The sequence below is a fragment of the Myotis nattereri genome (genome assembly GCF_964212035.1).
Source record: "Myotis nattereri genome assembly, chromosome: 10".
NCBI classification, from domain to species: Eukaryota; Metazoa; Chordata; class Mammalia; order Chiroptera; family Vespertilionidae; genus Myotis; species Myotis nattereri.
In genome coordinates this window covers 29,621,331-29,677,779 of record NC_138085.1, presented here as the reverse complement: position 1 = coordinate 29,677,779, position 56,449 = coordinate 29,621,331, and the positions used below count along the sequence as shown (strand labels likewise).

Here is a 56,449-nt window from a genome sequence, read left to right as displayed (position 1 = left end):
GTGTTTTCTCCTAGAATGTCAGTTTAAGACATCTGATTGAGGGACAAGGGGGTGGGGGTTTCAGTAAGCTGCTCATGCATTCATGTGCATTGTGTCATTAGCTCCTTGACACATTAAAGCAAATGAGGGGAAGGACAGATTGGGCAGATTAGCCTTTTGATCTTGCTTTGCAACTCTAAGAATCTGGCTACCTGGAAGTTTCTGCTGACTCAGCCCCTTTCCCCTTGGTTCTTAGGCACTTACAAATGCCTCTCAGCCAAATACTAAGTGGTGCACTGTGTGTTGGGTCCCAAAATAATATACAACTTTCCTGTGATACCAATCAAGAAAGTCTGGGATATGTACTACAGGATGTCCCCAAAAAATGTATACAGTTTGAACAATTATAAAGTCAGTGTTTATTAACATATGGTTCATTTTCAAAATTATCAGCTATTAAACATGCATACATTTTAGAGGGGCACCCTAAATTTCTAGTGCCTTTTAATCACTAGAACGATCTACCTCTAAATATATTTGGCATTTTGGCTTTTACATCACTCGGGTTTGACCAGCAGGAATGAGTTTACTGCCAAGAACCCTTGCATTTCGGAGAGTGCACAGGACTTCCTACCTCTGCTGTTGCTGCTTCCCAAAGAAATTTCTATACACACAGGCTAGAAATGATACTTTTTGAAAAGAGATAAGCTACCAGTTTTCATCTGTTTTATTCAGTTTGCTCCAGGGGCAAAATCAATAATAATAGGGATCACAAACATCATTTTGATTGGCTCACAGCCTGATCAGTAAAACCTGAAAAACAGAAAATGTTGCACAAGTTGCAAAGAAAGTACTCCTGGAGTTCACTGACATGATAGCAAGTGGAAATAATATAAATGCCACAGGTGTTAACATTTAGAACAGCATTTGTAACTGCCCCTTTCTAGACAATTCTGGGACCCTGCTGCTAACCCTTCATGTATTACTGTTGACTTCCTCTGACAAAACTTCTAGGCCTTACTCCTGCTGCACTCGAGTGGTTCCTATTCCTACAGCGCTGGCGTATGCTGTCAGGATGTCCACTATCTGTTTAGTTTCTAGAGTCATCCGGGCTTCCTTCAGCCAGTCCTGCGCCACTCGTCTGGACTCCCCTTTCAGTTGATTGACAAACTTCGCCGCCAGCTCCAGGTCACCATGCTCAATGCAATAGGAGGCGTATGACAGTAACTTAAATGTGTTTATATCCTCAGGGGACAGCTCCACAGGTGGCTTCAGCTGCTGAGGCGGGAATAGGAGCAGGGACTGCAAGTAGGAGAGGAAGTATTGGTATAAGCTATTTCTGGTTTCGTCAATCATTGCTACCCTCCGGGCCAGCTTTTGGACAGCATAGAAACGGGCTCTAAGGGTCTCTTCACTGTACACCCCACGGGTCAGGGACTCGGGAGGGATCGCTGCGGTTAAAGCTTGGGCAAATTCACTATCAGAACAGGTGGCTTTGATGGCCTCGACAGCACTACCCAGCGGGACCGTGGGCAGTTCTGCAGACGCCGTCTTCATGCTGTACTTGAGCGCCTCCACCGAGAGCCAGAGTTGGTGGGCTTTTCTGGCCTCCTCTTCGGCAGCTGCATGACCTAGAAATAAAACAAAGAGAAACATTTTTCTTTCCACTCGACTAATATCCTCTTCATACATCCAGAGAAATGATGTGCCTTCAATAAGCTAAATCCACACATGGGAAGATGGGGCACAAAGCCTCCTCCAACCCACCCACCACTGATTTCTGAGTGTTCTTTCCTGGCTGGCCTCTTCAGGGGAGGCAACAAGCCACGACAATTTGGTGAGGACTTGGCCCTGGAGAAAACTGATACATGTGCACAAGCACAACCTGGTCCTCCTTTCTGTGACATCCAGGACAGTGCTGACATCTAATTCAGATGTTTATCTGTAAAAATGTGTGAGAAGGAAACATTTAGATTAGGCTAAGACTAATGCTAAGGCCACCAAAAACCTCTCAAAAAGGGATGGAAGACTTCAAATATACTTAATGGACTATTCTTCTGACAAAAAACTTCCATAACACCCCAAAGAAACCCGTTTTACCAACATCTTCATTGTGAAGATTTCCTTTTCAATGTGGTATGTGGAGGCCTCAGCATAACCACTGTCCATTTTGGGGGTGGAAGCAGCGCATCACCACGACCAGAGACACTAACGGCTGGAGGCAGTCAGCACAGCCTAGAGGCGAGCACGTGACCACACTGACCTTTTTCTCCATCAGGACACGTGACATAACCAAAGCCTGTTGGGTAAACTGCCTCGTAAGTGGTGAGCTCATGTCTGTCAACTTACTTAGGTTTAATTTTTAGATTCTTTTAAATTTCCTCTCAGTTTACTCTACGTTCCAAATTTACCAAATCGGGCTTATTTTCTAACAAATGAATAAAGTTTATTACAGTGAATTCATCTGTATGCCCTCATGTTGATACACACATTCCACTATCCTCATAACGATCTAAGAGGCCCAAGGACTCACTCTGAACGGCCTGTTCGATTCCTCTCAGTCTGGCATAGGCAGTGTTTATATCCAGAGTAAAGTTGTCAACTTGCTCCTGACTGAGCCGACGGAACTCTAATTCTTGTTCGGCAAGTTTTTCCGACAGGTCCTAAGTAAAACAAACAGCGTACAGAAGCATTGGGTTAGGTTAGGGTCAGTGCACGCCACTCACTGGGACACTAAAGTCTTCCAGCAACTGCGTATCTCCAAAAGCAAAGAGAGCCTTTCAAGTATCAACATAGTTGTCATGAAAACGCCTACATTATGTATTTGAACTTTATACAAATTTACTAGTGGAAGCTAACATTAGAGGAGGCAGACTAGCAGAAGAAAGAGGCTATGAAAATGAGAAAATAGAAAGTAATTGTACTGCCACACAAATATAATAAATTGTATTCAATATCCTCTATATTATAAAGGACTTGTGGAGTAGAAACTAATTATGATTAAAGGTATCCTAGTGATTTCCAAATTTAACCTTTCTGGGAGGTTTCCTAAGAACTGCCACACAATCACAGGGGTTTATGGGGATGAAACAGTGTCAATTCCCCTAGGGTCCTAATTTCTTTCTAAAAATAAGTATCACAACCAGATGTCCCTTTTGTCTGACGACTGGTTCTGCCTGATGGTCTGCCTTGAGCACCACTGCATCCTAGCATATAGCAGGCACTGCCTGAATGGATTCATTGTCAAGTACTAGTATCTGCATTCATAAAGCCTCATGTACTAACCCTCCTTAAAGCTTTGAAAGTTCCAAATGACAGGACAGATATAAAACACATGTGATTAATAACATAAAGGTACACCTTTATGTAAAAAGGAGCAGTTGTGCAATATACAAAAGCCCCACTCCAAGGATAGGTACCATTAGCAATCCTCCCCATCTTCCATATCCCCAGAGGGAATGCCATTCAAAGCACGTTAAAAAGAAAGGAGAGCCCCAGCCGGGTGGCTCAGTTGGTTGTCGTGTTGTGCCATACACCAAAAGGCTGTGGGTTAAATCCTATCAGGAGGCAACCGACTGATGTTTCTCTCTCGACCACTCCTTCCTCTCTCAAATCAATAAACATATCCTCAGGTCAGGATTAAAAATATATAAATGGCCCAGCCGGTGTGGGTCAGTAGTTGAGTGTTAGCCTATGAACCAGGAGGTCACAGTTCGATTCCCTGTCAGGGCACATGCCTGGGTTGCGAGCTCGATCCCCGGTAGGGGGCATGTAGGAGGCAGCCAATCAATGTTCTCGCTCATCATTGATGTTTCTCTCTCTCCCCCTTCTCCCTTCCTTTCTGAAATCAATAAAATTATATTTAAAATATATACATACATAAGTAAATAAAGGAGAGATCGCTATGAACGGCAAGGGGAAGGGGAGTCAATGTTTTACAAGAGGTCCTCACCTGTTCAAATTCTTGTTTCAGTTCCTGTTCCTGCACCTTGAGCACATCTTGTAAGTGATCAGTGTGGGCAGCAGTCTGTCGGCGGAGCTGGGTTCTCATTTCATTCTCCATGGCATCTCTGACTTCCTCTACCTGCGAAACCAAACTAATGATTAGTCCCCAGTTCTCCACTTATGCTCTTAGGAGAAGAGAAGACTAGTCCCCATGGTGACAGAGCCTCCATGTCCTGGTCCCCTGTGATGTGCCACACAAGCCTACACATCTTTACTTCTACTTCTTCTCTGAGCCAGAAAGCTGAACGTTGAAAGGCACCCCAAACAAGGTCACACAGTTGTGGCAGAAATCTAATTTCAAACAGTAGTTTCTCTGGCTCCAAGTCTGTGTTTCTTCCATATCACCAGGCTGCCTCCTATACAAAGCAAACTGTCATTTCCCGAATCACACCCCCACCCTGAGAATGAACAAACCCCAGGTCATAGGGAAAAAGTCACTATGGAGACTTGGGATCAAACACAGCCTCACCACAACCATGTGTGTGACCCTAGCGAACTGATGTGTCTTCTCAAGTCTTCACTTTCTCATCTGTGAATAATAATGCCCACTGTGAAAAACTGGTAAGGAAATATCTGGCAGTTGCTGAACATGCTTTTAAACAAAACTGCTCTGAAAGTGCTTATTTCCTATTACTTTAGATTCAATGTGGGCCAAATCAAACCAAACTATGAAAAGCCCTGCCTAACAATTAGCCCTGTGTCATATTACAAGTTATTTAATGCTGATTACCTACAATTCATTAACTGGCTTATTCTCAGAAACAATATAATTAATAAGTGAATCCATTTAGTTAGTGCATAAATATTTATGGAGAGGGAGCCCTATGCAGGCAGTGCCTATGATATGCTTAGATGCAGTGGTATTCAGGCAATTACACAATAAAATAAATTAATATCTTAAACTGTGATACTTGTTTTTAAGAAAATAGGGCAGTATGAAAGAGAGAAATATAGAGGCTCTACTTTAGATTGAAGGGTTAGGTATGGCCTTGCTGAGGTGACACCCAAACTTGGAAGAAAGATTTAAAGAAAGGAACTTGAACAAGATACCAGGCAGAGCAAAGACCCCAGGGAAAAACATGTAGTCAAAGTACCCCTCACCAAAAAGAAAACGGGCCCCTGGGAAGTAAGGGAAGTAGGGAAGCGTGGCTCACAGCAAACAGGAGTAAGTTCAAGAGGCCTGTTGATACAGGTTAAGAGTCTGGATTTCACACTAAATCACAGGCAGTCAGTGCAGGGTTTTCAGCAGCCTGGTGTCCGATCAGAATGTTTTCTAAGGACTACTAGCCTGTGTAAACAGACATAGAAAGTGGTAGGAATTAAGAACGAGAAAGTGAACAGATCTGGGATTTACTTGGATGGAGATCTGGTAGGATCTGTCGATGGACTGGATGTGCAATTGATGGAGGAACGACTAAGCATGATTTCTTGCTTGAGCAACTGGGCAGGTGTAGGTTCATTTAGAGAGACGCAAGCTGAGGGAGGAGCGGGGAGACCAACTGGAGAAAATCAAGAAACTTGTGAATATGCTGAGGTTGAAATGACAGAATCCAGCGGGAGACAACGAGGGCTGCTATCAGGCAACCAGAACACAAGGCAAATATCGGAGCTAGCAACATACATGTCTCAGGTGACAGGTAATGCTTACACTTCAAAGCCACAGGACTAGTTAAAGCCACAGGTCTAGTCAAGTTAACCTGGAGACAGGTTAGATGGGCAGGTTTCAGAACCAATGCCAATGCATGCCAATATCTGAGAGGCTAGCAAAGGAGGCCAAGCAGTGGCCAACAAGGTGGGAGCAAGGCCAGAAGAATGTGGTTCTGGTGGAGGAGGGAAGGAAGTTTCGAGCAGGAGGGAGTAGTCAGCTGTGCAGCTGAAAGGACACAAAGGCAGGATGAGTAGTCAAGTTCCCAAATCAACCTCTAGACACCTATTAACACATGATGTGCCCAGACAGAAAACTAAAGAGCAAGTCCACCCACTCTTAACCACCAACTACTTAAAAATACTGGCAGAGGAAGATATACTCAGAACCTAACAGAGATTCTCCCAGCACTGCTTTCAGGGGCAGAGGCTGCCTGGGAAAGGGGAAGCTAGATAACCCCAGTGCCAGCAGCTCGTTAATACACTTCTGCTCCTGCTCCACACAAAGGCACTCTGGCAGCTACTGTTTCCCTGGAAGTCCCGACTACAACAAGGACCAAAGCTCCATTCGAGAGGTGGGTTGGCATGACTTACATCTAGCATTTTAGTCAGTGACTGCTGCTATTATCTCGAGAGAGATAATCGAGTTAGATTCACTTTAAATGCTAGGCAATCACATACTAGATCAGCCTTGGGCAAACTACGGCCCGCGGGCCGGATTCGGCCCGTTTGAAATGAATAAAACTAAAAAAAAAAAGACCGTACCCTTTTATGTAATGATGTTTACTTTGAATTTATATTAGTTCACACAAACACTCCATCCATGCTTTTTTTCCGGCCCTCCGGTCCAGTTGAAGAACCCATTGTGGCCCTCGAGTCAAAAAGTTTGCCCACCCCTGCCCTAGATGGTTTGGCTCAGTGGATAGAGCACCAGTCTGGGGTGCCGGGTTCGATTCCGGTCAAGGGCACGTGCCCCAGTTGTGGGGTAAATCTCCCATGGGGGGCGTGCAGGAGGCAGCTAATCAATGATTCTCATCACTGATGTTTCTCTCTCTCCCTCTCCCTTCCTCTCTGAAATCAATAAAAATATATTTTTAAAAAAAATTAGGCAATCGAAGTGTTTCTTCTACCTTCCTGTCCTGTTCGGCCTGTATCTCGCTCCTGTGGTGTTCCAATGCTTTTGCCACTGCAGAGTCAAAGGCCCGCTTTTCTTCCCGCTTCTGTTTCTCCAAGGCTAACGCAATGTGCTGCTTCTCCGTGGCTTTCTGTTCTGCGAGCTCTCTGTTTAGCTGGTCGATGCGACGATGTGCATGAGCAACCAGGGAGTTCAGATCATCGGTGGACAGCTTGTCAGCTAAACAGAAAACCACAATAAAATGTTAATTATTTCACCAAAACTACATATCTGCAAGGTAACTTGTTTCAACTGGTTATAAAATTTAACTTTAACAACTGTAAAGAAAAGCAAAGAGTAGCTAACATTTGAAAACAGATTTAGTTTCTTCGGTGCAGTCAGAAATTCATAGCTCATGACCAACAACTAAGGTGTTTTCAATCTCAAGCAAAGTAATTTTGGTCATCTTTCAAGTATATATTAAGTTCTTTTCCAGGAACCCAAATTAACACTTCTAACCTGAACTAATTATAAATTGGCTTAATAGCTCAGCATAATTTTCCTCTAACGACAAAGCTTACATATGGAATCACTTCTGTATTTTCTTTTATACATGACTATGATTAGTCACAACAGGCATCTAATAAGTGTGCGGATACTTTCACTCTTTAACAGGTGACATTTTCTAGGACAGTGATCTGCACCCAGATCTGTCTACCAGAACCACTTGTAGAGCTTTAAAAGCACTCACGCCCAAAGATTCTGATTTAGGCTTAAACACTGCTTTTCCCCTAATTTCATAATCCAAAAGTGTTCTACTATATTACCATAGATTAAGAATTATGGCTCTAACAGCAAAATACAGAATGTGATATATACTACGTGATATATGATTCAACTTTATAATAGACTAAAAAGCAAAAAACAAAGTGGGGGTAAGAGATTTATTGACCAAATTCAACATGTGTAAAACCTTTGTAGATTGATTCAAATAGAACAATTAAAACAACTCATTTTATAAAAAATACTGGGAATATTTGAACACTGAAGACATTTGATGACATTAAGGAATTATTACTGTGGTAATAATTAGGTGTGGTAATGGTATAATGATTATGTTATTTTTTTAAAATATACTGAAAGTATTTGTAATAGGATATAATAGTTGGAATCTGCTTCAAAATAAGCTGTGGAAATAGACAAAACTAGCCATGTGTTGATCACTGGTGAAATTGGGTGATGGGTCCAAAGGAGTTCATTATAGTTTTCTTCTGACTTTTTACTATTTAAAATTTTACAAAAATAAAAGCTTAAAACACACACATACACACACACCCCATACAGGTTTCCAATCACTTGGTGAAACATTTTTGTTAATGAGAGAACATGGATGACAAAAACATCCAAATCAGATTTCTCACATGCAACATAATTCTACTTTATATTATTTAGATGGTTTAGTATAAGAATCATAGGCAAAACAAAAAGACTTCAGTCTTTTAAGACTCAAAAGCCTTGAAACATAAAAGACACATAATTACTCACCTAGGTCAGAAACAGCTAAAAAGAAAAGAAAAACAATTTTTTAAAAAAGATATACATATTTCAGCTATTAATCATTAATAATTAAATAGAAATATCCCAAAGGAAACAAGAAAGAATGAGGAACAAACAGAAAAAAAACATTAATATTGGGAAGCAAAATAATAGTTTATTTCCTAAAAATGTAAAGGATTGTAAAACTATAAATCAAGGTAAATTCTAACAACTTAGAAAGTAAGAGGAGATAAAGGAGTTTTCATTTCTAGGCACTCATCTCTATTTTTGCTAAAGCAATCAATTTAGTGTTTACATAGAAGCTGTAACTCTCACCCTCCACTGGCATTGGTTCATAAAGTATTTCACGACGACACAGTCCTAACTCTGTTCTCAGTACTAGGCTTCTCCTAACATTTCAAATAATTAAGAAATTGATCTTTCTTCTTTGGAAATCTGAAAACCGTGAGCTCACATGGAAGTTGCATTTGATCTGTACAAACCACACTGAGAACCACGCCCGCCTGGTTCAATGGGAAGGAAACACTCCCCACCATGGCACAAGCTGCTGTGTGAACTCACAGTTCACAGCCTGCACCGTCCTCCGTCCCGGCAACAGCGGCTTCCTGATGGCTCCCCCGCCCTTCCCCCACAGGGGCGTTTATCACTCATTTTGTTATACTTTACGTATGTATGCACCCTTAAACAATGTATGGTTTTGTTCCACATGTTCTTAAGCTTCATATAAGTGGTACTGTACTCTATGTATTTTTCTGCAACTCTTTGTTTTTCTTAACATCTACGTTTGAGAGACAGAGTTCTGGTTCATTCATTTGTACTGCTGTATGTGAGACACACTGAGCTGTTTCCAGTTTTTCTGCTCTTAAAAACAGTGCTGCTAAGAACATTTTCATGACTCTCCTGGCACCCATGTGAGTCTTCTAGATCACATATCTAACTAGAAGTTGAACTGCTGGATCAGGAAGTATTCACATAATCAACTTCACAAGATACTGTAACTTGTGGTTCAACAAATCAATCGCTAGATGACTGCGATGATGTTTTATTCCTGTTCATTTGCAATGCCCCTGGCAGGCATACTAGGAGGCCCATAACACTCACCCTCAGATTACTCCAGCAGCTTTTAACTAGCTTCCTTGTCCTTCGGCATCCCTCCCTATACCCGCAACCTCATAAAAACGAATTTCACTCCTTATTACAATCACATCACTTCTCAAACACCTGAAAGGCAGAGAGAACAGTGAGGCTAGTGGGTAAGAATGAAATCCTGGCTCTATCTCCAACCTTGGGCAAATTACTTAACCTCTCTGTGTGTCGATTTTCTCATCTAATTTATAAAATGGGCCTAACAAAAACACTTACCTTATAGGACTATAATGAAATCTAAGTAAGTTGATACCAGTGAAGCAATTAGAACACAGTGCTAGACATATACTAATGCTCAAGAATGTTAGCTATTATTTTGTATTTGACACTATGCTCAGCTATGGAGAACACAGAAAAGGTATTAGACATGAATATCACCAGAACATTTATAACTTAGGGAAATAAGACTAATAAGAGTGAAATAACTGATAACACCAACCAGTACTAACAAGTTTGGGATAGGTCTTAAATGAGCTCAGATTCCAGAGGTGAGGATATCTATTAAGGCAGTGGTTCTCAACCTTGGCTGCACATTAGAATCACCTGGGAATCTTCTTAAAATCCTGATTTCTGGGCCTCATCCTCTGGAAATTCTGTTTCTTTGTTACGAATGTTGTGGCCTCACCCCATAAGAAAGAAACAGAATTTCCGGAGGATGAGGCCCAGAAATCAGAATTTTAAAAAGATTCCCAGCTGATTCTAATGTGCAGCCAAGGTTGAGAACCACTGTATTAAGGGCTGAGATAATCACAGAATACTTCACTATCTCCAGATTACACAAGAACTGGAGGAAAACTGTGGCTGTGGGCAAGAAAAAGGAAACTTCACCATAGGCCATTTGTCCCTTTTAAATTTTGTATTATGGGAATATGTAATCTTTTTAAAATTGACCAGCCAGAGTTGCTCAGTGGTTACTAATTGACCTATGAACCAGGAGGTCGTGGTTCGATTCCTGGTCAGGGCATATGCTTGGGTTTCGGGCTCGATCCCCAGTGTGGGACGTGCAGAAGGCAGCTGATGGATGATTCCCTCTCATCATTGATGTTTTTATCTTTCTCCCCCTCCCTGAAATCAATAAAAATATATTTTAAAGTAATTAAATTAAGAAAACATTAAATGGAGGTTGTGTAAAAAAAGAAAAATTCAGAGATGGCATTGTAGAGGACTTTCCTTTTGTACATGATACATTTCTTTAATGCCGGGTATTTCAACCTCGTTACTACTAACACTCTGGCCAGCTAATTCTTTGTTGTGAGGGGCTAGGCCAGCCTTGGGCAAACTACAGCCCTCGGGCCAGATCCGGCCTGTTTGAAATGAATAAAACTAAAAAAAAAAAAAAGACCGTACCCTTTTATGTAATGATGTTTACTTTGAATTTATATTAGTTCACACAAACACTCCATCCATGCTTTTGTTCCGGCCCTCAGGTCCAGTTTAAGAATCCATTGAGTCAAAAAGTTTGCCCACCCCTGGGCTAGGCGGTACTGTAGGATATGTAGTAGCATCTCTGGCCTATACCCACTAGATGCCAGTAGCAAGCCCCAATGTGGCAAATAAAAATGTCTTCAGACATTGCCAATGTCCTTTGGGGAAGGTGGGGTAACAAAAATGACTGGGTTGGGAACAACTGCTTTAATGTTTCATGTTTTACAATGGGCATTTTCAAAATCAGCAAAAGAATTTTTAAAAAGTTAAAAACTTCACTCATACAACTTAACAAAAGGAAAATAAACAATCCAATCAAAAAATGGGAAGGACCTAAGTAGACACTTTTTGAAAGAGGACATACTGAACCGTGAGACATATGAAAACATGCTCAAAGTCACTAATCCTAGAGATGCAAATAAAAACGAGATACCACCTCACACCTGTCAGAATGGCTACCATCAACAAATCAACAAATGACAAGTGCTGGCGAGGATATAGAGCAGGGGTCCTCAAACTACGGCCCGCGGGCCACATGCGGCCCGCCGAAAACATTTATCCAGCCCGCCGGGTGTTGTTGCCGCCGCTGCTTGTCCTGCTTAGCAGCCGACTCGCCCGGGCCCGCTGTGCGCATGTGTGGAATGTCTAAGGGACAGTGAACTGGCCCCCTGTTTAAAAAGTTTGAGGACCTCTGATGTAGAGAAAAGGGAGCCCTTGTGCACTGCTGGTGGGAATGCAGACTGGTGCAGCCACTATGTAAAACAGTATGGAGTTTCCTCAGAAAGTTAAAAATGGAACCCCCATTTGACCCAGTAACACCACCTCTAAGACTATATCCCAAGAAACCAGAAACACCAATCAGAAAGGATATATGCACCCCTATGTTCATGGCAGCACAATTCACCATACCTAAGATTTGGAAACAGCCTAAGTGCCCATCAGCAGGTGATTGGATTAAAAAACTGTGGTACATCTACACAATGGAATACTACGATGCTATAAATAGGAAGGAACTTTTACCATTTGCAGCAGCATGGATGGAACTGGAGAGCATTATGCTAAGTGAAATAAGCCAGTCGGAGAAAGATAAATATCACATGATCTCACTCATATGTGGGATATAATGATCAACATAAACTGATGAACAAAAATAGATCCAGAAACAAGATGGCACTGAGCAGAATGTCCAACCTCGGGGAGAAGGCGGGGGAGGGGCTTCAAGAGATCAACCAAAGGACTTGTATACATGCATATTAGCATGACCAATGGACACGGATAGTAGGGGGTGAGGGCATGTGCTGGGGGATGGGAGTGGAAGGGGGAGGGGTTAATCAGGGGAAAAAAGGAGACATGTAATACTTTAAACAAAAAAAAAAATCTAAGGCAGACATGCAAAAATTAGCAGAACTGCCGAACCGGTTTGGCTCAGTGGATAGAGCGTCGGCCTGCGGACTGAAGGGTCCCAGGTTCGATTCCGGTCAAGGGCATGTACCTTGGTTGCGGGCACATCCCCACTGGAGGGTGTGCAGGAGGCAGCTGATCGATCTCTCTCATCGATGTTTCTAACTCTCTATCCCTCTCCCTTCTTGTCTGTAAAAAAACAATAAAATATATTTTTTAAAAAAATTAGCAGAATTTAGCCTAGTAAGACCACCAAAGGCAGTATTTTATTTTATTTATTTATTTTTTAATATATTTTATTGATTTTTTACAGAGAGGAAGGGAGAGAGATAGAGAGTTAGAAACATCGATGATAGAGAAACATCGATCAGCTGCCTCCTGCACATCCCCTACTGGGGATATGCCCGCAACCCAGGTTCATGCCCTTGACCGGAATCGAACCTGGGACCCTTCAGTCCACAAGCCGACGCTCTATCCACTGAGCCAAACCGTTTTCGGCCAAAGGCAGTATTTTAAATAAGAGAATGCAAATTCCTAGGGATAGCACTCATAACTAACTCTCCACAGACACAACCTGTCCCTATCCTGCCCTTTCAACCTACTGCATTTACTTCAGCCAGCCAAGACTCCACACTATCTTCCAATGTCACAGATGCACAAAAACCAGTAAGAAAGAATTTCAAAAGGATAAGATAATGTAATGTGGTAGAGTGACTTCTGGAGTAAGATGAAGAGGGAAGGTCTCTGGGGTGATAACAAGTTACCTCAGTGAAGCTCAGCCCGGGAGAAATTCCGAGGAGGGAAATGTGCAGAAGTGGCTTCCCTACCTGCTCAGGGTAGTCTGTCCACACTCCCTCTTTGGAAACAAGAACCACTGTTCCCAGACTGAACTGCGTGTCTTTCTCCTGCTTTTATTTTTGTCTTTAACATGAGTCTGATATCTACTTCTTAAGTCAATAAACTGAATTAAAAATACTAAATGTCTGAGTTAATTTTTGACAGCCTTGTCATTAAATCTGCCTGGCTGGCCACAATGCAGACAAAATTCCTGCACTGATCTTTTTTACCTTAGCTACTTGGACCAGCCATGGTTCCATGATGCAACCTTGACACCTTAACACCAGTTCTTCAGGTCCTACCTGATGTTCAGTTTCCAACAGACACTGACATTTAAGTAGTATTTTGATTTTGTTGAGACTGGTAACCTCCAATTCTTGCTACCTGCAGAGCACTTCAGGAAATGAAATATATTCCCTGCAGGTACACTATGTAATTGCTTAGCCATCAAAGTTCCCTGCAATCTGAGCCATTTGCAAGGCAAGAGCCTCAGAGCCAATTTCCTTCTCACTGCAGTGTCCCTGGGGGAGTTCTCAACCACAGTGTTGTCACAGAGCAGTAAGGGGCACCTTAAGTAATTCATTATGAAGATTTTTAAAGTACCAAAGGTATTGAATAATTTTACATATATATTATATTCTAACAGAATCAAGGTTATAATATCACTCTCATTCACTTGGCTATCAATAAAAAAACAAAACAACTTTTTTTTTGACTAGCAGAGACCAGATTGGGTTATGGAATCAAACACTGGCTAGACCTTATGTTCACTATGGCTAAAACCATGGGAGTACTGTCACAGTGTGTTACGGGTCACACCAGTGACTGAAATAAAATGTTGGAAACACTGTACTGTATGCCAAATGAGATATGCATGTCAGAGGGGTTTGGACTAGATGAATGGAGTTGAAGTCAGTTTAGTCTATCTGTTGTTTAAAAATGAAAAAAGAAAAGTGCCAACACTTCAGTTATACTTACTCATTCCTTTCCACCCTGGCAAGACTTCTGGAGTAATACTGTCCAATTCTCGCCTAAAGTCATCCCGGGCTTGGACCACAAGCTCATGGTACTGAGACACAACCTTAGCCTCAGACTGAGCTGCTTCAACCTAAACAAGCACAAGGGTTACGTGGTTAAAGTGACAAATACATGCTCTAAAAAACAGAAGCTATATTCATCTATTTCTTTACATGTGGTTGGGAAAACATAAAAATATATAGAGAGAAATCTAAAGCTCAGGAAAAGAAACATAAGCCGTGTCTCTGTTTCCTTCTAATTCTATTCCAATACCTCGGGCAAGCCCTCTCCCAGCCCCGGTGCCCGTGTATCTCTTTCTCGGGCTCACAGGAAACTACCCACACAGATCACAGGTGCAGACCGAAGTTCTGCTACAATGGAAGTTTTCTTAAGTGGTAACAACCATAACCAAAAATGTTACCTATTATAAAAAATAACAATACTGAACAATCCACTTTGTGTCCAACTCAAGTTTGTAAAATTTCTAACAACTTATATTCTTTGCAGGGGAAAAAGGACAGATATGGTAGGAATTTATTATTTTCCTGAATTTTTAAAATCTTTTGTCTAAAGGATATTATTTAAAAGTAAAAAATACTTATAAACGACCTAAAACCCCACCTTTTGGACCACATTATCCAGATCAACTATCAGGTTGTGAAGTTTTCCCTCTGCAGCAGTTATATGAGGTTTGGCCCCAGCAACCTCTTTTTTCTTTGCATTTTCAATTACACTTTTCATCTTCTCCAACTGTTCTCTGAAAACCAATAAAACAAAACAAAGATTTAGTATTATTCCTTGTCAACTTTTTTAAAGAGTTTAAATACAACATTCAATTGTTTTAAAGTTTTTTGGGGGAAAAAATTACTCAACGCCTTCTCAGTCAGTAGGCAGAGAAGCTGTCCTTGCCAACAACTGAAAACACCTCGGTCAGAAGCTAGACTTCCCAGAGGGACCCAGAGAAGTGGCCTGGTGCACAGGAAAGACGGAGGCCGCCAAACAGGAGGCCTGGATTCTGCTCCAAGTCAGCCTCTCCTCTGCTGCGCACGCTTGCATGAGCAGGGATCAGAGGCAATTCCTAAGTACCTGGCACAGTGCCTGCCGCGTGAAGACCACTCCAAATGGCGGCCTTTGCAAGGATTAGGCTGACTCCTCTGCCAACAAGGCAAAAGCAAGGGAGGAGGCCAAAGAGCTCAAGAGCAGATAGCCAGTGCCTCGGAGCCTTCACTATTCAGAATGTTTCATAGGCCAGAAGGACTATGGCCTGCCCACCACAAAATATACACCCAGAGCCCTGATTCATGGTCTAGAGCAGGGGTGGGGAACCTTTTTCTGCCAAGGGCCTTTTAGTTACTTTATAACATCATTTGCGGGCCATACAAAATGATCAACTTTAAAATTAGCCTGCTATATTTGGTCAAACATTTCATTAACTCACCCCTAATGCCTGGGCGGGGGCAGACCAAATTCTCGTAGGCTGGACGTTCCCCACCCCTGGTCTGGAGTAATGTAAGCAAATGTCTTAAATCTCCTAACAGGCACTAAGGGAGACAGCAAAATTTTGAATAACATAATACGATTCCATTATGTTGATGAGAACCTTTATTCAAATGTAAGTAGGTTTCTATCATCAGAGGTTGATCTTGTATTTGGTTTGCATGCTGGATCCTAGTTTTAGCCAACCTCCAGAAATCGAGGTCAAGGTGGCATAAAACCCATTATATTTATATATAACTACTTAGGTAATTAAGGCAAAGAGATTGTGAGATACTCTCTAAATTCTAATAAAACTGCTCAAAATATCCAAGAAAAATCTTGAAATTATGGCAGAAGCTCAGTAATTCTTTGGAGAAGCAATAACCCAAAGAAAAACTGCTTCTCACAAGATCTCTTTTATAGGTTTCTATCAAATTTATTTTGGCCTAATTATATTTCATTCCATCCCTCCTTTTTAAACTTGTGTTCCTAATACCAATACAAATCAAGAACAGGTGGAGAGGGAGGAAAGGGTTTCTCTGCTTCCTCTTTCTGGACAGACAATACAAAGAAAACCCAGCCCAAAGAAAGCCACCAGGCGGCCCTAATTACTTGTTAAAGTCCATGAGTAATTACTTGGCTTTGAGAAGGGCATCGGCAGCCTCATCTACTGCCTTTCTGCGTTCCTTCAGTGCACCTTCCACTGTGCGCCACTGAGCTGACTTCTTCTCACCTGCAATCTGAACAAAAAGTTTTCATTACTAGTTTTGGGGCAATTGCTTTGTAAGGTTCATAATAATCAGTATGCTGGGCACCTGAAACGAATATTGTACGTCAAATGTACTTGGAAAATAAATTAATTTTTTAAAAATATAGGGTGGCTCCAAAACATGTATATACACACTTTGAATAACTATAAAGGCAGTCTTTATTAAATGCATTTCATTTTCACCCTATCGGTGTGGCTCAGTGGCTGAGTGTCGACCTATGAACCGGGAGGTCACAGTTCAATTCCTAGTCAGGGCATATGCCCAGGTTCAGGCTCGATCCTCAGTTGTGGGGCATGCAGGAGGCAGTCGATCAGTGATTCTCTTCATAATTGATGCTTCTCTCTCTCTCCCCCTCCCTCTCTCTCTCTCTCCCCCTCCCTCCCTCTTTGAAATCAATAAAAAAAATTTTTAAAAATGCATTTCATTTTCAAAATTGACCTATCAGCTGTTAAAGTGTGTATACATTTTTGGGGACATTCTATAGAAGGAGCCAAATACCATCAGTGCCAAAAAAAGGTCTGAATTATGTAAACATGAGTAACTGCTATTATTGTCGTAGGACAGGCCAACAGGATCAAATACAGAAACAAGTGACATTAAATTCAAAGGTAAAAAGTCACATACAATAATTATCATTATCCAGAGTAGGTACTCTTTTTTAGTTGTTTGGATTTTTTGGTTAATCCTTACCCAGGGATATTTTTTCCATTGATTTTTAGAAAGAGTGGAAGGGAGGGAGGTTGGGAGAAAGGAGGGAGGCCAGGGATCAAACCAGCAACCCAGGTACATGCCCTTGACCGGGAATTGAACCCGAGACCCTTCAGTGTGCAGGCCAAGGCTCTAACCAGTGAGCAACACCAGCCCGGGCCAGAGTAGGCACTCTTAATCTAAGGTTCATGGTGAGGCTCAAAGAAATCCATGAACCGTCTCCCATCACCCCGCCCCCAACAAAATTGTAAGACTGTTTCTGTGCATAAGAGCATTTTTATTAGATCCTCAAAAGAAGACACAAGGCAGAAAAAATTAATAAGAAAAATAACTTTTCATGAATTACGTTTGTTGATTAAATCATTATTCAATGAAGCACTGTATATCTACCAAAATCATAATTTAAGGATAAGTAAAAAGTTTATGCATCTGTAGGGTCCTTACTACTCCAAAACACTATTCTAAAGCATTGTCCTCTATAATCTGCAAGGTTAAAATCAACTAATGTTAACCCTCCCATGCTGAATTTTATAGAATGTGAATTATACACATAGATAAATAATATATATATATATAAATAAGTTTCCCTTGAAAATTCCTTAGGCAGGTCTAACATGGTTTTGTTGCAGCATTAGAACTGATTGCCACTTTCTCAACTGAGCAGAGTTGCTCCTATTTAGGAAACACATTGTACCAAACCCCACTCCCAACCTGTAACTGTAATCATACTCAGTGCAGCAAGATGCTCACACCGTGAGATGCAAGAACCCAGATCACTGAAAGCATGAGTCCAGTCCTCCCCACATTCTGCATCATATATACAGTAAGTGGAATGTTATTTGGAACTGTCTGAACTATTTTAAATGTTTTTTTTCTCTCTTTCCTTTTGACAAGTGCATATAGTTTAAAGTGAATGTGTTCTGTGCAGATATGAAGCAAAACTACCTTATGACTTATCTCTGTTTTTTCTTTTTTCTTTTTTTATGGCTTATCTTGAAAGTACACTATGCTAGGACCCTGGAGATGAACAGGAACAAACTGAATTATCAGAGAACAAAATACTTTTATCTAGAAAAAAAATAACTGAATTGGTCCAATAATTACATTTCAAATCGCCCAAAGAGGGCAACTACAGGGGCCGCCGCCCACCCAGAACATGACTGTCATTTCAGTAAGGTGACTGGGGCCATGGATGCCCAACTTATACCCTAGGAAGAAATACAAGTAGTTCTGCCTCTGCAGCCCAAGGCCTGCTGCTTTGGGAGGAGGGCTCAGCAAAAGTAACACTTCTCATTTGGGTCGTTCAAAACCTATTCTCCACGTTACGTTCCCACGGACATCTAATCTAGCGCGGTCTCCATTTTAAAGGTACCTCTGTTGTCCACGGTAAGTTGAGAGAGCCAAGTCCCTTAACCTTGCCACTGGACCGCTGTGGGCATCTGAGAAAGTTTCTCAGAATACCATTTTCACGTGCTTAAAATGAAACTGTAAGATTACAAAGGAACCAAAGTACACTGAAATATTGTCATAAGAAATGTTTTTTTTAATTTTGTGAAGCAGCCGAGACCGGTTTGGCTCAGTGGATGGAGCGTCGGCCTGCGGACTGAGGGGTCCCAGGTTCGATTCCGGTCAAGGGCATGTGCCTGTGTTGCGGGCACATCCCCGGTGGGAGATGTGCAGGAGGCAGCTGATCGATGTTTCTCTCTCATCGATGTTTCTAACTCTCTATCTCTCTCCCCTCCTCTCTGTAAAAAATCAATAAAATATATTAAAAAAAAAATTTTGTGAAGCAGAAACCAAGATCCAGTGGTAAGACTAATAAATACCCTACCTTAGAAGTGGTGGTGAGCACAGATGATACTGCAAGGGATCTGCAAGTCCTGTAATGTGATGTGAGAATGCCCGGGCTTTCTGCTGGGGACAAAGGTAGGAGCAGTGCTAACCTACTCTGGTTTGTTGCTGATATTCATAATTGAAGGAAAAGGTTTTGAGACTATGGAAAATAAAGATGTTTTTCATCCAAGTTCCTCAAGCCCCTGAACTCTACCCACAGACCCAACTTCAGGTTTAAGAATCCCAGCTTTTAGAGTCCTGGGAAACGAGATGCGGCTGGAAAGGGGGCCGCCCCCTCCCCTTCAAGCCACGTTCATGGGAAACCTGGTGCTAAACCATTCGTAGACGCCCGGCTTCTGGGTCGGGGTTTCATACATCGCAGAGCAGTTCCCTCGCTGTGATCTACTGAAAGTCGGCCCTCTACACGAGGTTTGTAAAAAGAAAGGAAAGTAAAAAATTTTTAAGAAAAAAATACAAAAAAACAAAAAAAAGAAGAATCATCATCCCAGCTTTCAGAGAAAATATTCGGTACTTCTATCTCTGTATCTCACTTTTTTGTTTTTATGTTCTACGTAAATTGATGCAAAATGACAAAGCAAATTAATATTATGGTAGGAATAATAAAGTTGATGTTTCAGTGAATTGCCATCTTGCCAAACAAAATATTAAGAAAGGATGGTGGTGTATGCATGGCCCATGGACACAGACAATGGGATGGTGAGGGCCTGGAGGGGGTCAATGGGGGGAAAAAGGGGACATATGTAATACTTTCAGCAATAAAGAATTATTTTAAAAAATAAAGTAAAAATAAAAAGAAAGACCCTAACCCAGGGGTGGGCAAACTTTTTGACTCGAGGGCCACAATGGGCTCTTAAACTGGACCGGAGGGCCGGAACAAAAGCATGGATGGAGTGTTTGTGTGAACTAATACATGTTAACACTGCTGCTGGTGAAGGAGCAGAGGGGACAGCAAGAGAACCCTCCGCTCTTTCGGCTCCGCGGGCCAGATAGAACAGTCGAACGGGCCGGATCCGGCCCACGGGCCGTAGTTTGCCCACAGCTGCCCTAACCAGTTTGGCTCAGTGGATAGAGTGTCGGCCTGCGGACTGAAGGGTCCCAGGTTCGATTCCGGTCAAGGAATCCGTTGCGGGCACATCTCCAGGAGGGGGTGTGCAGGAGGCAGCTGATCGATGTTTCTCTCTCATCAATGTTTCTAACGCTCTATCCCTCTCCCTTCCTCTCTGTTAAAAAAATCAATAAAAAATATTTTTAAAGGTAAATAAATAAATAAATAGAAAAAGAAAGGATGCTGGGTTGAACGATAGCAGTATCTTGTCATGTATATCAAATTTTCCAAGACTCTATAGTATGCTGTTAGAACCACCTGGTATTGTATTAACAGAATCCTTTATAATGAACTCAAAAAGGCTTATAAATCATGTAAGTGTTAATGATATCCTGGAGGCCAAAATGTGTTTCCCTTTGCTGAAGGTATTTCTATTTCTAGATGACCAAAGATAAGCTGCCCTGTGAAACAGACACCAGACTCCCCTGCCATCAAGCCAACTCTGTTTCCAAACACTGCTCTGGCGAAGTAATACACTGTATTATGGAGCCCACACGCACCTGTAGCTTCTTACTAGAAGAAACAGAAGTTGGAATCCATAACATTTCAAAACTTTTGTTCATATCCTTTTCTGATTATTTTGCAATGCCAGCTAATACTCCCTAATCCAGTTAACTGCTACTACAAGGTGTCCTTCAGTTGTAAAGTCTGGACTGCAATGGATTTCATACTCTCTGATCCTCATGCCCTGCACATTATTCGATCACTAGGAAGAGGAAATACCCTCTCATGTAGCCTTCCGCCCAAGTAGTGCCATGGCTATTTACAGTTCCTAACCAGTGTTCTTCTGAAAGATATTGGCCCACCTGAGTTTGAAACCAACTTCCTGATATGTAACTTCTAGCTTTCCCATACCTACTTCTATAACGAGCATATTAAATATTCTGTGTGGTTTCCACTTTCCTGACTGAACTCTGACTGAAATTTTTTTTCTTGAACTTTGAATAAAATAAAATTTTCTTTAAGTTTTCAAAGGTTATAGTTTCTATTTATGTCAAAGGTCTAATTTAACTCTTTTGTGATGTATGTACATATGACTAAAACAATGTAAAGTGTATTTAAATTTTTTAAAAACTATAGTTATGGTGAAAAAGTAACTTTACTGATTATGCATGATCCTCCTGATCCATGAGATTTATAGTTAAAGTATTTTATTATTTAAATAACTTGGCATCAAGATATATTTTTATGTACTAAATAACTGAATGTAATGCTAAAGGAAACTTATTGAGTTCCGGTATTACATTTTAAATCAATGTACTTTATCCTTTAACATGTTAAATACAAGTTAAATAATCAGCATAAGCATGTAAATAGCTGGTGTTTTAGGGTACATGGGGCTCTCCCTATATTACTTCTTACAACTGCATGTCAATCTAAAAGTATCTCAAAACAAAAAGGTTATTTTTTAAAATTGGCTATTTTAAAGCAAAAAATAGAAAGCAAACAACAAATACAATGAAGCACTATTAAGATATGAAAGGAAATCTGAACTAACTTGTGTACCATATCATTGTTGTGAGATAAAACACCACATAAAAATTCATTAGAGAACATTTAAAGGTCTTTCTTGTTCCTTTGTGTTGTTTCTTTAAAAGACAACTCCTTTAGATTACTTTTGCTTAGAGAGAGACAGCCTCTGCTAGGAGGAAGGCACCTCAGGTCTTTGGCTCACCTCAGAATTGTCCATGGCTGCTTTCAGGATGTTGGAGTGGGCATGGACGGCCTGGACTGCAGCGTTCTGAGCGACAACGGCCTGCTGAGTGATGTGCGCAGTTTGGCTCAGAGCATCTTCCAAGCTCTTGGCTAGAGCTAAAGTAAAAAAAAACAGTTAAAAAAAATAGATTCCCCCCACATATGACTTTATTTTAAACTTTCACTCTTCTACTGAGTTCCATTGTAGTTCTCCCAAAATGTAAAAAAAACACAAAAAACGTAATTAGTCATTATTGACTTTGGATGATAGATTTGTGGGGATTCATTATACTATTTTTATTGTTATGTACACCTAAAATTTTTTCAAAATAAAAAGTGTTTGGGGGTTATTTTAAGAAAAAAAAATGCTTAAAGAAGGCTAGCATTTATTTCAAATGGGAGGGACAAGATTTAGGGCACTCTAGTCACTTTCACCTATCAGAAGCTGCAAGTTCAGCATAACCACTGGCATATTTTTTTAAAATATATTTTTTATTGATTTCAGATAGGAAGGAAGAGGGAGAGAGAGATAGAAACATCCACGATGAGAGAGAATCATGGATCGGCTGCCTACTGCAAGTCCCCCACTGGAGATTGAGCCCACAACCCGGGCATGTGCCCTTGATCGGAATCCAACCTGGGACCTTTCGGTCCCCAGGCCGATGCTCTATCCACTGAGCCAAACCGGCTAGGGCGGCACTTTTCATTTTAAATAATCATATAGAAACACGGGGGAAAAAAGTAATAAAATAAAAAAAAGAGGTAACCATTTTCATCTCCTCAGCAGGAAGGGACACTCACAGTAAATTATTTCTACCACCAAGATATATAACAGCCCTAACTAGTTTGGCTCAGTGGATACAGCATCGGCCTGCGGACTGAAGGGTCCCAGGTTCGATTCTGGTCAAGGGCATGTACCTTGGCTGCGGGCACATCCCCAGTAGGGGGTATGCAGGAGGCAGCTGATTGATGTTTCTCGCTCATCAGTGTTTCTAACTCTCTATCCCTCTCCCTTCCTCTCTGTAAAAAATCAATAAAATATTTTTTAAAAAAAGATATATGATAACAGACAGACAAGAGGAAAAAAAAGACAAGCAAGAAAACATGCAAACAAAAAAAAAAAAAAAGAAAAGGTAACCTGAAAACGGACAGTGTTTTCCACAAAGAACTCAGAAAATAGCAGATAGCAGTATTCAAGATAACATTGCTATCTGCTGCTTCAGGAATCAAAAGAAACCTAATTTTTTTGTTTTAAAATAAAGCAAGGAATGATTTTAGATACAATACTAAAGTGAAAAAATGGTCATTTGAAGAAAGAAGGCCAGTGAGCATATGGATTTATCAGATATCAGATGACCAAAAAAAGAAAAATATATTTGGTACCTGAGACAAAAACAAAAGGGGAGTTGGAGCAAAAGGAGCATAAGCTAGAGGACAATGGAACCTGGTGAACCACACACAATACCTCTGCGACACAGACTAAAAGCTAGCCCTGGCCGGTGTGTCTCAGTGGTCAGGGTGAGCCTATGCACCAAATGGTCATGGGCTGGATTCCCAGCCAAGGGCATGTGCCTGGGTACTTGGGTTGCCAGTTAGCTCCCTGCCCCTCCGTTCCTTGCCCACCCCCGTGTCTCCCCTTGGAGGCCAACCAGTCAATGTGTCTCTCTCATATCTCTCTCTCTCTCTCTCTCTCTCTCTCTCTCTCTCACGCGCTTTACTCCCTCCTTTCCTTCTTTCCCCCCTCCCTTTTTTCTACTTTTTCTGAAAAACAATGGAAAAAATATACTCAGGTTAGGATTAACAAAACAAATCAAAAAAAAAAAAAAAGGACAAAGCTAATACTAAGAAAATCCCAAATGTGCAACTAAAGTTCAACTGAAAATAAAGGGGATATAGAGAGCTAAAGAGGCTACAAAGAAACATGCCTGAATTAATGGTGGGACATTATTTCAAGCACAAAATAACAGTAAACCACTTTACAGAGGCTAGCAGACCCTGGAGATCAGGCTGCTGGCTTGAGGCCCTTTGCTTTTCTTTTTATATTGAATTGCATGAGTTTCATATATATTTTAGATTTTAAACCCCATATCAGGTATATGGTTTGCAAATATTTTCTCTCATTCTACAGGTTGCCTTTTCATTTCATTGACTGTTTCTTTTGCTGCATAGAAGTTTTTTTTAGTTTGATGTAGTCCAACTTGTTGAGTTTTTGTACTTTGATTCTTGGTAAGATATTTACACACACATTTTTAAATTAAAGTTTGAGGGAAAACTATGAGGTGACAGAAAAAAAACTTGAAAATTCTCACTTTGCCCAAAATGAAAGATAAAAATAACTAGACAAAGAAAAAAGGAAGGTAATGAAGCAGCAGGCAATGCCATCTTAAATTTATGGCTTACTTCAAGTTGTCCATATGATAAAAGAAGAGTGAAAAATAAATTAAAAACATAAAAGGGAAAAGTGATTTTGATTTGTAGTAAATAATTCAGAAAAAATTAAAAAGTGGAAAAAACAGAAATAGTTCACTTATTTAGACGTCAAAATATTCCTCAAAAAATAAAACATTCTCAAAAAAACAAAACACACCAATAAACAATAAAACATACAAATGTACACCTATGCTCCTCTGTCCCTTTTACACTTTATGCAATTCTAACAAACTTGCCTCCTCAGAGTAGGGCAGATCCAACGCATTAGGAGGGGAACAGGAACCACTCAAGGCAGAAGACAAATAGAAAAGGGGTAGGGAGACACACACACACACAAAAACTCTAAAAAATGTAAAACAAACATTTCCCCAATTCATCAAAAATCTACATGCCCACTACCAGGAGACATCAATGTATTGCAGCACAGTACAATAAATTATGTTCCATGTACCTTATTTAAGACAGGAAAATACATTTTTACACATCTATTATCTTTTTTTAGACCATCAGAAAACTTAAAATTGAAATGTAAAAAGAAATATGCTTTAGTTAGCTGGAAATCGGAAATGTGTGGAACATCTGTCCCCCACCAATGGAAGATAAGAGGGCTACCACAGTGAGAGCCCAGAGGCTGGGTAATAAAGCAGAGGGTGCGCCACTCTGAACTCCACAAATAAATTTATGAATTTAACAATTAAAGGACTGTTAGGTCATGCAACCTAACACCAAAAAACCAAAACAATCCAATTAAAAAATGGGCAGAGGACTTGAATAGATATTTCTCCCAGGAGAACATATGAAACGATGTTCAACATCTCTAATCATCAGAGAAATGCAAATTAAAACCATAATGAGATATCACATCACACCTGTCAGAATGGCTATCATCAATAAATCAACAAACAACAAGTGTTGGCAAGGATGTGGAGAAAGGGAACCCCCATGCACTGTTGGTAGGAATTCTAATGCAGCTGCTATGGAAAACAGTATGGAGGTTCCTCAAAAATTAAAAATGGGCCAAAGCCGGTTTGGCTCAGCGGATAGAGCGTCGGCCTGCGGACTGAAGGGTCCTGGGTTCGATTCCGGTCAGGGGCATGTACCTGGGTTGCAGGCACTTCCCCAGTGGGGGATGTGCGGAAGGCAGCTAATCGATGTTTCTCTCTCTTCGATGTTTCTAACTCTCTATCTCTCTCCCTTCCTCTCTGTAAAAAAATCAATAAAATATATTTTAAAAAAAATTAAAAATGGAACAGCAATTCCACTTCTAGGTATTACCCAAAGAAATCCAAAACACTAATTCAGAAAGATATATGCATCCCTATGTTCACTGCAGCATTATTTACAATAGCCAAGATATGGAAGCAACCTAAGTGTCCATCAATAGATGATTGGATAAAGATGTGGCACATACATACAATGGAATATTACTCAGCCATAAAAAATAATGAAATCTTACCAACTATGACAGCATGAATGAACCTAGAGTATTATGCTAAGTGAAATAAGTCAGAGAAAGACAAATATGATACGCTTTCACTTATATGTGGAGCCTAAAAAAATAAACAAACAGAAACAGACTCATAGATACAGAGAACAAAATGACAGTTGCTAAAAGGGAAGTGGGTTGGAGAACTGAATGAAAAAAGTAAAGGGATTAAGAAGTATAAATTGGTAGTTACAGAACAGGCATGGGGATGTAAAGTACAGCATAGGGAATATAGTCTACAATATTGTAGTAAGTATGTATGGTGCTTCTTGGGTACTAGATTTATTGAGGGGGATCACTTAGTAAATTATATTAAGTATCTAACCATTATGATATATACCTGAAACTAATGTAATATTGAATGTCAACTGTAATTGAAAAAAGTAAAAAAAAAAAAAAAGACTCAGGCAAATTGCAAACAATTTCTGTTCACCAGAGTACAAAGAGCCTTTAGCACTAACCATAATAAAAACAAATGGAGAAAGTACAAGTATTATTTGGAGTTTTCACCAACGGGACACTAATAGCCCTTGTTACCTGGGTAAAAGAAGTTTAGATGGAAAGAACACAAATGATGAAATAAAGGTGGTGAATAGAGCAAGGCCACTAAAGAAAGAAAAGGAACCAGAACTAGCTGAGAGATGAGAAACTTATGCTGATGGTTGAAGAAGAGAGCAACTAACAGGGATGACCCGAAGTACTTCAGAAGTCGTCTGGTTTACATACACTCAAGCTTAACTTGTTCTTGCTTTTCTTGTTGTGCAAGGCGAGCTGCAACTTCTTCAGGTGGTCGCTCCCTTACAGAAGTTGAGGATGCTTCCTCTTGCAGCAGAAGTAGAGAGGAAATCAAATTTCAGCACAGAATTTCGAAAGCTCACAGGGATATAAAAATACCATCGTTTTACTTGCCAGCTTTATCAACTGAGAGCATCACTCAATGACTCCAACATGAAGAAATAAGAAATCAGTTCTTAGACTCCTTGTTTTCAAAGTTTTATTCAGACTTTGAAATTGTAAAAATTACCTAAGCAAGTCTGCAGACTTAAAATCAATATAAATGTGTACTTACATAGTGTCTAGGGGTTGTCTCGGCATTAAATAGTTCTGATGAGCATATCATTTATAAAACCACAATATACATAATTAAACTACCTGAAGTTGCAGCCTTGGCTTTTCCTTCATCAATGTGAGGGTGATCAGTTTTTATAGAATCCTGATGCTGAACCGCAGGGGCTGGGACCGACAGTGTATCACCTGCTGCAGAAATAATTTTGGCTGCCTCTGTAGATGCTGTAAATATGTTACTCATGGTATTTATAGTTTCCCGGAATAACAGAGAAACACACAGGTATCCACTACTATTACCACCCACTTCATGTCTGACTCCTTAAAAACACAAATGGATGTGCTGCCACTATTCAAACACACAAACAGACAGGGGCACTGTCCATCACATACCCAAACCCAGAAGATACAACAGCTGGGAAACACTAGAGAAAAGAGTCTTGTCAGCATCCACCTGCAGTTTAACCATCATTATTCTCAAGCAAGGCTTCTAGTAACAGTACTAAGTGCACTAAATATCAACACATGAGAGGCATACATAAAAGATTTACATAACATGGGAAAATAGTAACAAAGGAAAAAAGAGCCTAGAATGAAGAAGGCAGACAAAAGAAAGTAATTAACCAAAAAAACCATTTTAATTGAAGAGTGGTAGAGATGAAACAAGAGGTGTGAGCAAGAACAAGATGAACATTTTAAACACAAGAAGATCACAGTAAAGATAGTGAATTAGTGAAGAACAGAACTCTGTTAAAATTATTTCAGACATATTTTTGAAGAAAGGAAAGTTGAAAAAACTCAAGAGCTCATAAATTATAAATAAAAGTGTTGAAGAGAAAAAAGAGTATTTATAGAGGTGGAATAAAAGGGAAAGGAGCAACAAAATGGAGAAAATTTTTTTAAATTTAAAGAACTGAAGGTCCCATTTAAGAGATAAAGCTGGATTATCACAAAATCCATTAGCTTCCTGCTCTCCATTGGACCCTTGTGTATTCTCCACAATAGTGATCTTATTAAAATAAAAGTCAGATATCAGTCCCCTGGCTCAGAACCCTCCCAAGGACTTCCCATCCCACTCAGATATAAAGCAAAATTCTCTTTTTTAAGCAAATTCTTATGATGGCCTCCAGGACTGCCACAGTAGGCTTTCTGCTCCCTCGCTGGCCTCATTTGCTAGTAGTGTTCTCTTGCTCCACACCCCAGCTTCATCTGCTCCTGGCTGGAAAATGCCAAGCCCTTGCACTAGCTAATCCCTCTGCCTGGGATGCCTTTCCCCACCAGCCTTCCATGACTCACTTCCTCATCTCTTAGCCTTAGCTCAAATGAAACCTTCCAGGCGACCTTTCCCTACTGACCCCATTAGAACTGCAATATTCCCTCCCACACTTACTTACCACTAACATCCTATACATTTTACTTATGTATTTAATATATGATCTCCCTCCCCTCATCCCACTAAGGAATAATCCCAGTGTTTGTGTTTGTTAGTTTTTACTATTCATTCATTGCTATATCCCCAGTACCTAGAAGACTGCTTGGCACATAGGAGTGAATATTTGCCAAATGGAAAAAAGTCAACTGATTTAATTGAGGACAGAGGAGACAGAGGAGTGCAAACATAACTAGCCTAACTCTAACCTGCTCAGTAACACATTTGAAGTGTATCGCTGAACAGGTTAGAGCAGTGATGGCGAACCTTTTGAGCTCGGCGTGGCAGCATTTTGAAAAACCCTAACTTAACTCTGGTGCCATGTCACGTATAGAAATTTTTTGATATTTGCAACCATAGTAAAACAAAGACTTATATTTTTGATATTTATTTTATATATTTAAATGCCATTTAACAAAGAAAAATCAACCAAAAAAATGAGTTCGTGTGTCACCTCTGACACGCGTGTCACAGGTTCGCCATCACTGGGTTAGAGTTAGGTTCAGTGCTGTTCACTAAGGTGGGATTATTAATAAATCGTGATGGCAAAAAATATCTACAGATCTAAACTAGATCAGACACTTTAATCACTAAAAATAGAGGAGAAAAAAACTAGTAAACAGGAAAAAAAATAGGTGCAAAAAGAGAATATGTAAATCTGAAGGGGAAAGCTAGGAGTCAGAGGGGAAAAAAAGAAAAGAAAAAATAAAGTCTGTTGCAGGTAAGACAATTCTTGCCATTACCCTCACTGAGCAGCTATTCATCATAAAGCCCAATTCCATATCCCTCTCAACCTCTCAACCCCTAAAATGAGAGTCCTTCCTGCAGAAGGGCCACCCTTTTAACCACGGGTACAAATATATTAAAACAATTCATTTGCCCATAATTTTAGAAGAATGATTATAAATATAGGTACCTGTTGAAGCTGGAGTGTCGCCCTTGTGTTTCTGGAGTTTAGAATCTTTCATTACCTCTGATACACTGGAGATTTTTAGTGGACCAGACTCAATCTTGGAAATGAAAAACATTTAACATTTCAGATATAAAACTGTTTATTCAGAAAGGTAGCATACAGTAACATGTATTATTTCAACAATCAAGTCTTTCAGGCTTTTAACACAGAGTTAGCACTTTACAACATAATGTTTTATTAACCATATTAAGAGAAGCCTTCATATTAAAAAAAAGCAGTTCAAAAATTTCATTCCAAAGGATTAATAGTAACAAAGACTTCTCTTTAGGCAACTAATACATGATGTATGAGTATCCCTTTAAATACCACTCTTTTTACATGTACAAGATTGAGAAGAATATTTCCATTTGCTTCCTAAATCATGTGTTATCTTCTGTATACATTGTTAGAAACAAGTGATTTTTATAGGCTCTGAGTAAAAATGAAATTAGCTTTTTATATCTTTAATCTCCAGGATTCATGCAACTACATACCAAAAATATATAATCTAATTGTCACGCCTCTCTCTCAATTACCACCTGCCTTTAGTTTAAGGCCCTGTTCATTAATTCATTAATAGGACAGCCAGATGATGTGCTAGAGAAAATTACTGAGTAATAGCAATATTTTCATTTACCACCTATGTTGTCCCATTTTTTGCCAGAACTTGGTAGGCAGTGGGACTCAGATATCCCAAAGATGACTACTCAAACAAAACTCTGTCACTACCAGAAATTAAACATATATGTATTTTATTTTTGTTAAAATTTTATTTTTTAAATCATGAAATACAGCTCACTATAACAAGCAAAATATAAAGATAAAGCAATAGTTTTCATTTGCCTCTCTATTGCTCCTTTCCTTTCCAGCACTCTCATGTTGCTACTGCTAATAGCTGAACTCAACCCTCCCCCCACCCGTACCCTGAGCAGAAGCTCAGGAATATACACACATACAAATTTTCATTTCTTTAAACTAAAATAGGGTTATATTATATAAATGACCATGTAACTTGCTTTTTTCTCATTTAACAATACATCATGGACATTCTCTTCCAGCTCAAGAAATTCTTTCTTGTTGTATAATATCCTAATTTAACTGCATACCTAATATAGTTGCAAAACCCATAATTTGGCCAATTACTCCCCTATTTTTGGTCATTCAAGTTGTTTTCTGTTTTGTTAAACATCCTTATCCATATAACTGAAAAGCACTATAGAGTGGTATCTGTAGGACAGTTTGCCAAAAGAGGAATTGCAGGGTCAAAGGGATTGAATATTTTCAACATATATTAAGAGATCACTTTCATACATGATTCTAGAAACCCATACTCTCACAATAAATGTGCTTGTGTATGAATATGATCTATTTCTAGACTGACTTACTCTTTTGTTAAAAATACTTTTATTTATTTCAGAGAGGAAGGGAGAGGGAGAGAGAGAAATATCAATGACAAGAGAGAATCATTGATTAGCTGCCTTATGCACACCTCTACTGGGGACGGAGCCCGCAAACCCAGGCATGTGCCCTTGACCAGAATCGAACCCAATACCCATCAGTCCATAGGCAGACACTCTATCCACTGAGCCAAACCAGCCAGGGCATAGCCTTATTTGTTCTATCTCTAATTTCTAATCCTGTGTCAAAACCTTACTGTTTTATTAAAGAAGGATTATAACAAAGTCATTATCTGGAAAAGCAAGTATCATCTAACACTTTTCAAAATGTTTATAGCTACACTATTTATCCTTCTAGATGAACTAGAATCATCTTGTCTGATTCTTCAACCTCTAGAAAAATCTATTAGAATTCTATTAGCTATGTGTGTGTGCATGTATATGTACATGTATATGTCATTCCCCAGCTATATATAAATTTAGGAGAAATTTGAGAGAAATGACATTTTTAACATATGAGTCTCATTAAAGAATATAACATTTGTCTCCATTTAGGCAAGTCTTATTCCATGTCCATCAAAAAAGATTTTAAGTTGCCCTAACTGGTTTGGCTCAGTGGATCCAGCGTCAGCCTGCAGATTGAAGGGTCCCAGGTTCTATTCCGGTCAAGGGCATGTACCTTGGTTGTGGGCATATCCCCAGTAGGAGGTGTACAAGAGGCAGCTGATCTATGTTTCTCTCTCATGGATGTTTCTAACTCTCTATCCCTCTCCCTTCCTCTCTGTTAAAAAAATCAATAAAATATATTTTTTTAAAAAAGATTTTAAGTTTATCTTCTCTCAATATTTACTATCTATGCATAAATAACCATGTTGGCACTAAAAGGATTCCCATAAAATAAAATGTATATTTTTTAAAAGCATTAAGTTGAGCCTTGGCCAGCATACACAGTGGTTAGAGCATCGGCCCACAGCACCGAAGGGTTGAGGGTTTGATTCCTGGTCAAGGGCACGTACCTGCATTGTGGGTTTATTCTACATGGTTGGGACACATGCAGGAGGCAACCGGTTGATGTGTCTCACCTCTCTCTCTCTCTCTCTCTCTCTCTCTCTCTCTCTCTCTTTTTCTCTCTCTCTCTCTCTCTCTCTCCCTTTCTCTGTTGTTTCCACTCTCTCTGAAAAGCAATGGAAAAAATATCCTCAGGTGAGGATTAACAAAATATAAAAATAAATAAATAAAAGCAGTAAGTTAATAACAATGCGTAACAATTCAGAATGCTAATAAATAAATGGTAAAAATTTAAAAATAGCCGAGACCGGTTTGGCTCAGTGGATAGAGCGTCGGCCTGCGGACTGAGGGGTCCCGGGTTCGATTCCGGTCAGGGGCATGTGCCTGGGTTGCGGGCATATCCCCAGTGGGGGATGTGCAGGAGGCGGCTGGTCGATGTTTCTCTTTCATTGATGTTTCTAACTCTCTATCTCTCTCCCTTCCTCTCTGTAAAAAATCAATAAAATATATTTTTTAAAAATAAAAAAAAAAAAAAAAATTTAAAAATAAAAACACTAACTGCTATTTTATTTAGAGGTGAGAAAACTCACTTTGGTCTGTGTAGTGAAGGATGCAGACTTGAAGAGAACATTAGTAGACAAAAGAAAGGAAGTAATTCAGGGTAGAAGACCACAATGGCAAAAGTTGTGCAAACAGAAGGGATCTTTGTGTAGTTCTCTGCTTTAACCCAAGGCCCTTGGAATGAACTTTGAAATGTTTATGCTGCCTGAGGGAGATAGCCTGGGTACATAATAAGCATTCGGCATACATTTGCTGAGTAAGAATGGAAAGCACAGGCATATTTATAAGGTAAACTGGCATAAAGCCAAGGATGATTCAGAGATAAGGCCCAAAAGGTAAATGAAAGCCAGACTGGCAAACGTATCAAATGTCAACCTAGGAACTAGTAAAAACCACCAACTACAGAATAAAGCAACTGATGGCCAGCTCTTAGGCTACCAGTTAACCACTCTTGGATCCACTTTCCTTATTCAGAACATGAGACAATTTCTAAAGTCTCTAGTTTTTACATTCTGTGATCTTGTCTTTTAAACAATCCGATATAATAAAAGGGTAATATACAAATTGACCCTAACAGCAGAACGACTGGGAATGACTGGTCACTATGACACACACTGACCACCAGGGGGCAGACGCTCAATGCAGGAGCTCTCCCTGGTGGTCAGTGCGCTACCACAGGGGGAACTCTGCTCAGCCACAAGCCAGGCTGACGGCTGCCAGCACAGCGGTGATGGCTGGAGCCTCTCCCACCTCCTCAGCAGCTCTAAGGATGTCCGACTGCAGCTTAGACCTGGTCCCTGCTGGCAAGTAGACATCCCCCTGAGGGCTCCCGGGCTGCGAGAGGGCACAGGCCGGGCTGAGGGACCCCCATAAGTGCACAAATTTTTATGCACTCTAGTAGAAAATGTACAAAAGTTCTTCATAAGTGAGCTCATAAAAACATGATAGCACTTATCAGGTTCTCTGATATTGATATGAGGATAGCCTATCTCTGTCTCTCCCCACCCCCTTCCAACTCACTCTAAAAATCAATGGAAAAAAATATCCTCTGGGTGAGGATTAACAAAACAAAAAAAGAAAGAAAAGATTGTGTAGGATGAGAGGAAACTAATCTAGTCTGTAAGTTCATTTGCATATGAAATGATAAAGGTCAGAACTGGGATAAGGATAATGGTAATGCCAGAAAGAGAATAAATATCAGAGATTAAACATGATAGAATAGCTAATAAAATATAGGCAACTATGGAAATGAATCCAAGAATTCTAACCTACCTATCGGACAGCATGGTACTATCTTTAATACAAATAAAGCAAATCAGGAAGTGTGTAAGTTTTGAGGTGGTCCAATATGGACCTGCCAAGTTACCCTAGTGGAAATGTTCAGGGGAGTAGCTGAAGGACTGAGAAGTCAAGGTTATTATTGAGAGAGATAAACATGTCACCTACGAAGAATGACACTTAAAGTCACGCGTGAAGTGAGAAAAGAACACTACTATGAGCTATTCAGCCTGACTCCATGCTCCTAGAATTGCTTCCAGCTATTTCTCCTGGGTCATGGAGCTTAACATGGACTGAGGATTTTAGAATGAACCCACAGGATTCTGCTCCTTGATTATTGGAGATGCAAGACTATCTCCCTCAGGCAGCATAAACATTTCAAAGTTCATACAAAGAATAAATGATATAGAAGACTAAACAAGAACATTTTGAAAAAGCATGTTTGGGGCTGGGGATTGTTAGAGGACACTTGCTTTTCTAAATATTAACTTTGTTACAGGATTGGCCTCTAGACCAGGGGTGGGCAAACTTTTTGACTCGAGGGCCACAATGGGTTCTTAAACTGGACCGGAGGGCCGGAACAAAAGCATGGATGGAGTGTTTGTGTGAACTAATATAAATTCAAAGTAAACATCATTACATAAAAGGGTACGGTCTTTTTTTTTCAATAGTTTTATTCATTTCAAACAGGCCATAGTTTGCCCACGGCTGGTCTAGACCATACTAGATACTGGAGAACAGAAGTCCACCCAGCTTCTAAGAATAAACTGATCAGCCATGTCCAGCCTCACAGCATAAGAAATACCCACTACTAAATCAGCAAATATCCATGCTCTCTTTTGTAAATTTTTTTCAAACAGTTGTTTGAATGAAAATATATTTAAGATTTTTTTTTTAAGCTTGATGGGGGAAAACAAGGGTGAAACTCTGAAGAATATGTACAAAGTCCAAGGAATATCAATCAGTACTGAAGAACCAATTAGTATGTAGCTGAAAATTCTGACTCTGATTTGTGGCCTACAAGGAGCCATTACTAACAAAAACATTTGGGTTCTGTGTCAGGACCATTCTATGTTTGCCTTCAGTGGTGTAAGTCAGAGCTTGACAGCAGCAATGCTGTGGGCTGACACGGACCCCCTCAGTTCACAGGACAGCCAGGGTTACCTCTACCGGAGCTGGCTCTTCGATTTACCTTCATGTGCCAACCAATTATTTCCTATATGGTGTATACTAAGTGGGAGCACTTATGGGACTCCAAAGGGATAAAATTCCAACACTACAGATTAATATTTTTAAAAACCTGACAAATCCATCTACTGAATTATACATGTAAGTTCTACTGAATTATACATGCAAGTTCTACTAAATTATACATGCAAGATACTTTCAAGATGAAAACAACCTGTTTTTAAAAGTATGCCATAGGATAAATTGAAGTAATATTTAAAATGCTTACCGGCTTCTTTGACAATGAAATACTATAAGGTGAGGAACCAAGAACCGTCTCAAAGAGTTTGTCTGAGTAAGGTATGGTTTTCTCTACACTTTCTCGGAAATGAGAATCCAATTTGGCATACAGGATAGTGCCACCAATACCTCCGCCAACAAACAAAAGACCAGCTCCAGCAATTTTGGCAGGAGACAACCTGAGTGAAAGAAATAGGAACACATTTATATTTCCTGCCTCTCCTAAATCTATGCAAAGACCTCTAACCACTACTTCTCTGCCACTGCTTCAGACCATAGCAAGTTTATTAGCGCAGCTGCACATCACCTTTCCCTGATTTATTTTAAACATGTCCACAATAGAAAATCACATTTATTTATGAGTAACTAAAAAAAATTTAAATACAGTAATAGCTAGAATAGATATGAAGCAATCTACCCTTTAACACTTAACATTCAAGATGTTCACAATCATGAAATTTCCTTTGAACCCAAAAAAGAACTATCACTTTCAAATTTCCTCTTCCCTTAAATCAAACCATTTATAAAAGTAAGATAATAAAACAACAAACATAACTAACAACACTTTTTAAATTACAATGTGCCGAATTTTAGACATAAATCTATTTGCCAAAGAGTGGAAGAGAGCACAGGATGGGGAAGCTTCTACCTTGAATGCCAACTAATTACCAAAGAACCAAAAAGAGAATCATAGCAAACTTTCACCTACAAGAAAGTAATGATCCAAAGATATTACAGTAAAGCTTCAGTGTTCAAACCCCTTAAAAGGTTCCAGCAGCTATTACCATAGTCAAGGAAAACACACACACACAGACCCTCTTAGCCAGGGGTCCTCAAACTTTTTAAACAGGAGGCCAGTTCACTGTCCCTCAGACCGTTGGAGGGCCGGACTATAGTTTAAAAAAAAACTATGGCCCTAACCGGTTTGGCTCAGTGGATAGAGCGTCGGCCTGCGGACTGAAAGGTCCCGGGTTCGATTCCGGTCAAGGGCATGTACCTTGGTTGCGGGCACATCCCCAGTAGGGGATATGCAGGAGGCAGCTGGTCAATGTTTCTCTCTCATCGATGTTTCTAACTCTCTATCCCTCTCCCTTCCTCTCTGTAAAAAATCAATAAAATATATTTAAAAAAAAAAAACTATGAACAAATTCCTATGCACACTGCACATATCTTATTTTGAAGTAAAAAAACAAAACGGGAACAAATACAATATTTGTATTTGCATGTGGCCCGCGGGCCGTAGTTTGAGGACCCCTGGTCTTAGCAGACAGTTAAAAGTCTGTTTACAGTGAGACATACTACATACCCAGAACTGCCTGCAGTGGAGTATCTACGGCATGGTCGCAAGGGACGGAGGATAAACTTCCCACAGAGACAACTCTAGAGAGGAAGAAGAAAGCATCAGGACCAATACAGTTAAAGGAATGTGGGAAGCTTTTAGAATTGGTAACTTAAGAACTAATACTTTTATTACAAATGTCTTCATTAAACAAAAATTATTTTACTTTCAGAAATTAATTTACCATGAAACATATTTATAGACCCTTAAAAACAATGATGATTCTTGCACCCCAAAAGTCATATAAAATATATTTTAAGATTTTTTTTAAAAGGGATTATCAGACTATGATCAATTAGCACTTTTAAGTGTTATATATGTTAATTATTTCTTGGATATAAGTGGGATTTGCCATAATGCTTTTTTTTTTAATTTCAGAGAGGAAGGGAAAGGGAGAAAGAGACAGAAACATCAACAATGAGAGAGAATCACTGATCAGCTGCCTTCTGGCCGCCCCCTACCAGGGATCGAGCCTGCAACCCCTGCACGTACCCTGACTGGGAATTGAACTAGTGACTTCCTGGTTCATAGGATAAAACTCTACCACTGAGCCACACCAGCTGGGTTCTCTCTCTTAATTAAAAAGAAAAAAGTGTGTCCTCAGATGAGAATTTCAAAAAAATACATTTAAAATAAAAACTCACGAAGTTTCGTTGTGTATAGAGTGAACTCTCCCACATTCTTCTGACCCCCAGCTACTCAGCCAATGCTATCCAGATACACTTTGTGCCAGAGAATTCCTGACCCACAACCTTTACACAAATGATACCATGTTCAACACCCAGTTCTGCACAAAGGTTCAAACAATACATATCTGAGATCATCCTATCAATATATGACAATCTTTGGATTTTACAGATTCAGTATTCCATTGTATGGATGCTACTTAATGTATTTAACCAGCCCTCTTTGGATTGACATTGGGTTTTGTCTTTATTTTTGTTATAATAATTCTGCCTGGGAAACATAATGTCATTTTGGCTCAATTCTTAAAATTTGCAATGTTGATAAGTACTGCAAAATTAGTCAAACTGCCCTCTAGTAATAATATGAGAATGTTTTCCACAGCCTTCCAACACACTTTCAATGCAGTTTTAATCACAATTTTCTTTATTATGACTATCTTTTTTTATATTTATGATCCCTTTTTATTTCCTCTTATATGAAGTATAAGAGCATATCCTTTTACCACTTTTAAATAAGACTAATCTTTTTCATACTCTTTTAAGTGTTCTTTAAGTATGAAGAGAAACTAGCCATGTATCTGCTAAAAGCAATGTTTTTATCCAGTTTGTGATTTGTTTTTTATCTTTGCTTATGGTAGCTTATGCTGTGCAAAATAATTACTTTTATGTAGTCAAAACTGTCAATTTTTCCTTGTATGCCTTCTGAGTTTTCTCATATTCTTAAAAAGCCACCCTCAGATTATATAATAACTAGAGGCCCGGTGGACAAAAATTTGTGCACTGGCGGGGAGGGGGGATTGGGGGGAGTGTCCCTCAGCCCCACTTGTGCCCTCTCACAGTCTGGGACCCCTTGGGAGATAACCACCTGCTGGCTTAGGCCCGCTCCCCGGGTGGCAGATAGCAGGCCCAATCCTTCGGTGCCTGCCCCGCCTCCTGGGTCACCCACACAGCAGAGCCGATCCGGGGTTGGGGCGCCACCCTGGGTCGGGTCGCACACAGGACATCCTGGGCAGGTCGCACACGGGACGCCCGGGCAGGCCGGCCAATCGCTGTTGCCCCGCCCGGCCACCCTGGGTCAGGTTGCACACGATGCTCGCTGCCCTGGGTCGCAGATAGCAGGCCCAGGTGGCGGCAGGGCAGGCGGGATGGTGCTGTCCCGCCCTGCCCGCAGTATGCAAATTAGCCGCCATCTTTGTTGGCGGTTAATTTGCATATCATGCTGATTAGCCCATGGGAGACGTAGCGAAGGTACGGTCAATTATCGTGTTTGTCTATTATTAGATAGGATTCTTCCATGATCTCTTCTACTCTGATGGTTTCAATTTTTTATATTTAAATCTTTGAACCTAGTGTAAGGTATAAGGTATAGATTCCATTTTATTTTTTCCCAGATGTCTACTCAGTTGTCCCTAAGTCATAGAAAGCATAACCCACTTTTCTAACGATTTGAAATGCCACCTTTAAAATATACTAAATTCCTAGATGCATTTAGAGTACCTAATTTGTTTACTTACCTATTATCTATTTATAACTAATACCACAATGTATTAACTACTGCATATTAGGATTAGCTTTCAATCTGGTAGGGCTAGACCTCTCTTTTAGTACTATTCTTTTTCAGAATTTTTCTGGATTAAAAATTTTTTATTGAATTTATTAGGGTGACATTGGTTAATAAATCTATATAGCTTTCAGGTGTACAATTCTATAATACATCGTCTGTATACTGTAGTGTGTTTACCACCCCAAGTCAAATCTCCTGTCACCATTTATCCCCCTTTTACCTCCCCCCATACCCCTTTCTCTCTGGTAAACACATTCCGTTGTGTCTATGAGTTGTTTTATTCTTTGCTAAATTCCTTCACCTTTTTCACCCTGTCCTCCAAACGCCCTTCCCTATACAGCTGTCAGTCTGTTCTCTGTATCTATGAGTCTGTTTCTATTTTGTTTGTTAGCTTACTTTGTTCATTAGATTCCACATATAAGTGGAATCTGCATTGAAGATGTGTTGGAAGGCTGTGGAAAACATTCTCATATTATTACTAGAGGGCAGTTTGATTAATTTGGCAGTATTTGTCAACACTGCAAATTTTACTTTAAGAAATGACATTATGTTTCCCAGGCAGAATTACTTACTACTATAACAAAAATAAAGACAAAAACCCAATGTCCATCCAAATCATATGGTATTTGTCTTTCTCTGACTGGCTTATGTCGCTTAGCATAATACTCTCCCGGTCCTTCCATGTTGTCCCAAAAGGTAAAATTTCCTTTTTTATAGCTGAGTAGTATTCGACTGTGTAACTAAACCACTGCTTTTTTATCCAGTCATCTACAGATGGGCACTTGGGCTGCTTCCAAACCTTGGCTACTATAAATAATGCTGTAATGAACAGAAGGGTGCATTTCTGGATTTTTAAAAGCTGGGCTATCAAAATGCTTTCAATGAAATAACACACCTTCAAGTATAAAATGCACCCTGTTTTAAAAGGGGTAAAATGTGAGCAAATTTATCTTTTATGACCAAAAATGATAGCAATAAAAAGTTTCATACTTCTGTATGAGAAAAAAACAGAAATGATAATATCATGAGTCAAATTAATAGGATTTTTATTAAATCTGTGGCTCTTGATTTTTTAAAAAGTATCATTTTCATTAGCCTACCTTCATATTCTATGTAGCATTTAATATCCTGAATAGAATATTAAAAGCTAGAAAATTTAACGCTTTCATGGTTTTACCACACAAGTAAAAGTCCATAGACACCAGTTTAGTTTTGCCTACTTAAAAAAAAGTTTATTATCTTCTAAATCTCTTTTAATCTAGAGGTTTTCCCTCCAAAATTTAATTTGTTGAAAGGAACCTGGGTTGCTTGACCTGTAGAATTTTCCAGACTGGATTTTGTTCAAGATGCAATTTAACATGCTCCTGCCCTCTGTACTTTCTGTAAACTAGCGTTGGATCCAGACACTTGCTCAGGCTCAGGTTTACCCTCTGGCAAAGCTTTAGGTGGTATTGTGTTCTTTCATCAAGAGGCATATATCTTGGTTGTCTCTCTTTGTGGATGTTATCAATTGTGTTACTGTACAATGTCTATATTCATTACTTTATTCAGAGTCTCAAAAAGTAGTCTCTAATTCATTATTTTTCATTTATTTGACATTTTTTTATTATTTATTTTAAGTTAATCTTTACCCAAAGATATTTTTTCTATTGATTTTTAAAGAGAGTAAAAGGAAGGGAGGGAGGGAGGGTGAGTGAGAGAGAGAGAGAGAGAGAGACATATCAATTGGTTGCCCTGGGGACTGGGGCCACCTGGAGCCGGGGAACTAACCTACAACCCAGGTACATTCCCTTGACTGAGAATTGAACTCTCGACCTTTCAAACACTAAGCCACACCAGCCAGGGCCATTATTTAACACTAGAGGCCTGATGCACAAAATTCCCACAAGAGTAAGCCTTCCTTCCCCGGGCTGCCGGCACCGGCTTCCCTCTGGCATCTGGGACCTGGGCTTCCCTCGCAGCCCCAGCTCCGTCCAGGTCATCCGGAAGGACACCCGATCTAATTAGCACAGGGGTGGGCAAACTTTTTGACTCGAGGGCCACAATGGGTTCTTAAACTGGACCAGAGGGCCGGAACAAAAGCATGGATGGAGTGTTTGTGTGAACTAATATAAATTCAAAGTAAACATCATTACATAAAAGGGTACGGTCTTTTTTTTTTTTTTTTTTTAGTTTTATTAATTTCAAACGGGCCGGATCCGGCCCGCAGGCCGTAGTTTGCCCACAGCTGAATTAGCATATTACGCTTTTATTATTATCTATCTATATACATAAATATATAAAAGCCTAAGTGACAATTATGACAAGTCAACCAAACGACAGGTCAACTGGTCACTATGACAACACACTGAACACCAGGGAGCAGACACTCAATGCAGGAGCTGTCCCCTGGTGGTCAGTGCACTCCCACAGCCAACCTCCCGTGGTCCCTTCCCCCCACTCCCGGCCAGCCCCAATGTACTCCAATCACCGACCAGGCCGAGGGACCCTACCCATGCACAAATTCGTGCACTGGGCCTCTAGTCCTATCTAATAATAGGCAAACATGGTAATTAACCATACCACCGCTACGCTTCCCATTGGCTAATCAGCAGAATATGCAAATTAACTGCCAACCAAGATGGCGGCCGGCAGCCACGCAGCTGAAGTGAACAGGAGGCTTGCTTGCTCCAGTGATGGAGGAAGCCAAGGTTCCCTGCCTGCTGCGGCCCAACTCTGAGCTCCAGATGCAACAATGTTGCAATTATAGAACCTAAACAAACCCAGAAACCTGCTTTCAGCCGCCAGCGGGCTCAGAGCTTAGAGGGCCAGTGATGGCAACAGAGTTTCAATTATAGAAGCTAAACAAACCCAGATACCTGCTTTCAGCCAGCCACAGCCTCAAGGTGGAGCCAGCTCTCAGCTCCAGTGACAGCTATAGAAGGTAAATAAATCCCAGAATAAAAAAAAAGAGGCTGGGTGCTTCAGTGGCCCGCCAGCCTGAAAACGGCCCTCAGCCCCTCACCCAGACTGGCCAGGCACCCCAGTGGGGACCCCTATCCTGAAGGGGGTGTGAACAGCTGCAAACAGCCATCAGCCCGTCATTCAGGCTGGCCAGGCACCCAAGCGGGACCCCCACCCTGATCCGGATCACCCTTCAGGGCAAACCAGCCGGCCCCCACCCGTGCACCAGGCCTCTATCCTATATAGTAAAAGGGTAATATGCAAACTGACCCTAACAGCAGAAGGACTGGGAATGACTGGTCACTATGACACACACTGACCACCAGAGGGCAGACCCTCAATGCAGGAGCTGCCCTCTGGTGGTCAGTGCGCTCTCACAGCGGGGAGCTCTGCTCAGCCACAAGCCAGACTGATGGCTGCCAGTATAGCGGTGGTGGTGGGAGCCTCTCCTGCCTCCTCAGCAGCGCTAAGGATGTCTGACTGCAGCTTAGGTCTGCTCCCTGCTGGCAAGTGGGCATCCCCCGAGGGCTGCCGGGCTACCAGAGGGATGTCTGATTGCCAGTGTAGGCCCAATCCCCCGGGGAGCAGGCCTAAGCCAGCTAGTGGTCACCCCCAAGGGGTCCCAGACTGTGAGAGGGCACAGGCCGGGCTGAGAGACCCACTACCCCCGAGTGCACAAATTTTTGTGCACGGGGCCTCTAGTAGATATAATAAAAGGATAATATGCAAATAGACTGAACCACGGAACAACCAACCAACCAAACAACAGGTCACTATGAAATGTGCTGACCACCAGGGGGCGTGTGTGGAACATGGTGGGCATCGGCCAAGACGGAGATGGTGGAGCAGGTAAGCGGGGATGCCAGATCAAGGTGGGGTGCCAGTCACTGTTAACAGGGCGAGCCTCTGCTGGTTACTGAAAATTCTTTGCTCCCGCGTGCTGTGGTCCTGCCTGGCGCTCGCACCCGCTGCCGGGGCCCAGCACTCAGTCCCGTCAGTGGGTGGAAGTGGCGGCTGCTGGCCCCAATCGCCCCTGAGGGCTTCTCCACCTCCCCCTGCTCCTGAGGAGCGATCAGGGCAGCAGCTGCCACTCGCACCTGCTGACAGCACCAGTCCTGCTCACACCCACTGCTGGCGCCAGCCCCAATCGCTCCGCGCCATCAGCAGGTGTGAGCGGGGCCAGCACCATCAGCATGTGGGAGTGGCGGGAGCGACGGCAGTGGTGGGAGGAGGGCTGCCGGTAGACAGAGGACCAGGAGCCGTGGCAAGAGGGGCCAGGCAGGGGGACAGAGGATGGGCCATACCCACCCCTGTGCACACCACAGCCTTGCAGCCCACAATTCCTTTCAAGATGCACGAATTCATGCACTGGGCCCCTAGTATATAGATAAACATAATTTTTATCTATATAATAAATGCGATTTATTTTGTAAAATAACATGATGCTATTATTCATGCACTCAGCGGGGAGGGCCCCTCAGCCTGGCTTGTGCCCTCTCACAGTCCAGGACCCCTTGGGGAATGTCCCACTGATGGCTTAGGCCTGGGGGAGCGGGCCTAACCTGGCAGTCAGACATCCCTCTGGCAGCCCAGAAGCCTGCGGGGAGCAGGCCTAAGCCATTAGTCGGACATCCTTAGCACTGATGCAGAGGAAGGAGAGGCTCCCACCACCTCCACTGCGCTGGCCAGCCATGAGCTGGCTTCTGGCTGAGCAGTGCTCCCCCTGTGGAAGCACACTGACCACCAGGGGGTAGCTCCCTGCATTGAGTATCTGCCCCCTGGTGGTCAGCACATGTCATAGCAACCAGTCGTTCCCAGTCGTTCTGCTGTTAGGGTCAACTTGCATATTACCTTTTTATTATATAGGACTAGTGGCCCAGCGCGCGAAATCGCACCCAGTAGGCCGCCCACTGCTTCCATGGAAGCCAGCAGGAGCCGAAGCGCACCCACGAGGGAGGTAGGAGCCACGCCACTTCCGCAGGAGGCGGGAGAGAGCTACCACTGCCTGCAGGAGCCCAGAGGAAGCCGCTGCCATCGCCGCCCGTGGAAGCTACAGCGGGGGGTGGGACTGAGAGGTGCTCCATGCCTCTCCTGGTGACCAGTCACACACGCAGCCCCGCCCGCCCGCGAGCGCCTGCTGTGCATGCAGCCTCCTGCTGATCAGTCGTTACACATGAGGGCGTGACAACCACTTGCATATTAGCCTTTTATTATACAGGATTATTGTATTATTTTTTCCATCGTTACAACGGTACACCTGCTTTTGCCCCAATCTGTATATTGTATGTTGGTTATATGGGCAACAGATAACTTGTCTCTTTAGTTAACAGGTCTTTAGGCTGAAAGGAAAATTGCTTAAGGGAGCTATATCCTAGGAGTCACATTGACATCCAAAATGTCTTATTTGCAGAGGAATTTGATTTTGATGACAAGACCCTGATGCTGTGATGGGATCAGATTTTGAAGGGTTTTGAGGAAGGTTGTGAATATATTTGAAAATTGTAAAGGGCAGGCTATATTATCCAAAAATGACTGCAATAGTATTTCCTGTACCACATGCTCTTCCAGAATCCTGCCACTCCTCCAAAGTGAGTTCTACTACTCTCCCCTTGAACAATGCCAGGACTTGGTTATTAATTTACTAAGAGAGGGCACTGAAAGTGCCACTGTGTGACTTCGAAGACTAGAACATAAAAGGGGATACAGCTTCTGCCAGCTGCCTCTCATCACATTTGCTCTTGGAACACAGCAACCAAACTGTGAGGAAGCCCAGACGGTGAGGAAGCCTATACTGGATGTGTAGGTGTTCCAGCCAACAGCCCCAGCTGAGGTGTCAGCTGTAGCCAGTATCAACTGCCAGACATGAGAATGAGGAGGTGTGAGATGACTCTACCCCCACCCACTGCCTGACTACACCCTCATGAGGGTCACGGAGCCCAGCTGAGTCCCGGCAACCCCCAGAACTTAGACAATAAATAAAAGTTATTTTACCCCAAGCTCGAGGTAGTTTATGTAGCTATAGCTAATCAGAACACTATCTTTATGAATTCATGAATTCAAACACTTTTGGTGGCTTTTAACCAATTGTAATTACTATCCTTTTAAAAATTTAAATTGTCCCATCTTTGGCCAATTAATGCCACTTCAATATATATTATCTTTTTATATTAATTATATATATGTGTGTGTGTGTGTGTGTATACATACATATATATATATATATATATATATATAGAGAGAGAGAGAGAGAGAGAGAGAGAGAGAGAGAGAGAGGGAGAGGGAGAGAGAGAGAGAGAGAGAATGTGTGTGTGTGTGTGTGTTCGGTCTCTATACCTCAAGCTATCTGCAAGTACCTAGTGGCAAGCTGTTTTTTTTTCCATGTGTGTGGTAAAATTCACTTATAAAAGTCACCATTTTAACCTGGATGCTGTGGCTCAATTGGTTGAGAATGGCCCCATTAACCAAGAGGTCACCGGTTGGGCCACAGCCAGTTGCTCAGTGCTGAGAGCATTGGCCAGCAGACCAAAGGGTGGCAGGTTCAATTCCCAGTCAAGGCAGGTACTCAGTTTTAGGTTTGATCCCTGGCCTATTGGGGAGCATGCAGGAGGAAAGCAGTCTATGTGTCTCTCTCACATCAATGTTTCTTTCTCTCTCTCCCTCCCCACTTCCTCCCTCCCACTCTCTCTTTAAAGATCAACAGAAAAAAATATCCTCGGGTGAGGATTAAAAAAACATTTTAAAAAGAGATCACCGGTTGGATTCCAGGTCAGGGCACATACCGGGGTGCAGGCTCAATCCCCAGCAGAGGATGTGCAGGAGGCAGCCAACCAATGTTTCTCTCATCAATTTCTACCTCTCTTCCTCTCCCATCTGTTCTCTCTTAAAAATAAATAAACCTGCCAAAGCCAGTTTGGCTCAGTGGATAGAGCGTCGGCCTGCTGACTGGGGGGTCCCGGGTTGAATTCCGGTCAAGGGCATGTGCCTGGGTTGCGGGCACATCCCCAGTGGGAGATGTGCAGGAGGCGGCTGATCGATGTTTCTCTCTCATCGATGTTTCTAACTCTCTATCTCTCTCCCTTCCTCTCTGTAAAAAATCAATAAAATATATTTTTTAAAAAATAAAAATAAATAAAAATAAATAAATAAATAAACCTTTTTTTTCAAGTCACGGTTTTAAAGTGTGCTCTCAGTACATTCGCATTGCTATGCAACAATCAAAACCTTTAATTCTAGAACATTTTCATCACTCCAAAAGGAAATTCCTGTGCCAACTACATAGCCTCTCCATTTCCTCCTCTCTCCATCCACTGACAATCACTAGATCTACTTTCTGGCTCTATAGATTTGACTATTTTGGATATTTGTATAAATGAAATCATATGTAGCCTTTTCTGCATGGCTTCTTTCACTTGGCATAATGTTTTTAATGTTTATCCTGTTGTGACATGTATCCTGCATATAGATGTACTTATTTTATGGTTGGATGTAATATTTCATCATATAGATATACCATATTTTGTTTATCCAGACATCAGTTGGACATTTGGGTTGTCTCCATCTTTTGGCTACTGTGAACAGTGCTATGAACGTTCATCTGCAGGTTTTTGTTTGAACACCTGTCTTCAATTCTTTTGGGTAGAACTTCAGGGTCACAGTAATTCCATGTTTAACTGTGTACCATTTTATATTCCCCAGCAGTGCATGAGGGTTCCAATTTCTCCACATCCTCACCAACACTTGTTCACCACCTAGTGCCGTGATCGGCAAACTGCAGCTCGCAAGCCACATGCGACTCTTTGGCTCCTTGAGTGTGGCTCTTCCTAAGCCTTAGGAGTACCCTAATTAAGTTAATAACAATGTACCTACCTATATAGTTTCAGTTTAAAAAATCTGGCTCTCAAAAGAAATTTCAATCGTTGTACTGTGGATATTTGGCTCTGCTGACTAATGAGTTTGCCGACCACTGGCCTAGTGAGTGCACCTTCTGATGTGGTTGTTGGCCACTTATATGTCTTCTTTTGATAAATGTCTATTCAAGTCCTTCGCCCATATTTATTTGGGTTGCCTTTTTGTAGTTGAGTTGTAGGAGTTCTTTATATTCTAGACATTACATCCTTATCAGATTATGATTTGAAAATATTTCCTTTCTTTTTACTGTCTTCCCTGTCCCTTGATGCATAAAAATTTTTAATTTTAATGAAATCTAATTTATGTTTTGTTTCTTTTGGAATCAACCACTGCTAAATCCAATGTCTGCCTCCAGAGCTCTCTTTCTCAAGCACCATACTTAACTATCTCTTTATTTCTATCCGAAATAAAATTAAATATCCCACTTTAACACACAAAATATTGGACACCTCTTAGTTCTGGAAATCCTTTTTGTTAATAATAACCTATGATGTAGAAAGGACAATACTGTTTCAAAGTAATTTACTTTGACATATAACCTTGTAATAAATGTTATAAGGTTAGCACTGCTGCTTCTAACCTATAGAAATATTATTAAAAAATAAATAACCCCCCAAAAAAGCAAGATAAAATGTACAGTTCCCATGTAATGTCTTTGCACTGCCGATCTTTTCCTTAGCTACTCCAAACTAAAGTGAACATATAAAAAGTCACCACAGCCCTAGCCAGTTTGGTTCAGTGGACAGAGTGTCGGCCTGTGGACTGAAGGGTCGCAGGTTCGATTCTGGTCAAGGGCAAGTACCTCAATTCCCGGCCTGGTCAGAGCATGTGTGTGGGAGGCATCCATTCAATGTCTCTCTCTCTCTCACATCAATGTTTCTCTCTCTCTATCTCTCCCCCTCCCTTCCACTCTCTCTAAAAATAATGGAAAAATATCCTCGGGTGAGGATTAACAAAACAAAAAGTCACCAAAATCCAGCATTACAACCTGAAAACAGGGAGTTTAATTAAAGTCCCCTCATATGAATCCTATCTGGAGGTTCCAGGTTTCCCCTCTAGACTTTGCTGGTTGCTGTGACTGACAATGTTTCGTGAATTCTGTCATAAGCATTCCGCCCACACAAACAAAAGACCTCCAGAAATTAATGACATTTGAAATGCAATTTAATATGCAACAACTTCAATTTTTCTATAGTAAATTTATTTTATAAGAATCATTTTATAAGAACACTTAAATCAGAGAACCGGTTTGGCTCAGTGGATAGAGCATCGGCCTGCAGACTGAAGGGTCCCAGGTTCGATTCCAGTCAAGGGCATGTACCTTGCTTGCAGGCACATCCCCAGTAGGAGGTGTGTAGGAGGCAGCTGATCGATGTTTCTCTCTCATCAATGTTTCTAACTCTCTATCCTTCTCCCTTCCTCTCTGTAAAAATCAATAAAATATATTTTTATAAAAAGAATCATGCATTATTATAAATATATCACAATTAAGTCCACTAAGTTTGGCATTGCAGCAGTATTATCTGTCAGTATAAACACATTCTTTGTTTAGGAGAAAAGGTGCTCTTCAGTTAGGAAAAGGAAATGGCTGATATTAAACCATATGGCAAAAGGGGAAACTTCATACTTTAGTTTTCCTTGCATATATGAATGAATATACATTACTAACATATTCTCATTTGTGTGCTCTAAGTTATAATATAAAATTTATTTCATATGGTTTGAAAGCCACTGGTCTAGAGAAATGAAAACAAGGAATAAAAAAAGAAAAAAGGATTCTAGTGTGGGTGGGAGCAAACAGCAGGCTGCATGATAAACTACTTTCTACCACGTATGCTTAGCAGACATTCTCATTAAGTAACACACTGTTTTATAACCCTAACAGAAAAAAAAGAATTCTAGAAGATAGCTCATAATATCCACACACAAGTTCAATCCTAAATAGTTTTGCTATCAAAGTTGGTCTTAGTCCTAGCTGATTTGGCTTAGTGGATTGAAGGCTGGCCTGCAGAATAAAGGGTCCCGGGTTCAATTACAGTCAAGGGCATGTATCTCGGTTGCAGGCTCGATCCCCAGCCCCGATCAGGCACGTGCAGGAGGCAACCAATTGATGTGTCTCTCTCACATTGATGTTTCTGTCTCTCTGTCTCTCCCCGATCCTTCCACTCTCTCTATAAATGGAAAAAAATATCCTCTAGTGAGGATTAACAAAGTTGGTCTTAAATAAACTGGCTTTGTCAGTCCTCAAGAACAATAATATTCTTTCTCTTCTTTTAAGTGATAAGCAGATAACACTACTGCATATGCAGATGAACACAACCAAACCTGTAGTTTGGGAGAGGGTCATTAGGTCCTCCAAACCTAATGACCACCTCAGAAACGGTTGTAGAACAGGTGATACAGTATAGTATTGGGAATAAGAGAAGAAAAAAGGTGTTAGATGTGGAAAATAATAAACTGAGAAAGATTCAGAGCTCTGAAGTACATTTCTGAAAAAGAAAACAATTCATTTCTGCTAAATATCCATATGTAAAGATTTTAAGGATGATGAGTCCAGGCATACAGAATAAGGTAGATGCCATCTGTGATGGTTAATTTTATATGTCAACTTGGTGGGTATTTTTGGATGATATTAACACTTAAATCAGAGAACTGTGAGTAAAGCAGCTTGCCTTCCACAATGTGGGTGGGCCTCATCCAATTAGTTGAAGGCCTGAATGAAACAAAATGACCAGCCTCCCCAAGCAAGAGAGAATGGATAATTCTCCAGTCTTCAGACTGGAACTGCACCATCAGCTCTCCTGAGTATGTGCCAGCCACAAATGCACAAGCATATTCCTTATAATAAATTCTAGAAGATGACAGCTAATTCTAGATGTATAGATATATCTATACATATCTATATACATAGTAGTAAGAGTTACAAAGTAAAACAATAGGAGAGAGTAGTTAGGTCGGTTTTAGATAGGGAAGATCTCTCTGAAGGAACGGTGACATCTGAAGAAATATCTGAATGAAGGAAGTGAGCTGAGCAAAGATGTGTGGGAAGATTTCAGGGCAAAAGAAAGAGCAAAAGAGAAGGCAATGAGGTAAGTGCTGGATATGCCAGAAAAAACAAACTGAGTCAGAGTAGGAAAATGAGATATCCAAAGAGCCAGATCATGAAGGGCCTGGTGAGTATAAAGTGTTTAGATTTTATTCGGAATATGATGAGATGTCATTAAAGAGCATGGAATGATCTATATGTTTAAAAGAAAAAAAAAAGAAAAAAAAAGCCTAGCCCTGGCCGATTTGGCTCAGACTGAAGGGCCTGCGAACGAAGGGTTGCAGGTTTGATTCCTGGTCAAGGGCACATACCTCAGTTGCAGGTTCGATCCCTGGCCCCAGTCTGGGTGCATGCCAGAGGCAACCAGTCAATGTGTCTCTCTCACATAGAAGTCTGTCTGTCTGTCTGTTTCTCTCCTCTCCCACTCCTCTCTCCCTTCCACACTCTCTCTAAAGATCAATGGAAAAAAATATCCCCAGGTGAGAATTAAAAAAAAAAAGCCTTTATTAACTAGTATGTAAAGAACTGAATCTGGAAAAGGCAAAACCACGGAGTCAGTAAAAAGAACGGCGGTTCCCTGCCCAGCCAGCATGGCTCAGTGGGTGAGCATCTACCTATGAACCGGGAGGTCACAGTTCAATTCCTGGTTAGGGCACATGCCCGGGTTTTGGGCTCAAATCCCAGTAGAGGGCATGCAGGAGACAGCCGATCCAAGATTCTTTCTCATCATTGATGGTTATATCTCTCTCTCCTTCTCCCTTCCTCTCTGAAATCAATAAAATTATATTTTAAGAAAAAATAAGTGGTTCCCAGGGCAAAGGGCTTAGGGTAGGAGAGTGATGAATAAGCAGAAGACAGGATTTTAGAAGGATGAAAACACACTCTATCATACCAAATGATGGATAATGTCATCACATATTTGTTCAAACCCATAGAATGTACACCAAAAGTAAACCCTAATGTAAACTGTGGAGTTTGGGTGATTAGGATATGCCAATGTAGTTTCATAGGTTGTAATGAATGTACCACTCTGGTAGAGGATGTTGATAATGGGGAGGGGGAGTGGAATGCACATGTGGAGGCACGGGGTTTATGGGAAATGTCTGTACTTTCCCCTCAATTTTCCTGTGAACCTAAAACTATTCTCATAAATTAAATCTTAAGTAAAAAGAGAGACGGAGAAAGAACGAAGGAACGAACGAACCTTGGGGGTATACTTAGAGGTACATGAAAGCAACACACTCAACAAAAGAAAACAGGGATGAGAGAGGGTAAGATGCACCCGAAGATACTACATAGAAAAGCCAAGAGTAAAAAGAGATTGACAAAGCAACAGCTTAAAATGCTACTGAATGATGGAGGATATAGTTAAAGTAAATGAATGAATTTTATATAATTTATTTTTAAAAATCTTGTAAGATAGCAATTTTAAGAAGGTAAGAAATCTTGGTTGCAAACCAGAAAAGTGTTCATATTTTAGTATAAAGTCTTAATCTGTTTTCTTCTCATTTCCTAAATGGGAACCCAATAAGTTGGAAACATTTTGAGAAAGGCAAGAAAAAAACCCACTTAATTTTGGACTTCAGGGCAGACAGACTAGTGACAACCATGATGTAATCTGAGCACAGAATAAGGAACAGCGTGCCATGAAAGGAGGGCTCCACAGACAAACTTTTAACAATTCTGCCCTGAGAGGTAGCTCTACTTTCTTCATCCTCCCAGCCCCACTTGGGTATGATCTCCACCCCTTGCTGTTAATTAAGCCCATGATTAGGGTTGGTTGTGTGGCAAAGGGAATTTTGCAGATGCAACTCAGGTTACTAATCAGTTGACTTTGAATCAATTTAAAGCAGTGGTTCTCAACCTTGGCTGCTCATTAGAATCACCTGGGAATCTTTTTAAAATCCTGATTTCTGGGCCTCATCCTCCGGAAATTCTGTTTCTTTGTTATAGGGTGGGGCCACATTAGTAATTCAGCAATAGAAAACTAATATACACATACAAAAAAAAAGAAAGAAAGGAAACTAATACAGACACCATTTTCCTATGGAAGAGGCTGCTTCTCCTACCCTAACAACGGAATGGGGAGATAAGCAAACTTGGGGGGATAAAGTCTGGCTTCTACGGATGTTATTCTATTACTGCTTGAATCACAGTGCCTGTTTTGCAATACAACATTTTGCCAAAATATCAGTATTCTGAAAATTGTGGTCCATGGAAATAGGTTTACTTTTTAATTTTAGAAAGTTACTTTGGTAATTATGACGAAATAAAAGTAACTGGGTATCTAGGCTCCTTGGATGTCTGCCAAAGTAGTCCCAGCACCTGGGAGACTCAGAACCCCAGGCTAATCTCAGAAATGAGCACAAGGTCATGACTCCTGTCCTTCCTCAAGTACCAAGAGTTTGAACTCCACAAACTACATTCTTTTCTTTTTGTTTAGGCTTAAGACTAGCTCAGAGGTGTTCTCAGGTACGAGAATTAGTCCCTCCCGAATAATGACGACCTTGTCCCCAAAAACGCGGGCTCTTAACAGTGCAAGCACCCCCTTATTTAAAACTGCAACAAGCCAAGGCTCGGCTCCGCATTGCCTGCTGGGAACTGTAGTTCTCCCCCTCGACCTTCACCCCCTGGCTGCGCGAAACCACCGCACGCACAACCGGCGACCCGGGCGCCGGGAGCCACGATTGGTCCCTGAATGGGGCAGCGAGGGGCTGATTGGACGACACGTCCCCGAAGCCGAGCCTCCCGCCCTGCGCCCGCCTCCCCGCCACCTTCTGTTTTCCACACCCCATCCGGCTTCAGCAATAACTCTCAAGGCATCCCTCCCAGCGAACTCCCGAATTAACCGGCGGACGGGCCCGCCTAAGACTCCCGCGATGAGGGCGGCCCCGAGACACGCCTCAGTCCCGGGGTCAAGGCAGAGCGAAAGCCGCCCCCATTTTCCGTTGTCTGCCCTTAGCTTCATCACGCGCTCCCTCCCGCGCCCTCGCGCTCACCTGGGCGGCGGAGGTCACGCCAGATAAATAACAGACCCGCAGCATCTCGGACAGGTGGACAGCGCGGCTACTATACGCTGGAGCTGCGGGAGCGGCGCGAGTAGGAGAGGGCCGGCGTGCGTGCGTGTGTGCGTGCGTTCGCGCCGCCTCCCTGCGCCGGCGTACCGGAGGGCACCAACGCCACTGCGCACGCGCAGCTCCTTTCCCGTCCCCGCCCCGGCAGCTCTAAGTGGGTGGGCCCTCTCTTGGCGGAAAGAACGATTTTTTCTTCCGGGTCGCTCCTCTTTGTGTTCCGGTCCGCACCCCGAGTCCGGGGTTACTATGGGAACGGGAGGCTGGGAAGGGCGTCGGGAACTCAGGCTTCGATCCTCTCGGAAAACGGGTTGGCGTGACTCCACGGAGAATTCAGCAAGAAAGCATCTCAGCCGTCTCTGTCCGATGGATATTTCTTTTTATAGCAAAGGTGGAAATTTATTGAACAAGTACAGATTCCCACGTGGGACAGACTGCCACGTGGGGAGGGGGAAAGGGTCCCAAAAAACCGACTCCCACGTGAGGAGGGGGAAGAGTCCCCGGATGGATATTTCGTAGAAAGGAATCGACTTGGCGCAGTCGGTGTCGTCCTGGCCGGAGGCCTTGGTTTCGTTTGACAATTCTGCTGGAGTCTTCCTGGTTGCGGGAGGCTGGGGGAACGAACACGCGAGAGACCTTTGTGCGCAATGTGTCGATCACGTGACGTAGCGGAGTGGCGATCGGAACCCAGATTCTTGGGGTTCACAGCTCCTACTCCTTCCAGGTTAAACAGCGCAAGTTTTTATTTTAGAAAGATGATTTGGCCGCAACCTGTGGGGTGGGTTGGGAAGATAAGGAAGTCAAAGTGTTCCACTGAGTCTATAATCAAGGTATAACATTAAACATTGAACACAGGATTCAGTACTATTAGTACAGTATCACAGAAACGAAATAACTGTGTATCAGTTGTGCTTGCAAAGTACTTTCAAGTCTTAACTAGGTAATTTATTATAGTATGATGTTCTCCCTAGAGGTATACAAGGTCACTAATCCCATATGTAAAATGGAAAAATAGATTTGAAGCCCTAACCGGTTTGGCTCAGTGGATAGAGCCTCGGCCTGTGGACTGAAGGGTCCCAGGTTCAATTCCAGTCAAGGGCATGTACCTTGGTTTCGGGCACATCCCCAGTGGGGGGTACAGCTGCACGCACTGTACTTATCAATGTTTCTACCTCTCTATCCTTCTCCCTTCCTCTCTGTAAAAAATCAATAAAATATATTTTTTAAGAAAAATAGATTTGAAAATTAACTTTATATAATTACTTAATTTTGTATATGTTCGATGTACTTCAGTAATTACACTCTTCATATCACCACCACCTAATGGCCTCCAGAACAGTCTATCAGATAGACTCCATCCTATTTAGTAATTTTAGCAATTAAACTGGTTTCCCTACCCCATTTCTGCCTCTGTTGTCATGTTGGAAGATGCCAGTGTGACGACTTTTCTAACATCTTGGCCATAAACCTCTCATTGCCAATAAGCAGTTTCAGTCTGCTCCAGCCATGGGTGGCACAGCCACACCTTAAGCCTGAACATCATTAGCAAGTTTAGCTTCAAGAGCTCAAGTTCCAAAATTATTTTTTACTAGAGGCCCAGTACACAAAATTCATGTACTGGTAGGGTCCCTAGCGGCTGCAGGGGTACTCCCTCCCCCGGCAGGCCCCGCCCCCTGGTCGAACTCCCACTTTGCATACTAGGCTTTTATTATATAGGATAGTTTCCTAACCTCTCATTTAACAAAGTCCCTAATGCTCATCCTCCACTTGCAATTTATGATTTTGGGGGCTTTAAACTGTATTCTAAAGTAACTCAAATTTAAATCACATTCCTGTTCAAAAACTGCAATGACTCCCACTGCCAATTCAAAGAGCCTTTATGAAATGTCTCAAAGTACTTTTCCAGTGTATGTAGATGTTTCTCAACTCAAAGTGGCAGCTGTAGGTGTGAAATCAAGACAGCAACAATAGCCCTAGCCGGTTTGGCTCAGTGGATAGAGCATCAGCCTGTGGACTGAAGGGTTCCAGGTTCAATTCCAGTTAAGGGCACCTACTTCAGTTGCAGGCTCCCTGCCCTGGTTGGGACTATGCCAGAGGCAACCAATCAATGTATCTCTCTGACTTTGGTGTTTCTGTCTCTCCCTCTCCCTTCCACTCTCTCTAAAAATCAATGGAAAACATGTCCTTGAGTGAGGATTTAAAAAAAAACAAAAACTGTGAAGACAGCAACAATAGCACTCCAAGCTCATCACCCACTTAGATGCCCTATAACCTAGAGAAGCAAGGATAACCATCTCAGTGGTTCTCAAAAGAGTGATCTGGGATGTGCTGCGCCAGCACGGCCAAGGGTGAACCTGAGTGGGGGCGGTGAAGGATTTAGAAAAGACAGACAAGAGAATGAAAGCTGGGTCTCAGTGGGAGGCTGCTTCTCCGATGGAGAGACAGCAACGGCACCCGTAAGCCAAGTCTTTATTTTATAGCCAGATTCCACGAGGTAAAGTAAGGGCGTGGTCAAGATGTTTACACTGTTCTAATCTACTCAGTTACATGCACCTGAACTCTATCAAGCCCACATTACTCAAACACGTGGGGCCACATGTTTGGACCATAGGTTCAAGCTTACAACTATAACTGTTGGCTATAATTGTGCTGCGAGGGCTCAGCCCTCCAAGCTGGGACCTGCACGTGGCAATGAGAGAATTGTGCCCTCTCATTAGACTGAGGCTTGAACCTGTCCAAACCCTGTAGTTGCTCTACACACTGGGATCCCTGGGGGAGCCTCAGACCTTTTCAGAAAGATTTTTAGACCTTTCCATAAAATCAAAACTAGCTTCATAATATTAAGGTTATTTGCTGTTTTCATTATCTTGTAGCGTTATCCAGATATCGCAATACATTGAATGCATAAGCAAATTTCAGAATCCATCTTTCTATTAATCCAGACATTAAAGAGATTTGCAAAAAGGTTAAACAATGCCAATCACTACTCTTTTTTTAAATCTTGGAATAGTTATTTTTCATTAAGCCCTGACTGGTTTTGCTCAGTGGATAGAGCATTGGCCTGTGGATTCAAGGGTCCCAGGTCCGATTCCGGTCATGGGTACCAAAAACAAATAAATAAAAAGAATGCTTCCTTCTGCCCTAACCGGTTTGGTTCAGTGGATAGAGCGTCAGCCTGAAGACTCAAGGGTCCCAGGTTTGATTCCGGTCAAGGGCATGTACCTGGGTTGCGGGCACATACCCAGTAGGGAGTGTGCAAGAAGGCAGCTGATCAATGTTTCTCACTCATTGATGTTTCTAACTCTCTATCCCTCTCCCTTCCTCCCTGTAAAAATCAATGAAATATATTTTTTAAAATGTGTTAATATGTAATAGGTTTGTTATTGTTTTAAAATAACGTGGTAGGCAGAATAATTATCCCCAAATGTGTCCCCACACTTTCCTAATCCTTGGGACATGTGAATATATTACCTTAAATGACAAAAAAAAATTTTTTTGCAAGTGTGATTAAGTTAAGAATGTTGAGATATGGGTACTATCCTGGACTGTGTTGGTCTGTCGAGTGTGTTTCCCTCCACATCCTGCGTGGTTCAGGGTTCGGGATCTGAAAGAGGAGCCGCACACAAATGAGAGAGAAAAGAGACAAGAGACAATTTGGAAATGTTGGGGAGCCAGGTGGGCAAGTCCAACTCAAGGAGAGGGACTTCCGCTCATGCTCAGGCAGCTCCAACCTTTTATTTGATCTGGGGTAGCCCTAAGGTAAGGAGGTTTCAATGACACACAGATTAGCTCATCAGCAGACAATTTCCAGTAATAGGCAGAATATCTAATCAACAATAATCAACAAGGATTTACATGAGTATCTAAGGAATTAAGTGAATTAAGGTGGGGAGGATGCTTCAGCTACCATTATCTAGATTAACTGGGTGGTGCACAGCTCCGACCTTTGCTAGGGCTTCAAAGGTCACTAGCTTTTGGGGGTCTCTACTCTTCTCTGCTAGTGAAGATGATAGGTGGTCTCCGACATCTCCCCCTTCTTTTTCCCTTAAAAATTCTTGTATCTGCCAAAACCGGTTTGGCTCAGTG

General features: G+C 41.4%; 1 protein-coding gene across 5 annotated transcripts; it reads right to left on the bottom strand.

Annotated features, from left to right (window-relative positions):
* Positions 1–683: 683 nt before the first annotated feature.
* IMMT (inner membrane mitochondrial protein) lies at positions 684–52,448 on the bottom strand. 5 transcript variants are annotated; one of them, XM_081100841.1, is made up of 14 exons: positions 52,292–52,448; positions 36,113–36,186; positions 34,796–34,985; positions 29,060–29,153; positions 26,802–26,906; positions 26,376–26,471; positions 21,714–21,850; positions 16,238–16,341; positions 14,747–14,882; positions 14,087–14,216; positions 6,759–6,982; positions 3,932–4,063; positions 2,513–2,642; positions 684–1,610 (listed from the first exon to the last, which is right to left on the bottom strand). In XM_081100841.1, exons 1-14 carry the CDS (start codon positions 52,334–52,336, stop codon positions 997–999), a joined length of 2,211 nt encoding a protein of 736 aa, XP_080956967.1. In that variant the 5' UTR covers positions 52,337–52,448; the 3' UTR covers positions 684–996. The 5 variants fall into 5 exon arrangements, with proteins under 5 accessions (XP_080956967.1, XP_080956966.1, XP_080956969.1 ...); XM_081100840.1 differs by having other exon boundaries at positions 26,802–26,939; positions 52,292–52,443; XM_081100843.1 differs by lacking the exon at positions 26,376–26,471.
* Positions 52,449–56,449: the final 4,001 nt, after the last annotated feature.

Excerpts from the sequence above, each read along its gene's own strand:
- IMMT (XM_081100840.1), bottom strand. The coding sequence starts at position 52,336 with ATGCTGCGGGTCTGTTATTTATCTGGCGTGACCTCCGCCGCCCAG. Across the intron at positions 21,851-26,375 it reads AGAACAAGTTAAGCTTGAGT|CTCTAGCCAAGAGCTTGGAA; the intron begins GTATGTAAACCA and ends TTTTTACTTTAG. Across the intron at positions 2,643-3,931 it reads TGAAACAAGAATTTGAACAG|GACCTGTCGGAAAAACTTGC; the intron begins GTGAGGACCTCT and ends TGTTTTACTTAG.